The sequence below is a fragment of the Theropithecus gelada genome, chromosome 6, assembly GCF_003255815.1.
Source record: "Theropithecus gelada isolate Dixy chromosome 6, Tgel_1.0, whole genome shotgun sequence".
Lineage (NCBI taxonomy): Eukaryota > Metazoa > Chordata > Mammalia > Primates > Cercopithecidae > Theropithecus > Theropithecus gelada.
In genome coordinates this window covers 144239150-144311238 of record NC_037673.1, presented here as the reverse complement: position 1 = coordinate 144311238, position 72089 = coordinate 144239150, and the positions used below count along the sequence as shown (strand labels likewise).

Sequence of the window (72089 nt, the reverse complement as noted above, 5' to 3'; positions counted from 1 at the left end):
GCAAAGAATTTATGACTAAGCCCTCACAAGGAAATGCAACAAAAACAGAAAATGACAGTGGAGACCTAATTGAAATAACCAGCTTCTGCACAGCAAAAGAAAGTATCAACAGAGTAAACAGACAACCTTCAGAATGAGAGAAAACTTTTGCAAACTATGCATCCAACAAAGGTCTAATATCCAGAATCTATGAGGAACTTAAGTACATCTACAAGCAAAAAGCAACCCCATTGAAAAGTGTACAAAGGACATGAAAAGATGCTTTCCAAAAGAAGACACATTAAAAAATTCCAGTATTATTAATCATCAGGGAAATACACACCAAAACCACCATGAGATATCATCTTACCCAGTGAGAATGGCTATTATTAAAAAGACAAAAAACAATAGATGCTGGTGAGGTTGTAAAGAAAAAGGAACTTTCATACACTGTTGGTTTGGAAGTAACAAAACGAGCAAGGGTGATATAGAAGTCTGCATGGTGTGTGGCTAGAGTTGGTTAGTTTGTGTTTGTTTGTTTTGTTTTGTTTTGTTTTTTAAGTTTCATTCCATCTCTAACATTTAATGCTAAAGTATTAGCAGAAAAGAAAAAAAACTCTATAAGTGAGTTACATGTTTGAGAAAGAAACACATCAAGAAAGAGATGGAGAGGTGGAGCAATATGGCAGAATAGAAGGCTCCACCAATTGTCCCGCCTGCAAAGAAACCAATGTAAAAAGTCTCTACACTCAAAAAAAAAAACCTTCAGTCAGGTAAGCACTCACAATACCTGGTTTTAACTTCATATCACTGAAAGAACCACTGAAGAGGTAGGAAAAACAGTCTTGAATCACTGACACCACTCCTCCCCCACCTCTCTGGCAGGAGCAGTGTGGTACAGAGTATTTCTGTTCCATGGGGAGATGGAGAGCCAGCAATTATGAGGCTTTAAACTCAGCGCTGCCCTTGTTATAGCAGAAAGTAAAACTAGACCAGACTTAGCTGATGCTGGCCCATAGAGGATGCATTTAAATCAGCCCTGGCCAGAGGGAAATCACAGATCCCAGTGGTCCAAACTTGAGTTCCCACAAGCCTCACCACTGTGGGTTAAAGTGCTCTGGGGCACCAAATAAATTTGAAAAAGAGTCTAGGCCACAAGAACTGCAGCACTTAGGTGAGTCCTAGGGTTGAACTGGGCCCACAGTGAACTGGGGATTGGAGGGCACAAAACCTACTAATCACTAGCCAGGACAACTTAAGCAGTGCTGACCCTCCTGTAACCCCAAATCGAATAGCTTGCAGCTCCAAAAGAGACCCTTTCCTTCCTCCTGAGGAGAGCAGAGGCAGCAGTGGGGAGGACTTTGTCTTGCATCTTGGATACCAGCTCAGTCACAGTAGGATAGAGTATGGTCAGAGCTGTGAGGCCCCCTTTCCAGGCCCTAGCTCCCAGACATTTCCAGACACACCCTGGGTTAGAAGGGAACCTGCTCCCTTGAAGAGAAGGACCCAGTCCTGACAGGATTCATCACCTGCTAACTGAGGAACCCTTGAACTCTGAATAAGAATCAGCAATACCCAGGTACTACACTGAGGCACTTGGGTGAGACTCTGAGACTTGCTAGCTTCAGGTAAGACTCAGTACATTCCCAGCTGTAGTGGCTATGGGGTGAGACTCCCACTGCTTGATAAAAACAGGGGGAAAAGTTAAGGGGACTTTGCCTTGCACCGTAGGTACTAGCTTGGCCACGGTGGGTAGAGCACCAAGTGGGCTTTTGGAGTCCCTGGTTCTAGGACTTAGCTCTTAGACAGCATTTCTGGGCCTGCTTTGTACCAGAGGGGAGGCTGCACCCCTGCAGGGTGAGTCCCAGGCCAGACAGCAGTCACCACAAGCTGACTGAAGAGCCCTCAGGCCTTAGCGAAACATCAGCAGTAGTCTGGCAGCATTCCCCATGAGCCTGAGATGGCGGTGGCTGTCTGGAAAGGGAAGAGAAGAGTGAGCAGAACTGTGTCTAATGGTTTTAGTGCCAACTCAGCCACAGTACGATACAATACCAGGTGGACTTCCATGGTCATGAATCTAGTCCCTGGCACCTGGACAGCACTTCTGGACCCAACTGAGGCCTGGGGGAATTTGCCACCCTGAAGAGAAGAATGTAAGCCTGGTTGGCTTTGCCACCTGCTGATTGTAGAGCCCCAGGGCTTTCAGTGAACATAGGTGGTAGAGAGTGGTTACAGCAGGCCTTGGGTGATACCCAGTGCAGTACTAGCTTTAGGATTGATCCAATGCACTTGTAGGGGTGATGGCCACAGAGGTTCTTGTGTCACTCCAACCCCAGCTCCAAGTTGCTCAAAGCAGAGACAGACTCCATTTGTTTGAAAGAAAGTAAGGGAAAAGAACAAGAGTCTCTGTCTGGCAATCCAGAGAATTCTTCTGGATCTTGTCCAAGACCATCAGGGAGGTTATCTCTATGAGTCCATAAGAATTACAATGCTACTGGACTTGGGATCACCACTAAAGCGATTCAGTTTAGATCACAACACCCAAGTCTTTTCAAATATCTGGAAAGCCTTCCCAAGAAGGATGAGTACAAGTAAACCTGGACTGCAAAACTACAATAAATACCTAACTCTTCAATGACCAGACATAGATGAACATCTACAGGCATCAAGATGGCTCAGGAAAACATGACCTTACCAGATGAACTAAGTAAGTCACCAGGGACCAGTCCTGAAGGAACAGAGATATGTAACCTTTCAGACAGAGAATTCAAAATTGCTGTTTTCAGGAAATGCAAAGAAATTCAATATAACACAGGGAAGACATTCAGAATATCAGATAAATTTAGCAAAGAGATTGAAATACCTAAAAAGAATCAAGTAGAAGTTCCGGAGTTGAAAACCGCCATTGGCATCCTGAGGAATGCATCCGAGTCTTAATAGCAGAATTGATCAAGCAACATAGTTAGTGAGTTTGAAGACAGGCTATTTAAAATATAGAGAGGAGAAAAATGAAAACAGAATTTAAAAAATGAAGCATGCCGACAGGATCTAGAAAATAGCTGCAAAATGGCAAATCTAAGGCTTATTGGTCTTAAAGAGGAGGCAGAGAAAGAGATAGAGGTAGACAGTTTATTCATAGGGTTAATAACAGAGAATGTCCCAAAGCTAGAGAAAGATATCAATATCCAAGTACGAGAAGATTTAACCAAAGAAGACTACCTCAAGGCATTTAATAATTGAACTCCCAAGGGTAAAGAAAGCATCTAAAGCAGCAAGAGAAAAGAAACACATAGCATACAATAGAGCACTAATATACTTGGCAGCAGATTTTTCAGTGGAAACTTTACAGGACAGGAAAGCGTGGCATGATTAATTTAAGGTGCTGCTGAAGGGAAAAAAAAAGTTTACCCTAGAATAGTATATCCACTGAAATTATCCTTCAAACACAAAGGAGAAATAAAGGCTTTCCCAAACAAACAAAAGCTGAGGGATTTCCTCAACACCAGATCTGTCCTACAAGAAATGCTAAAGGAAGTACTTCAATCAGAAAGAAAAGGATGTTAATGAGCAATAAGAAATCATCTGCAGGCACAAAACTCACTAGTAATAGTAAGTATACAGAAAAACACAGAATGTCCTAACACTACAACTGCGGGGTATAAACTACTCTTGTCTTCAGTAGAATGACTAAACAATGAACCAATCAAAAATAATAACTACAACAACCTTTCAAGACATAGACAGTACAATACAATATAAATAGAGACAACAAAAAGTTAAAAAGTGGGGGATAAAGTTAAGGTGTAGAGTGTTTATTAGGTTATTTGGTTTGTTTGTTTATGCAAATCGTGTTGGGTTGTTATCAGCTTAAAATAATAGGTTATAAGATAGTATGTGCCGGCCTCATGGTAACCTCAAACCAAAATACATACAATGGATACATGAAAAATAAAAAGCAAGAAACTAAATCATATCTTCAGAGAAAAATCATCTTCACTAAAAGGAAGACAGAAAGGAAAGAAATAAAGAAGAGAAGATCACAAAACAATCAGAATAGAAATAACAAAATGGCAGGAGTAAATCCTTATTTATGAACAATAATATGGAATGTAAATCGACTAAATCTCCAATCAAAACACAGAGTGGCTGAATTAAAAAAAAAACCTGTTGCCTCCAAGAAACACACTTAACCTATAAATACACACATAGACTGAAAATAAAGGGCTGAAAAAATGATATTCCATGCCAGTGGAAACCAAAAAAGAGCAAGAATAGCTATACTTCCATCAGATAAAATAAATTTCAAGACACAAACTGTACAGCCACTATGGAAAATGGTATGGAGATTTCTCAAAAAACCAAACATAGAACTACTATATAATCCACCAATCCCACTATTGGATAATTATACCAAGGAAAAGAAATCGGTATATCAAAGTGATACATGCACCCCTATGTCTATTGCAGCACTAGTCACAATAGCAAAGATATGAAATCAATCTCAGTGTCTCTCAATGGACAAATGGATTTTAAAAATGTGGAATAAATACATAATAGAATATTATTCAGCATTTTTAAAAGTATGAAATCCTGTCATTTGCAGCAAAATGGATGGAACTGGAGATCACTATGTTCAGTGAAATAAGCCAGTCACAAAAAGACAAATATCACGTGTTCTCACTCATATGTGAAAACTAAAAAGGTTGATCTTCTGGAGGCATAGCATAGAATTACAGACTAGAGTCTGAGAAAAATTGTGAGGGCAGGGAGTTGAAGAAAGTCTCAGTAAAGGATATAAACATATGGTTAGATTGAAGATTTAAGTTTTAATGTTGTTTGACCCCTTTTTTTGTTTTTTGTTTTTTGGTTTTTTTTTGAGACAGAGTCTTGCTCTGTTACTCAGGCTGGAGTACAATGGCACGATCTCGGCGTACTGCAACCTTTGCCTCCCAAGTTCAAGCAATTCTTCTGCCTCAGCCTCCCAAGTAGCTGGAATTACAGGCGCTGGCCACAACACCTGGTTAATTTTTGTATTTTTAGTAGAGACAGGGTTTCACCATGTTGGCCAGGCTGGTCTTGAATTCCTGACCTCAGGTGATCTGCCTGCCTCAGCCTCCCAAAGTGCTGGGATTACGGGCATGAGCCACCACTTTTTCATAAGGTGACTATAGTAAGCAAAAATGTATTGTATATTTTAAAGTAGCTAGAAGAGAGTACTTTAAATGTTCCCAACACACACACATACACACATTCACGCAGTTTTCTCCTTATAAAATATGATTTCCAGGCCCAATCCTCTCACAAGCATCCTAGAGCAGTAAAGATTTCACATAGTGACATCAGACTTGAGTTTGATTCCAGCTTTACCATTCACTTACCGTGAGACTGGACAAATTAGTTAACCTCAGAGTCTCAGTTTTCTCATCTGTGCGTTGAATATAGTAAGAGTATTCAATTAAAAGGGCTGTGGGGAGGATTAAAGAAAATACTTCATGTGAAGAACATAGCACAGCATCTACTAATCTACCACAGGGTAGACATTCAGTAAATACTAACCATTTCTATATTTTCAATATTATTACTGCTTGTTATTATGATTGGTCTTATCTAGCAACCTAGTTTTATTTGTCAATACTCCTCAAATTGTAATATACATCATAGTAGTAGCTCCATGTGTTTACTGTAAAGTCAGGCACCATGAGGTTAGTAGATTACCCCCATTTACAGATGAAAAAAACTGAGACAGGTTAAGTAGCCAGCTCAAGGTATATGACAAAGAGGGAATCCTAATCCGATAATTCTGACCCACACAGGATCGCAACATCTGAATTATGCCGCTTTAAAAATTGTTATTTCCACAAGATGGCGATCAACAATAGAGAATGGCTTGTCCTCTTACGCCCTCTCAATAAATCAAAATGATGTCCCATGGTGGTTAGTCAGTACTTACCCTTATTAACAAAAGCATTTTCTTCCAGGAGGAGAGCTTTCAGTATTTAAGGAAACTAAATATTTGGAGATAAAAGATGTATACTTAAATAAGGATACTTGTAGCCAGTATTAAAGAGGTTTGTTCAGTAGAAATTTAGAGCACAAGATAGGCACTTGAAGAAAATGTGAAGGGAAACCCTTTATGAAAAGTAATCAAAAAATAAGCAGCTTCCTACAACTACTCCACAACTGGAGTCGTAATACACACTTCACGTCCCCATATCCATAATTCGGTCATTCTTTTGGAGAGATGAAAACAAAATTGCAGTTGGGCGTGGGGCTCACACCTGTAATCCTAGCACCTTGGGAGGCTGAGGTGGGCAGATCACCTGAGGTCAGGAGTTCAAGACCAGCCTGGCCAATATGGTGAAACCCTAAATACAAAATACAAACTACAAAAATTAGTCAGGTGTGGTGGCAGGCACCTGTAATCCCAGCCACTCAGGAGCGTGAGGAAGGAGAATCACTTGAATCTGGGAAGCAGAGTTTGCAGTGACCCCAGATCACACCATTGCACTCCTGGGCAACAGGAGTGTAACTCTGTCAAGGAAAAAAAGAAAGAAAGAGAAAGAAAACAAAATTGCAATGAACTTAAACTATGCACATATAAACCTGTAAGTATTTACTACCTTCCACCTTTCCCCAATGTATTAATGAGAATTCTGCATTTTCAGCATTTCCTACTATGCCTCAATTCATTCCCGTCTTCAGAAGATGAATTTCAGCCACTCCAGTTCTGTCTCTGGCCAATTTGTGACATAGAATTGGCAAATGAGCAGAGAGAAAAAGTGAAAAGTAAAGAGAGGGAATTTTTATCAGAAAGACAAATATTCAGTCAATTAAAAGGTGAGATATGGAAGCTGAAAGATAAGAGATGAGAAGAAAGATGAAGAGTCACTAAGGCTTGTTTTCTTTGATTGTTTTGTTGTTAATCAAGTTGAGTTTTTATGTGATAGAGAAGGTTTAAAGAAAAGGTTTGGAGTGGCTTCAGAGTGTAAGAGATGTGAGGATTGGAGGAACTAGGAAAAGGGGGATGGTCAGAAGATTTCAGTTATAAATTATATCCCTGTTAATCTTTGCCAAGAGATTCAAGTAAAGATTTGAATTACCTTTAATTACTTTAAATATCAAGCTTAGTTTCTTTGAAGTTGAATGCACGAGAACTCCAGGCAGCTGGAGCTCCCAGGTTTTTTCTCATTACAGCAGCCTGTTGGAGGCATCCACGCATGCACACACCTTGCCGGCATGAAGGGTACCTAAAACAATACCACTTTTGCTCCTTCCTGCTTCAAAGCAGAACCTAGAAAATAATTATTTTCAATATAATAATAAATTAATATTAAGTATCTGTTCCCTCGCCACTTTAAAGGATGTAATATGAATATGAATCCCTTATACATCCGTTGCTCTCTATAATTTTCGAACATCTTTTTAATCTCATTTGAACTTCGCAACATTCTTGGAAAGCAAACAAGGGTCATTGTCACCATTTTACAAGATGAGGGAAGGGAAGTTCATACAAGTTGCATGGGTTGCACAAAGTCACCCAGTCACTAAGTGGCAGAGCTGGATTTTAACTTTGGTCTCTCACTGCAAGTTCACTGGGCTTCACACTGCTCAAATGTACTTCAAGTACTCCTTCATGGAGAGTTCTATGTATGTATAGGCAAAACCACTGGGCTCAAAGCTTGAAGATCTTGGTTCCAGTCCTATAACGTTGGGTAAGTCATTTTTCCGTTCTGATCTGGTTTATCAACTTTTTCAGCTGTGTGTATTTTAGAAGTAAAATATTCTACATTTGTAATGATAATAGCTATTATCACTAAGGCTTATTTAAGATAGGCACCTCTATTAAGTGTACAGATTTATCATCCATTTAATCTTCATAACCTAGCACATTTTCAGAGAAGTTAAAATAATTTTCTCAAACTGTCAAATAGCAGAACCAGGATTTGCACACAGGTCAGAAAGATTCTCTTTTCATAGTGCTAAATTGCCTCAAAATCTCTGTTGAATTATGAAAATAGGTGAGTGGCTATGAGGCTTTCTTCTCTCAGGTATGATGCTGACCTGACATATTTAATGTACACACTAATTTGATAAATGAAAGTTATAATAATAATGACAATAATATAAAAATAAAAGCAGTAGCAAATTGTGTTAAGTGCTGTCTATAAATCAATTGCTAAGCACATAAAATTATATAAAGTATATGCATCATCATATTTAATCCTTGAAACAACTTTATGTGGTCAGTGCTTTTATTATCCACATTTTTAAAAATGGCAAACCAAGAACTAAAAGGAGTAAATTTCCCTACCATATCCAGTAAGTTGTAGAGCTTGAGTTTATGTCTGGGTTTGTCTTCCACAGAATCTATGTTCTTAACAACTGCCTTGTACTTTCTGAATAAGTGGGGCTTTTCTGTGGCCATTGCACCTGAGCCTTTGTCTTGAATTGATGTGGGTAGAAGAGCCTCTCTTCTGAATGAAAGCAGAGGTCCCTCGTCTCTAATCTCAGTGCCCATTTCTCCATGCCTAACCCCTCTCCTCTGTTGTATCTCCTGCCCTAAATTGTTGATGCATCACCCTCTTCCTTCCTTTCCCACTGCACTAAACCAGAATGTACTTATTTACACAGTTTCTATTCCATTTATCAGTACGAAGAAAAATAAGTTCAAGAAAGTAGAACTTGATAAGACATATTTCTCTTCTTCAGAATAAAGGCTTGAGAACTTTACATGAGAGAACAATCAAAAAATACCAGTTGAGACAAGCTTCAAGCATCATTCTGGATCATGTCCATATTTCTGAAATCAGTGCTCTAAGCAAGTGATACAGGTTTGGGTACTTAATCTAAGTAAGTAGTAAGCCTTTGTTGAACTAAATACAGGACATCCCAGTCCTTAAACTGGGAGAGAAAGGCCAGCTTTCACTGGAGAAAACCTAGTTTCCAACTGAAACAAGAAGACAAACACTAGAGTTTGCCTCTAAAATTCATGAACACCAACTCACAGCTCTCTGCTCAAACATAGGCAAGTAAGCGTTTCCAAAATTAGATTTTTGTACAACTCAGACACACTCTTAGCCTCCCAGACCATGGCAGAACCACCAGGCAGACCCCACACCCTCTTCCAGACTCAGAAACTGAGGGGCCAGAGGCTTGCTCAATGTCAAACAACTCTTAAAGATATGCTCCAAATCCCTTCTTACCCTTTTCTTAACCCTTGGTGCTTTCTTTTGGGAAATCTGACAACCATGGAGTCATCCTGACCAGGTCTGTGGAGAACTGCCCTTGAAAAATACTTCTTCCCTCCTGACTAAAATAGATCCTCAAGCTATCATATCCATCAATGGTCTTAGGGAAACAGTCTAACATCTTCCCAAATTACTGCAACAGACAGAAAGAAAAAGGAAGGAAAGAAGGGAGGAAGGGCGAGAGGAAAGGAGGGAAGGGAGAGAGAGAGAGAAAGAAGAAGGAAAGGAGGAAAGAAAGTCTTTGTCAATAATAAGGGTCAGAAATGGAAAATTACTTCAAGCTAAAGAAATGTTTCACTTGTGATTTCCTTAAGTTCCCAAACTTATTTGGTCACGTGTCTTTCTTATCTCCTCCACGGAGAAGCTCATAAGTTTAGTGTTCCGTGAAACGCAGTTTGGAATATGCTTAAGCAGTCGAATATTCTTAAGATTCCATTTGCAGACAAGATTCATAAAGCTGAAATGACTTGTTTAAGGCTCTTCAGTATGCGTTTAAAAGAAGGAGGGTTGCAATCTATGTATTTTCACCCTTGAGGTCAATAATCTATCTACTGCATCATGCTTCCTCGTTCCAGGACCAAAGCATAACTGTGGTCCGTAGGACTCGAAAACAACCTAAACTGGATGAGACCAGGGACTGTCTGTCTTGTTGACTGCTGAGCACCTAGCACAGTGCTTGGAACATTGGAGGTATCCATAACGTTGAAAGAAAAACCTTAAGCAAAAATTTAACAGAATTTATTTAAGCAAAGAATGATTCATGAATCAAGCAGGAAAGCCAAAAGGAAAACAGAACCAGAAGTTCAGACAGCCCCTCTCTGCAGTGGGAGTAGCAAGCTTTTTTAGATCAACCATGAAAGCAAAATAGGGAAGTTACTTGATAGGCTACAGCTAGGCATTTCTTTATTGGGGTGTGATGCAGTGGAGAATCCCAAGCTAGAGGTTAGTTGGAGGTTTCTGATTGGTTAAACTTAACTTGTGTTTTACTGTTTACATTTAATTGAGTTTTGGTTTGCTTATGTTGGAGTTCCTATTACAGAGACAATCTCAGGCTAATGACCTCCTTCTTACTGGCTTTAACTGTAAGTATTTAATGAATAAGTCCTGCACAACAGCACAGAATTGCATTGTCTTATGGACTCTTCACAACATCCCTAGGATTATTATTTTCAGATTAGACCTTGAGATTCAAAAAAGTCAGTAACTTGTCACAAGTTCATAGAACAAATAATAGAAGAGTCAAAACTCACAAGCAGGTCACTCTGCCCCTAAACTCCATACTCTTTAACTATAATTGTATACTATCTCAGTATTTCCCAAGTCCTAATGTACATACAAATCATCTGGGTATCTTTTGAGAATGTAGATTCCAATTCAGTAGGTTTGGAGTAGGGTCTGTAATTCTACATTTCTAACAAGCTGCTAGGAAAAGTAGATCCTGCTGTTTCACAGTTTATACTGAACAGCAAAGCACTAGTCCACACTCATAGAATGTCAGAGGTTTAAAGGGAAATTTAGGCAGTCAAACTGGAAATATGGAGCCTGGATATTACAAAGTGCTTACCTGTAGGTCATTTATTAATGCTTACATCACAACTCTGAGCTAAAACCAGACCCAATCCCATTGGTCCCTACTGTAGACAAGACACCACAGGGGGACGGAGTCAACATGCAGTGATGCAGCATGGAGAAAACCAGAAGGAAAATACTCAATAACACTTTACTACTGCCCTGTGATGGTCCACCAGTGTTCACCCTTGTCCAAACCCATCAGGAAAACAGGAGGCAAGGAAGCCCTTGGACATAATTCAACTAAGTAAGCCTCAATGGGTCACAAGCAGGATAAACAAAGGCGGATGGTGGTTCTGGAAGTGCCACGTGAAGCTAGCTGAAGTATTTGACTCTCTGTGGAGACCACATCAAGCTGATTTCAACTTTCTCTTTTATCTGGAGTGAAAAAAACAGTAAGAAAAAAAAGTAGGGATGGGAGGTGTTTTTTTTTTTCTACTCCACGCCTACATATTTCATCTAGAATTGGACCACACTCTTACCTGTGGAAAAGAAATATGTCTTTTTATCTGGGAGGTTAAACCCTTTGCAAGTGCTTATAGAATAATCACGAAACCCTCTCACTCTTTTCTCTCCCCAAATAGACACGCTTTACCACCTTAAATTCTCTCCTTTCTCAAACTCCAGATAATTAACTCTCAGAATTCTCCTACAAGTTACCTTACTGCTTCTTCTCAGATTCACTGCTAAGTACCTCTTCTTATACATAACAGTTTTTTTATGGTACTCTGCCCACACTTTTTTTTGCCTGTTCAAGCCTTTCTATCTTTGGGAATCCACTCTCAACTCTACTCTTTCAGTTCCATTTTGCCATCTACCTGTGGGAAAAGTTTACCTAAATGCTGAAGATGCCCCTTAATTTCAATAAGTGCCCAAGTGGAATTTACCATCATTCCTCTGATCTTTCTTCTGTGCTCCCTTTTCTTAGTAAAGTCACTATAATTTCTCTGCTGATCATCTAGTTTCCAAGACAGCTCTAACAAATTATAGCTTCATTACACTGCTAGGAATTTTATCCTCTGCTAATTTTCCACTGAGAAAAAAAGCCTGTTTAATCCCACTTTTTTTCTTGCCTGGGTTAATAGAATACTTTCCTAATTAATTCCCTGCTTCTTGGTTTTTTCCTCTCTGGTTCAATTTACACACACCACCATCTGAATAATACTCCAAAATTACAATTCTGATCATATTATATGTTTTTAAAATAATGCAAGTCTCTGAACAGCCATTGAAAGGAAAGGAGCTATGGATGTGTATGGATGAAGAGGAAAAGGAGGCCAAGTTAATATCCCACCTATTTGAACTCCGTTGGCTATTTTGTTCTTTATCTTACATATCTTTTTGTTGGAGGTGAGTGGTATATTTGTTTTCCTTTTCATTCATTTTCTATTTTTTTTAAGTTTTGAAATCAGAGTTAGTACAAGAAGGAGGGAGGGGAAAAATGAGGCCAGTGGTAACAGAGGAGGAGGAAGTCATGCAAAGCCTGAGTGATCAAATTGGTCATTAATAGTTGCCAGTCATCAATGGAGAAATTGAAGGGTTGAATGATCTTTTCAAAGAACCAGTGTTTCTATGTATGACTGAAGCATAATTCTTTCATTGACTGGTTTTCTTAGTAACAATACTAGTTCTGGGGGCTTAGAAGTCCTGGCAAGAAAATGCCAAAATTCTAACGATTTCATTTGGAATGAAACCAAAACTTAAAAAGCTCAGTTTCGTAGACTTCTGTAAAATCTTGACTTATTTAGCAGTCCCAAATGTTCTTAGACAAAGTATATTTTTCAACTGCTGTAACAAAACACACTTAGAGGGATTTGGGAAGAAAGATAATGAATGTCAACTCCCAAGAAGAGGATGAGTATGAAAATAGAGATAATGAAGGTGATGTGGAAGATGAGCTGGTCCACCCAGAAAATATGAGGAAGAGGAAGAGGAGGAGAATGAGGACAAGATGTAGCAAGTTTAGAATTGGAAAAGGGAAAACAGGAAATAGGTTGCTCATTTTCAAAGAAAGAAGAATTTTAGAATAAATATGATGATAGCTATGCTGACAATGACAGAAAGAGTAGAAGATAAAGAAGAGCACTTTTGGGAGAAAAAGAGGAAAAAAGATGTTAAGAATAAGAAAATGAAAGAGATAACAAAATCATTCTAAAACCAGACTCCCTGATCCTGCTGATTTTGCAATAGGATAGTCATTTACGGTTATTTCTGTAGAAAGTAACATGTAATTTCATGGGAAGTATGTGTTCTACTATTTTCACATTGTCATTATGCAAAATGAGCTGTTTTAATGTGTAAACGGTAATATTTTATAGGGTGAAAAATTTTCATTGATATCGTCGTCAAGTTCCATATACATTTATATGGAATTTTAGCTTTTCTCATTTTTTTTGTTAGTGATGATTAGCCATCAATTAAGACGTGACTAATTTTACACAGATTTAATGTGGTTCACTTCATTCATAATGTGTCAAACTGTTTTTTTTTCATGGCGAGTTGATCATTTTCATAGCTGACTCTAAGATCTCTAGTTTGAAGACTTTTTCTTTGTTTGGTAATGTTTTTAATAATTTTTAAAATTTGTTTTTTATTTGTTGTGTCATGAGAGCAGTTTGGAGAGTAGCAATAGGATAATGAAGATTTTATTTAATTACACGGTGCATGGATTTTAATATTCTTCATATAGCAGTATGGATATTGTGTGTTAAGTGCCTTACAAACAGTTCCTTAAAGTTTTGAACTTAATTACCTTTTGTGAATTTATGTTTTTTAAATAAAACCATAACACTTTTAAAAAAAACACAGTTCTGGCTATTCTTTGCTGTGTCTCTTCTCTGTTTTATCTGTATTACAGTTTAAAGATTTTCAAACCTAATCAAGTCAAATAAAGTAAAGATTTGTCATTTAAAAAAATAAAATTACATAATGATTTCATATTGGGAATTGCAACAGGAATGGCCTTTTAAAAAGAGCCCCATTTAACCACACCCAGGCTGGGTGGAATCCAGATGGCTTATGGGTAGAACTGACTCCACCTTCACCTCAAAGATTGGCCCAGATGGGCCTAAGCCCATTTACATTATCCTATCTCTCATGCCACGCTGATTGTGTCAGGCATCAGTCAGTACATGACACTCCCTTGGCTATAGCAAAAGAGTGCAGGAGTGGGCAGGCACATAAATGGGGCAAGTTCAAAAAGGTGCAGGCATTTATTTTTCTATGGTCAAGATCCAGAAGAAGAGCACTTTAGGAGGCTGAGGCGGTTGGATCACCTGAGGTCAGGAGTTCAAGACTAGCCTGGCCAACATGGTGAAACCCCATGTCTACTAAAAATACAAAAAAAAAAAAAAAGCTGGGCATGGTGGTGGGCACCTGTAATACCAGCTACTTGGGAGGCTAAGGCAGGAGAATCACTTGAAACTGGGAGGCGGAGGTTGCAGTGAGCTGAGACTGTGCCATTGCACTCCAGCCTAGGCAACAAGAACAGCACTTCATCTCAATAAAAAAGAAGATAAGCGCTCTTCTTCTGAATCATGTGTACTGTGGTTTGAATGTGTTCCCCAAAGTTCTTCTGTTGGAAACTTAATCCCCAATGCAACAGTGTTGAGGGGTAGGGACTTTAAGAGGTGTATAGGTCATGACGGTTCTTTCCTTATAAATAGATTAATGTTGTTATCACAGTAGTGGGTTTATTATCACAACAGTGGATTTGTTGTAAAGGTGAGTTTTGCTCGCTCTCTCTCATTTTCTTTATTTTTTTCTGTCACCCACACAATGTCTTCCACCATGTGATGGTGCAAGACCCTCAGTAGATGCAGTCCCTCGATCTTGGACTTCCCAGCCTCCAGAACTGTGAGCCAACACATTTCTGTTCTTTATAAACTACCCAGTCTCAGGTATGACAATGTCATTTGGGAGCTTGAGACCTAGAGCTACTTCAGCTATTTTTCTATATTGGAAAGCCATTCTGAGGGTAAAGCCAATACACAGAAGAAAAAAGACAAGAGAAGATCAAATGGAAGCTCAGCAAAAGCTTGAAGGAGCTATTTATGAAGCCGAGGTTATTTCTGAACTTTTCAGATAATTGAGCTAACAAACTCCATTTGTTGTTTAAGCCAGTTTAAGTTACATTTTGTTTCTTTTAACCAAAACAGATGTTGATATACCAACAGAATAAAATTCAGACTCAAAATCAGGGGTGTGTGTGTATGTGTGAGTGTGCATGTGTGTAAATCTGATAATTTCTTACTTCTCTATATGCAGCATCATTCTTTAGCCCAGCACTGCTCAATAGAACTTTCTGCAATGATGGAAATGTTCTATAGCTGTGCTGTTCAGTATACTAGCCATTAGCTATATACAACTTATAAGCACTTGGAATGTGACTAGTGTGACTGTGGAATTGACTTTTGAATTTGATTTAACTAATTTTTTGTGTTCATATATGGCTAGTGGCTACAGTATTAGACAACACAACTGTAAACTAATAAAATTTTCCTTGAATATAACCTGGTCTTTTACCTTCCTTTGCTCACCTTGTTTTTTCCACTTGGAATGCCGTATTTTCTTTTGTCACAGAATTAATACATAACCATTCTTATAAGTAAAGTTCAAATGTTCTCTGTTCTATGAAACTTTTTTAAAATCACATTATCCTGAACTACAAACATCTCCAATGTTTTATTTTTGATTTTTTTAATTCTCTGCATGATCTAGTTTGGGTATTTGTCCTCTTCAAATCTTATGTTGAAATTTGATCCTTAAAGTTGGAGGTGGGCCCTGGTGGCAGGTGTTTGAGTCATGGAGGCAGATCTGTCATGAACTGTTCTCACGATAATGAAGGAGTTCTCACTCTATTCATTCCTGAGAAATCTGATTGTTAAAAGAAGCCTGGCTCCTCATCCTGGTCCCTCCTCCCTCACCATGTGATGCTTGCACCCCTGCACCTTCCGCCATGAGTGGAAGCTTCCTGAGGACCTCACTGGAAGCAAATGTTGGGACCATGCTTCTTGTACAGCCTGCAGAGCTGTGAGACAAATAAACCTCTTTTGTTTATAAATTATAGCCTCAGGTATTCCTTTATAACAACACAAACAGACTAAAGTACTGGCATTTAAAAATAGCGCTTTGTTTTTTAAAAATTGACATTTAATAAGCATTTGTTTTAAAAGAAGAAAAGTGGACAAGCATATTCATATTTGATATTCTAGGAAATAGGGAAAGTTAAAATAATTCCTGTAAATAGCTAACATAGACCTCACATCTGTCTCTTTCTCCGGGTCACACTACTATTAATATTGATTCTCAATTAATACACATGAACGATTCCCTTATTTCTCTCTCTTTTCCTTTACATCCACTATACGAATAATGCACCAAAATGACCATCTGATCATGTCTCACACCCACTCCAAGCACACTGAGGATATTTTGCTGTCAAATGAATATGAATATAATAGATTTTTTTTTTTTTTTTTTTTATGAGTCTCTCCCTGTCGCCCAGGCTGGAGTGCAGTGGCACGATCTCAACTCACTGCAACCTCCACTTTCCAGATTCAAGCAGTTCTCCTGCCTCAACTTCCCGAGTAGCTGGGATTACAGGTGAGCATGATGGTGCCCAGCTAATTTTTGTATTTTTAGTGGAGAGGGGATTTCACCATGTTGGCTAGGCTGATCTCAAACTCCTGACCTCAGATCATCCACCCACCTTGGCCTCCCAAAGTGCTGGGATTACAAGTATGAGCCACCACGCCCAGCCTAGAATTGGTTCTTTGAAAAGCATTTAAGACTCTCCCTAAACTACATTCTCAGGCTTTATAGCAAACACTTCTGATCCCACCGCCTCACTGCAACTTATGTCACTCATCACCATCTCTGAAGATATTCCATAAAATTTAATAATCCTTCAACTATCAGATCAAATTCCACCTTCTCCATTCTGGATGAATAGGGACACCTTGGAGCGAATTTTAAAAAGTAGCAACAATGATAGAGAGGGGCCTTAAAAGCATGTTCTTTAAGGAAAGTTTGAAGAAATTGAGATGCTTACCATGAAGGAGAGAAGATTTAATGATTGGAGAGCTGTAATGGGAAAATAGATTACACTTGTTGGTCACTTCCAAGAGCAATAACTATGGCCAATGCTTGGGAATTAGAGAAAGACACTTTCAGCCAAAATGATTAAGAAATATTTCACCAATCAAAGACTGGTAGAATCTTTCTTGTTGTTTTCATTAAAAATTCTTTTTTAATTGAAAAATAATTTTTGTTCGATTACAGGATTCTTCTTTAATTGAAAAGAATTGTTTTTTACTTGAAAAATTAAATATAAATTCTTTTCAATTAAAAAAGAATCTTATAATTGAAAAGAATGCTTTTTCAATTAAATAATTATTTTTAATTGTCCTTTTTTCAATTAAAATTGTAAGTTTTTAAATCTATTATATGTTAACATATTCTCTGTGTCAAAGGCTGTGCTATTTGCTGTTTACATGCATCATCACATGCGAGTCTTTTAACAAGTCTGAGAGCTAGGTGTTATAATTCCCATTTCACATTAAAAAAAAAATAACCCCAGACATTTAGCTTAAATACTTTGTCCAAGATATCACCGTCAAAGATTTGACAGAGGCAGCATCTAAACCCACTTCCATCTGACTTTAGAGTCCAAAGTATCTGGCACCTAGTAAGTTGCCCTAGTGAACCACTCATCTTTGGAAGTGTGAAAACAAAGTCTGGATTACGCTCAGGGAAACAACAGAATGGGGTTCTAAACAGCTGATGAGCAGTTGAACGAAAACATCTTTTTATTGCCAATGTTCAATTTCCTTTAATGATCCCCATCTTCATGAAGGGCAGGTGCAGGCTGCTAGACAATGGTAAAAAATGTTCTCTTGGAGATCTTGCCCTTACTGAAGGCTTTGCCCAAATGCTTGAAGACCCCCTCCCAGGAAAAGTATTCTCCAACCAGTGTCTGGGTCTCCTTGCTTCCAGGATCCAGTTCCCACCTTTTATATGACTCAGAGTCCACCTGCCAGTCTGGACTCAGTGGAAAGGCAAGCTCTTGGCCTTGGAAGACCCAGACTCCAGAAATGGAGCTGCTATTGTTGATTCCAAAGAGGATGACACTGGCAAAGGCATCTTCCTCAGCTCGTCCAATCGCTGTAACATTCCAATGAGACTGCGACTCGTGAAGGTTTGGGTGAGTTCTTCAGGGAAGGGATACTCAAGAGTATCACAGGGACCAGCCATCTTTATCAAAGTGCTCCCCAAAACATGGCAGTGCCTCAGAGGGTGTGTCCTCGATGGAGTATTTGTGCTTAAAATTCATCCAACTCAAAGGTATTCTTGGGCTGCTCACATTCTTCCATCTCTGCCTCAGGAGTAGGGGCGGCCACCTTCTCCTTCTGCTCACCTTGGGGCTTCTGTTTCTCTTCCCGTGAGCCCCTCTCTTTCCGTGGAGTGTCCTTTTAAGGCTGACTCTCTGCAAATATTTTAGCATCAATGTGGGCCATGTTCTCACACAGTTTCATTTCCACCCAAGACAGGCTGGAACTGAGGCTGGTAAATGTAGGTTGATCGAAACAGCGGTTGATCATGAGAATGCCCTGGTAGAAAGAAAGCTCTAGAATCTACCTATTTATAGAGTCGCAACAAGGTGCAGATAACTATGATGTCAGCCAGTGTCACTCGTTCACCCACCAGAAAAATCCTCATCTTCAAGTGAGCATCCAGCAGCCCCAGATTTCACCTCACCTCCTCCCTTGCATCCTGGTGGCCTGTTTGTCATGGTGCATTTTGCTCAAGGTGGAAGCACCCAGGTACTGGCTATCATCAGCAAAGTTCACCCACTGCACTGCCTGGGCTGCTGCCTCTGGAGCACTTCCCCACAGCTCCTCATTGCTCACATAGGTGGCAATAGCATTGCTCTCCCACACAGAGAATCCATCATCACCCTCAAACACTAGAACCTTGTGGGAAGGAAATTCAGGGGTATGGCTGGTTTGGTCAAAGTAGAAGTGAGCATAGAGCATGCGAATCTGAGCCCCGCATTACTGAGCAGCAATGAGGGCCTGCTCGTCATACTGCCGCCCTCCAGTTTTCAGGACATGTGTTCAGGCTCCCAGCCGCCTTGGTGATTTGGCAGAGAAAGGGGGTGGGGCTCTTCATGCTGCAACAAAGTAAACAAAAACTTTTTTTTTTAGACGAAGTTTCCCTCTTGTCGCCCAGGCTGGTGGAGTGCAATGGCACAATCTCAGCTCATTACAACCGCTGCCTCCAAGTTCAAGTGATTCTCCTGTCTCAGTCTCCCGAGTAGCTGGGATTACAGGCATCTGCCACCACCCCCAGCTAATTTTTTTTTTTTGAGATGGAGTCTCACTGTGCTGTCCAGGCTGGAGTGCAGTGGCGCCATCTCAGCTCACTGCAAGCTCCGCCTCCCGGGTTTATGCCATTCTCCTGCCTCAGCCTCCCGAGTAGCTGGGACTACAGGCGCCTGCCACGATGCCCGGCTAATGTTTTGTTTTTCAGGAGAGATGGGGTTTCACCATGTTGGCCAGGATGGTCTCGATCTCCTGACCTCGTTATCCACCCGTCTCGGCCTCCCAAAGTGCTGAGATTACAGGCGTGAGCCACCATGCCCGGCCTAATTTTTGTATTTTTAGTAGAGACGGGTCTTCACTATGTTGGCCAGGCTGGTCTCAAACTCCTGATCTCAGGTGATCCACCTGCCTCCACCTCCCAAAGTGCTTGGATACAGGCATGAGCCACTGGCCTGGTGTTAAACATCTTTGAGAAGAATTACAACAAGGACAATCACATGGGAACTTTACGTTTGGAGTAGTTTTACAACAATCAGAGATGAGTTTAACAGGACAGTTATGGTGGAAGCAGAAGAATTAGCAAAAGCAGAGTATGATTTCTCCGTTTTTCCTATGTATACCAGCATTACAGATGTATCTTACTCTGCTTTATGTTGAAGTTCTTTACATTTGAAGAATTTCTTTACATTTGAAGAAGTGTACAAGGGACATCAATACCCATGTTTCACAGACATGCAAGCCCTTGGAGAGATGTGGAATCTGATGGAATCTATTTCCTTGCCTTCTACTACCTCCAGGCACCAATGTAATGAGGCTCATTCCACCATTACACTGACAATTTTCCTGTCCGTGACTAAAGACTTCCTTGTTTCTAGATGAGTAAAGCATCCCAAACCTTATCTTCCTAGATCTCTAAGCAGTAGCCAGCAGAACAGTTCCTCTTTTCATAAACTCTCTCTTTCCTTGGTTTCCATTGGATCTAAGTATTCTCTTCTATCCTTTTTCACTTGAGTAGCCTTTTTGAAGTTTCTCCTGCAGGGCTTTCTTGCTGTGTGTGGTCCTCAAGCACCAGCCTAAGTGTTCTTCTCTTTTAATTCTACCCACTATCCCTGGAGAGTCTCATCTGCTCTATGGCTTTTGTTTTGTTTTGTTTTGTTTTCCATTTGTAAAATGATGACCCCAAATCCATCTCTCAAGTAAAGTCTTCCTTTCTGGGCTTAAGGTTTATATTTACTCATACAAAATTCCTAATTGCCAATCATCTCCAGTGTAAATGTTTCAGAATCACTTTAAATTCAACCTGTCCAATACGGAACCCATGATCTTTCCCTTGTCCCCAGCTCTCTTCATTGGGTATCCACAATGCTGGGTAATATACCACAACCACACTGCCACCAAAGACAGAAACATACTTGGCATCTCCCTGGCCCTCACACAACAAATCCAGTCATCACTGACACCTGTCAATGGGACTGACTGAATATCATTTGAATCTTGTAGTTCTCTATGGATATGGCAATGCTTCAGGGAGGCACTTTGTAATTCTATGGAGGACTTAATTTCCTGGTGGTGGTGTACCCATATTAAAATACATACTATTATTTATTTTAATTCTTATTTGTATTGGTTTTGATTTTTTATGGACTTCTGAAATTACGTGTGTTAGTAGGATATTTTATCTACTAATTTTAATAGAATGGAAGGTGTTTTACAAAATATATGTCAAGATTGCAGCATTAGGGCTAATAAAGTTACAAAAACTTACTGCTCAAGTCCATCCACTTGGTTACATTACCACTGGCTCTAACCCCATCTCTAAGCACTATCATCATGGTCATTATTGTAACAATGTGATTATAATGATAATAATGATTTCCTAAATGGTCTCTTTGCCTTCAGTGTTGGTTCACTCTCATTTTCTACTACTGATCAAGGAAACTGGAAAATAAAATCTGATCATGTCACTTCTCTATTTAAAACCCTTGCATATTGCTCTTAGAAAAAGTTCCAGCCATTTTAAAAACTTCACAGAATTCCGGATGAGTCAAGCCCTAGATATTTTTCAGTTTCTTTTTACTCTGCTCCGTGACACTTTACTTCAAGTCCCTGTCCTACTGAACTACTTAAGTTTCTCATTTGTTGTCATTTTTTTTTCCTACCTGTAAATCTTTGCCTAACTCCTACTTTTCTCTCACATCTCAGCATAGATAACTTTCCTTGGGGAGATTTCCTTGGTCTTCCTTTATCTGCCCACAATATTCTATTGTAGCAATTACAATGCTGAAGTGTAATTCCCTGCGGAGTTTTTTCATTCCCCCCCCTACTAAAATGTAGGTTCCATGGTGGCAGGGGTACTGCCTATCCAATCTACTCTTGTATCTCTTATGCACAGTGTCTTTCCTGATACTTTGCAGGTTACAAAATATCTATCAATAAATGAATAAATTAAGGAATAGATAAATACGTACATGAACAGTAACCGGGTTCCCATATTTCAGACTGGAACCCTGTTAGATGCATTTTTATTAATGGTTTTAGTATCAGATAGCAGTGAGTTTAAGTCCTAGCTCTGCCACTTACTTGTGGATTGATAATAGAGTAGTAAATTAAAATGTTCACGCCTTAGTTTGTTTTATTGTGTCATTGCTGCTGCTAGTTTTTTTTTTTTTTTCTTTTTAATAATTTACAAAATGAGGATAATTATATCCACAATGACCTACATTTGTGGGCAGGGTAATTGTAAAGAATGCGTGAGTTCCCACCTGGGGGCAGGCATTAAGAATGGGAATTATTTTCATTATACTCTATTGAGCTGTTCAATCAAGAGAGACAACAGGATATCTGATAATGTACAAGATGTTTGGGGGTTTTGTTTTTTAAATTCATCTTCGGGCTCTGGGTTGCTGTTAATGGCAGCTGTTCACAGATTAGTCATAAACAGCTTGGTGAAGGAGGCATGGGAAGGATAAAGGGTGGTGGCCAGATTACCTCTAGCCGTCCTCATGCACAAACACACACCTACCTGTCATGTAAGGAAATGTCTCAGAATATGGGCCCAGCCCAAACCTTAACAAAAGCATCTGGTTTCAAAGATTGAGGGAACATAAAAACAACCTCAGAAATCATATCTTCAGTCATCACAGAATGCCAATGCTAGAAGAAACTCTAGTCATTATCCCATCCAAATTTATCATTGGAAAATGAAGAAACTTGGACCTACGAAGGGGGAAAAGAGGTATTCAAGATTACCCAGAACGTTTGCTGCAGAAATGGCATGAAAGCATAACCACCAGTTCACATATAGTCTAATCACTACCATCACCATCAAGGCTATTATAAATATACTTTTCCTGTATTAGGGTATAATTTACACATAGTTAAACATCAAGGTGTATTTTACATACAGTTTAAATTTACCCTTTAAAGTACGTCCTGTGAGTCTTGTCAAACACAAACAATTTTGTCACCAGTCTATACTCATGACACAAAATGTCCACCATCCAAAAGAATTCCTCTGTGCTCATTTATAGTAAGCCTTCCCCTTCCTGCTCAGCCCCTAACCACCAAAGTTCTGCTTTTTGTTGCTATAGTTCTGCTTTTTCAAAACATTATGTAAATGAAATTAGAACTATACAGTTGCAGTATTTTGAGTCTGGCTCCCACCACTTAGAATAATACTTTGAAATTCATTCATGGTGTTGCCCAGATTAGTGAGTCATTCCTAATGGTGCTGAGTAATATTTTATTATGTGGACATACTAGAGCTTAAGTTTAGGGTTATTACAGCCACTATAAACATTCATCTGTGGTTTTTGTGTAAATGTAAATATCGATTTCACTTGAGTATGTATCTAAGAGTGAGATTGCTGGGTAAATACTTACATGGTTATATAATAAGTATATATACTTATATGAGTATATATCCTGCCAAACTGTTTTCTTATGTTACATTCCCACCAACAAGGTATGAGAGTTTTAGTTTCTCTATATACTCTTTAGCACTTGCTATTTTTTATTTTGTTTTTGATGTTTTTTTAGCTTTTTTATTTGGTTTTTAATGTTTTAGTTTTAGATAGGTGGGTAGCAATATATCATTATGGTTTTGGTTTTCATTTCTCTAATGTCAAATGGTGCAGATTATCTTTTCATGTACTTGTCCTCCACATGTCTACTCTGAATTTCTATTCAAATATCTTTTCATGTACTTGTCCTCCACATGTCTACTCTGAATTTCTATTCAAATATTTTTCCCCTTTTGTTTAAATTGGGTTGTTTTCCTATTACTTAGTTTTGAAAACATAATTTATGTATACTGGCTCCAAATCTTTTAACAAATATATGAGTTTTTTCCTAATCTATGGTTTGTCTTTGCTGTTTCTTAACAGTGTATTTCTGTCTGTGTCAATCATGTTTTTGGAATTATGTCTAAGAAACCTTTATCTAATCCAAGGACACAAATATTTCCCTCTACATTTTTTCAAGAAATTTTAGAGTATACGTTTTTACATTTAAGACTGTGACCCATTTTGAGTTACTTTTTGTATAACAATATATAGATCAACACTTATTCCTTATTTCTTTTCGTCCAATTGCTTCCCATCATGTGTTGAAAGCATTATCTTTTTTTTTTTTTTTTTTTTTGAGACGGAGTCTCGCTCTGTCGCCCAGGCTGGAGTGCAGTGGCCGGATCTCAGCTCACTGCAAGCTCCGCCTCCCGGGTTCCCGCCATTCTCCCGCCTCAGCCTCCCAAGTAGCTGGGACTACAGACGCCCGCCACTTCGCCCGGCTGGTTTTTTTGTATTTTTTTTCAGTAGAGACGGGGTTTCACCGTGGTAGCCAGGATGGTCTCGATCTCCTGACCTCGTGATCCGCCTGTCTCGGCCTCCCAAAGTGCTGGGATTACAGGCTTGAGCCACCGCGCCTGGTCGAAAGCATTATCTTTTCTTCATTGGTTGACCTGTGCACCGTCATTGAAAAGCAATTGACCATACAAATGTGAGTATATTTCTGGACTGCCTTCTGTTCCATCAATATGCCTAGCCTTTCTCCAATATAATACTGTCTTAATCATTGAGCTTTATAGAAGCCTTGATATTAGTTTGAGTGGTGCCTCAGACTTCGTCCTACCTGGTTTTATTGTTTCAAATTTTTTTTTTGTTATTATAGTTATTTGCCTTTCCATTTAATATTAAAATTAGTTAGCTTGTTTTTATACAAAATGATGCTAGAATTATGATTAGATCTCTGTTGAATCTATAGATCACATTAGGAAGAGCCAGCGTCTTCTAATTCATGAATACAATAAATATCTTTATTTATTTAGGGGTCATTTTTTACTTATTTTAACAGAACTGTATAGTTATAAGCAAACATAATTTGTCATTATTTTGTTAGATATATATCTAAGAATTTTATGGTTTTGGTGCTATTAGAAAAGGCACATTTTAATTCCAACTTCCAATTGTTCTGTGCAACTATGTACAAATGCAACTGATTTTTGTATGTTAACTGCGTATCCTTCAACCTGGTTAAGTATTTACAAGTACTTAACCTTGTTAAGTATTAGAAACTTAATATTTCTGATAACATTTTTGTAGATTCTTTGAGATTTTCCACATAGCCAGTCATGCCTTCTATAAATACAGACAGTTTTACCTCTCCCTTTTCAATCCTTTTACTCTTTTCCTTCCATTATTGCAGTAGTAAGGACCTTTGGTTCAACATCCAAAAGGAATAGGGAGAGAGGATATTTGTGTTTTGTGCTTGATCCTAGAGGAATGCATTAATCTTTCATCATTAAGTGTGATGTTAACATATTTAAGTGTGAGTGTTTTATAGATGTTCCTTATCAAGTAGAGGAATTTCCCTTCTATTGCTAGTCCTCTGAGAGGTATATGCATACACACATACTATTATATATATATACATATATAAGTATATATGTGTATTATATAACAGATATTGAATCTTGTCAAATGACTTTTCTGTATCTATTGAAATGATTATTTTTTTATCTTTAATCTGACCATATGGTAAACTGAATTTATTTATTTTTCAAATGATGAATAAGATTTGCATTTCAGATATAAAACCTACGTAGTTGATTTGTTAGTACTTTTGGGGGAATTTTTATTTTTATGTTTCTGAGGGATATTAATTTGTAATTTTCTTGTCTTGTCATTTCTCATTCTGATTCTGGCATCAGGGTAATGTTGGCCTACCAAAATGATTGGGCCAATAAGCTCAATGAAGTATGATCAGTATCATTATCCTTTAAGGAAATGCACATCAAAAGCAAAGTTATATACCACTCCATACCTACTATGATGACTAGAATAAAAAAGATGCAATAAAAACAATAGGTTATAATATGGAGAAACTGGAATTCTCATAAATTGCTAGTGGGAATGTAAAATAGTATAAATGCTTAGAAGAGTCTGGAAGTTTCTCACAAGTTTCAAATGAGTTCTCATATGACCCAGCAATTCCATTCCTATGTGTATACCCATGAGAAATTAAAATATATGTTCATTCATACACTTATTCACAGTAGTATTATTCATAACAGCCAAATAATAGCAGAACAAACCAAGTGCTTATCAACAGGGGAATGGATAAATAAAATGCGGTAAATCTATACACTGGAATATTACTTAGCAGTAATAAAGAATGTTCACAGTAGCATTATTCATAACAGCCCAATAATAGCAGAACAAACCAAGTGCTTATCAACAGGGGAATGGATAAATACAATGTGGTGTATCTATACACTGGAATATTACTTAGCAGTAATAAAGAATGAAGTACTAATACATGCTATTATGTAGAAGAACCTTGAAAACATGATAAGTAAAAGAAGCTGGACACAAAAAGCCACATATTGTATGATTCATTTTATATAAAATGTCAGTGGCAGAGGTGATCCCAGAGTCCCACTGGAACAATAGCCAAAGCTCAAGCCAAAGAATCAGATGTAAACAAGGAAGGCAGTTAAGAGTCCAGTGGCTTTTGTTTTTCTAGCAGCTGGAGCTATGGCTGAGGGTGGAGGCAACATTTCAAAACAGGTACTATGTCATGCCTTACTTTGGTACATAGGATGGAGTGAAGGGAACATTAAAAATATATAAATTAATTACATGGAAATAGTGACTCCCCTCTAAATTGAGAAGACCATAGTACAAAATTAATAGTGTAAATATTTCTATGCCAATTATGTATAATTTATCTATGCCAGATAAGGGTATAATAATACCTAAATTACGAGGTTTTTGTGAGACTAAATGAGGCAATAAATACATAATTGATATGAAAGCTATAAATTGTCAAACTATAAATTGAAAACTGTAAATTGAAGAGTAACTGTGTTCAATTAAAGTAGGTTTATCTACTGAGTCAATAGTAGAGGTAACATAGATCCATAAAAAACAGTCAATCCAAAACAGTTAATCCAAAAGTAGTCCAAAAGATGGAAAATAAAACATCTGGCAACATTGTAGGTTTAAAAGCAATTATATTAATAATTACATTAATGTAAGCAATCTAAACACATTAATTATAAAACAGAGATCATCAGATTACACTGTTTATAAAAAATAATCCACTTTAAATATAAAAACATAGATGAGAGTAAGTGAATGCAAAAAGATTTATCATTAAACACACACAAAATAATTGCAATGGTTTTATTAACATGAGAACAGATACTATTCAGAACAAGGAATACTATCAGAGACAAAAAGGAACATTGCGGCGGGGCACAGTGGCTCAAACCTGTAATCCTAGCACTATGGAAGGCCAAGGCGGGCGGATTGCCTGAGCTCAGGAGTTCAAGACCAGCATGGGCAACACTGTGAAACCCCGTCCCTACTAAAATACAAAAAATTAGCCGAGTGTGGCAGGGTGTGCCTTTAGTCCCAGCTACTCGGGAGGCTCAGACAGGAGACTTTCTTTAACCCCGGGGGCGGAGGTTGCAGTGAGCCGAGATCGCGCCATAGCCCTCCACTCCAGCATGGGCGAGAAACCGAGACTCCGTCTCCAATAACATCAACAAAAAAAGGAACATTGCATAATCAGAAAGGAGTCAATTAATTAAGAAAACATAATAATCCTATATGTATAAGCAAGTAACAATAGATCCTCAAATCTATAAAGTAAAATTTGACAGACAAGAAAAGAGAAGTATACAAATTTAAAATTCTATTTGGAGACTTCAAAACTAGTCTCTCAGTGATTGATAGAATAACCAGATAGAAAATCAGTAAAGATACAGAAAATCTGATTATCACAATTAATGAAAATGACCTAATTAACCTTCATAAAATACTCCAACCTAAATATATATTTTAGTATGTGCAGAGGAAACATTAGTCAGGATAGATTTTATGGAGTCATTCAACGAACCTTAACAAATTTAACAAAATTGAAATGATGCAAAGAATGCTTTCGTAACTTAATGGCAGCGGCAGATATATAAACAATAACTCATGATTTAATATAATAGAGATGTGTGCACAGTGAGCACACAGGAAAAGTGATTAATTGTACCATGGATTAAGTCAGGGATGTGGTTACAATGTCTTTCTGAAGGATTGAATGTTTAAAGGATGAATTGGTGGGGTTTGGCTACTTCAGGCAGAACAAGTAGGGTGATAAAATAAGTAAAGTTCTGGAGCATGCTTGGTAAGGTAAAACAGGAGGTGACATGGTTAGAGATTGGTGAGAGGCAGCAACGCAAATAGTCAGCATTTGTTAGACATACATGACACTAAGCTTTTTATAGCATGATTTCATTTATAATTTACTTATTTCATTGATATTTTATTTCAGATTTATTAAAACTTTTTGTGACTGATACTTTTATTATCTTTATATTGGAGATGGAGAACTAAAGTTTAGAGAGTATAAGTGAACTGCCAAATCACATTTAGTAGCTGAGAAGATATTAAATTATTCAACAACTAGGGTGCAAACACCAACCCAGCCTAGTAGACCGGATATGAGCATCCCAGTACATGCCCAGTAAATACCAGCCCTAGCGAAGTCAGAAATTGAATGCAGGCTACCTGACTCTAGAACTTGTGCATTAAGATTACTCTATACTACTCCTAAAGAGAAGCTAGAGATATTGATTGTGAATGAAATATGAAAGACCTTATTTATATGTAGTCAGGAGCCATTGAAATTATTAGAGACATGACAGAGGATGTAAACATAATTACGTTATAGAGAGATAAAAATGGCAGCAATGGGGAGGACAGCCTGGAATGGCGAGAGGCAAACATCGGGGAGACTTTAGATTGCTATTCCAAGAGTCAAGACGAAGCTCCAAACTGTGACACTTATTGTGGAAGTGAAAGAAGTTAAATTTTAAGGATATTTAAGAGGAAAATTGATAGCACTTTGTGAGAAAATTGGTTCTGTGGTAATAAAAGGTAAAGAAAATTCACAATTCTGCCGTAATTTGATGGATAGCAATGTCCTTATCTGAAATTCTAATTAGAGAACAGGAAGAGAAAAAAAATTTCTAGCTGTGAGTTTAAATACTTAATGATTTTTTACTCCCCACCCCCAAACATTCTCTGTTCCTTCTCTCTTCTCTTTCCCCTCCATTTTTTTTTCCTTCCAACATGTTCATTAATTAAAACAAATGTTGAGATTCAGTTGTTTTACTTCAATCTTCACTTCTAATAACACTGAAGAATTTGAGGTTCATTCCTAGAAATATGCTATGCCCTTCCAAGCTTCTGTGTCTTCACAGATGTCATTCCTCCTACCTGAGGTGTCTTCTCCACACCTTGGTTGCATAGTGAACACCTACACAATCACTTTTCAAGGCCCAAACAATGATTTGTCCATGACCCCCTCTGGCAGGCAACGTTAACCACTCCCTGTTAGTCTTCTATAGGAATCTGTTCACAACTCCATTAGCATTTCTCATATTTAAATTGTAATTATTTGGTTACATGTTTGCCTCCTCAACAAAGGTAGGTCAAGGATTGTTGTTTTGTATTTTCTTGTCCCCAGTGCCTGGCAGAGTACCTGGCAAATAGTATAAGCTCAATAAATAAATGTTCATTGAAAAAGTAACTGTTAAATGGATCTATGGCATGAAGATTGACTAATGTATAAGCTACATAGAGGAAGGTGATTAGGGTAACAGAGAGTGGGACCACTCCCCAGCATGTAGACACCATGGGAATGGGACCCCTAGCTGAAGCCACATGCATCCCTTCCGAGACTAGTCTGAAACTTTAGCTGGAATGAGCCAAGAACAAGAGAGGGGTTTATGATTTCTTTATGAGGCTTCCAAGAAGGAAACATATTCCAGATGTGATGTTAAAGAGGAACTAGAGCCCTTTAATGACTTCTAGTTTCCTCATATGATTTCAACTTCATACATACTACTCTTTAATCCTTTATGTAACCTCTCTCAGTCCTATTCTGCACTCCCTGATCATGGGTTTTTTAATAAGAAAAGAATTATGGGGGCTTCTCTAGGTAGATTCACAAATAAAAGTACCAGATGCCTGGTTAAATTTAAATTTCAGCTAAAAATGTAAGAAAAAATTAATTTCAGCTAAACCACAAATAATTTTTAGCATGAGTATTCCTGTGAAATATTTGGTATATATACTTATCCTAAAAGAAAATTCCTCATTGTTATCTGAAATCCACATTTAATTGGGCATCATGTATTTTATCCTACAGCCCTATCTTCAGTCCTATTTCTGCCGAGGATATAAAGGACACCATGTAAACTGCATGTTTGCTATATCAAACTGAGCAAAAACATAGTGAATGGAATAGGCCAGAACTTTATTCAGAGGCTAATGAAAAAAAAGCAGAGCTGGCACAGATGAATCTGTGGGCACACAGGTTGGTAACATGGTGTTCCTTGCTTGGCCCAGACATTTTGCCAGTAGCAACCATGAGCATATGCCAGTGCAACTTAGCAGAATAGCTAAAAGCAGGAACATTGGAATCATACATTTGCATGTCCAGTTCCCTGCTCTGGCTCATATATGATTTGTAACCCTGGCAAAACTCCTCTAAGCTTCAATTTCCTTATATAAAATGAGGATAGTAATGGTAGCCTCTCAACAATTTTATTGATACATTGTATCTAACTCAGCACCTGACCAGAGGAGGCAGCCTATTATTGTTATTATTAGTAGTGGTGGTGGTGGTGTTGGTGGTGGTCCTAAAATGTCATTCCCTCCTCTAAGACAACTCAATGTACAATAGAGTAGAATAGAATAGACAAGTTTATTATTTATTTTTCACTTAGTATTTGCAAGGCACTGTACTAGTTTTACAAATTTTCTTATCTAATCTTCATAAAAACACCAAGAGGTATCATTACTCCTGTTTTATGGGTACTGGATCCAAGGCACAGAGAAATTAGAAAATATTGTAAGGTTACAGTGTCACACAGCTCATAAGGGGCAAATCTGAAATTCAAACTCAGTTCTGTGTGCTCCCCAAACCCATGCTTTTAACCACATTGAAATCTCTTCATGAGATTGCCAACCCAAATTGTAATTCTTTCCTACCTTGAGAAAAAAAGCACCCAGATGATTTTTAATTAAGTCTGGAAAAGTCCATAGTAATTAAAACATTTCTTATTTCCTTCATTCCTATACCTTCTTACCAACCTAGAATAGTGTTGTAGAAGAAAGTTCTCATCTTCTTCCCTGCTTGGATAAAACCTTCTTTCATAATCTCAGTTTCTCATCTACCTAAAGCAAATTCACTTTCTTATGGCGGTGGAAGATAAATCACAGCTTTTCAACTGTTATTAACATGGCCAACATTAAAGATTATTTATAGTTATCAGGTGCTTTATTTTTATCTCCTGTATTCTTACAATGGTGCTGATATACAGGCAGGAATTTATATTATGTCCATTTTACAGATGTAGAAACTGAGACCCAGAGGGTATCTGTCATTTGCCAGAGTCACACAGATAATAACCAAAAGAACCCGGCTCCTGTTCTCAGCATTATTTATTAGCTCATGTCTTCAATGCATATTTGTTGGGTATCTTTTGCAAACAAGGCACTATCCTAGACAGCAAAGCCATCTCCCTGAGCAAGACTGATCAGAATGCTTCCCTTTGAGATTTTAACATTCCTTGGAAAGAGAGACATTAAATCATCAAAATTTAGTGCTGAGAAGAAACAATACAGAGTGTAGAAAAATTAATCATATAAGGATCTGAATTGGGTTAGAGAGTCACAGAAGTTTTCACCAAAGACAAGACATTTTAGCTGAGACCTGAAGCTATGAGGAAAAAACCAAGAGAAGAGAAAGAATAAGAACAACAAGCAGGGAAAATGGAGGGTATTGAATCAGCGCCATGCAGTGAGCTAGTGTTACTGACAGGAATTGAGGCCAGCTATCCGGACACTCAGGACAGTGCTAGGTTTTTGACACCAGACCACCAAAAGCAGCTGATTTAGGATTTGTCTGCTTGCCCTATCCAGCTGCTATTCCTAAGAAGCCAGCAAATTTCTGTCTTAAGTTGCTGTATCTACAGCCTTCACTTATCTATAGAGTGCCCTTGTAATGATTAGAAAAATATGCACCCTTTCCCAGGCAAACACGGTAATGTGTCAGGGTCTGTGGCCTAACTGATAAAGGACACTAGAATGTCATTCCCCCACTAGCCTCTTGGACAATCACAGTGCTCAGTCATCAGTAGTGACCCTGATGGCATAAATCTACCTCACTGAAGGCCTTCTAATGTCTAGATTTTATCAGAGACTCTGGCCTTGTCTGTCCTATACAAACAGTGGTGATCTAGAGTCTAGATTCACAATCCTTTGTACAAGAGAGACAAGACCAGTGTCTTTCTGAGAAGACAGGCTGGAGAGGCCTGGGAAGGCCACACCACACAAGGTGCAAGCAGAGCTGCCTGATTACTTTCCAGAAGTGGTTTGGTGCCTTGTGAAGAGTACTAACTAGTAAGTAAGAAACATTGCCCTAGCCTTGGCTCTGAGATGCTGGATGAACCTCCTTTTGTCCATACCTTAGTTAATTTTCCCATTTATAAAATGGTCTTCTGATACATGCAAAGTATAAGCATTGATAAATCAATAAGTTTAAGTATTCCCAAGTCCGCATTCCAATTAACTGAATTTATAGCATTCCTCAGGACAGCCAGTATCATCTAGACTTGAACCAAACTTTATTCTCTTGTGTGTATTGCAAAGGAAGATTATTTTACACCTGAAATACATAGCAGCATCTCAAATCCAACATTCTGTTTCACCAAGTGCAAATATATTTAATCCAGTTAATTATTTTTCTTTTTTAAAAAAAAAAGACGGTAAGGTAGACTTTATTCAAGGGGAACCATGGTGACGGGTATGGGTATAGAGACCACGGCAATGGAGTCTGGCAGTAGGGGAGAAAGATTGGTCTTAATCAATTGCCAAATTATTTTTTTCTTCTTCTTCTGTTTTTTCGTTTTGTTTTGTTTTGGTTTTGTTTTTTTAATATTTGCCATGTGCCTCAGGTAATATGTATTCAACTCTAAAAAAGATAGTTTTGCCTTCGAGAAGCCTATAGCCTATTGGTAAAGACATTTAAACAGAGACTTAGCAAGTACCCCAGAGGGTCACCTATCTCTGTTTGGAAAAACCAGAACAAACTTTTAGAGGAGGTGAAGCCAAAGGTGAGACCATGACCAAGCAACAGAGCAGGCTCCATGAGGATCCAGAAATAATAAAACATTCTTCTCTTGAGACCCGCAGGCTAGGAATCAGCCTAAGTGTCCATCAACAGGTGAATAGAGAAAGAAACTATGATATGTATACACTGGAATACTATTTACTATACAACCTTAATAAAGAAGGAAATCCTATCATTTGCAACACAGTTGAACCTGGAGGACATTATGTTACTTGAAATAAACCAGGCACTGAAAGACAAAGAAAGACAAATACATACCACATGATCTCATTTACATGCTGACTCTAAACAAGATGAACTCACACAGGCAGAGGGTAGAATGATAGTTACCAGAGACTGGGAGTTGGGTAGTGGGAGGGATTGGGGAGATGTTGGTTAAAAGATACAAAATTTGAGCTAAACAGGAGGAATAAGTTTGAGACATCTATTGTACATCACGATGGCTATAGTTAATAACATTGTAGTATATACTTGAAAATTGCTAAGAGAGCAGATTTTAAGTGTTCTCACCACACAAAAAAACATAAGTATGAGTAATCTGTGTATTAAATAGCCAGATATAGCCTTTGCACAATATATGCATATTTCAAAACATCATATTGTACACCATGAATATGTACAATATTTTGCCAATAAACAAATAAATAGATCCGCAAGCTGAAACAGAAGAGAGCTATTAAAACACTTAGTTCTCCTGTGAGAACACATGGACACATTTGGGGGAATAACACGCACTGGGGCCTGTCAGGGTTTCAAGGGGAAAGAGAACAACAGGAAGAATAGCTAATGGATGCTGGGCTTAACACCTGGGTGCCAGCCGGGCAAGGTGGCTCATACCTATAATCCTAACACTTTGGAAGGCCGAAGCGGGCAGATCACGAGGTCAGGAGATTGAGATCATCCTGGCCAATATGGAGAAACTCCGTCTCTATTAAAAATACAAAAATTAGCTGGGCATGGTGGCGCATGCCTGTAGTCCCAGCTACCCAGGAGGCTGAGGCAGGAGAATCCCTTGAACCAGGGAGTCGGAGGTTGCAGTGAACCGAGATCGTGCCACTGCACTCCAGCCTGGCAACAGAGCAAGACTCGGTCTCAAAAACAAACAAACAAACAAACAAAAAACAAAAAAAAAACCCTAGGTGACAGGTTGATCTGTGCAGCAAATCATCATGGCACATGTTTACCTATGTAACAAACCTGTACATTCCTGCTGGCTACATGTGTAGCCCGGAACTTCAAATAAAAGTAAAAGTTGATGGGAAAAAAAGAGAAAAATAAAAGTTAAATAAATAAGACAGTTTTGTTGTTGTTGTTGTTTGTTTGTTTGTTTGTTTTGAGACAGAGTCTCACTCTGTCACCCAGGCTAGAGTGCAGTGTTGTGATCTCAGCTCACTGCAATCTCCACCTCCCAGGTTCAAGTGATTCTCCTGCCTCAGCCTCCTGAGTAGCTGGGATTACAGGCATCTGCCACTATGCCCAGCTAATTTTTTGTATTTTTAGTAGAGACGGGGTTTTCACCATGTTGGTCAGGATGGTCTCGAACTCCTGACCTCGTGATTCTCCCACCTCGGCCTCCCAATTATAGGTGTGAGCCACCGCGCCCAGCCAACACTTAGTTCTTATACAATGGGGTCAAGTGTGCTGTAGGACAGATGATGAAGTAACACACTCCGCCTGGATAAGGGTGGAGTGGTTATCATGAAGGTTTCACAAAGAAGGGCCATTTGAACTGAGGAATACATAGGACTGATCCAAAGAGAGATGAGGAGGAGGGTATCTGAGGAGGAAGGAAGAGCAAGAGCAGAGGGATGGGGTGTGAAAGGGCTTGCCCATGTGGGAACAAGGGATGGTCCCAGAGCATGAGGGAAGGCACACGGTGTACAGGGAGGGAGTAGGCTTGCCTTGCCAATCTGATTTGTTGCCTGCTGCTTGGCACTGATGAGTAATTCTACCTGATATCCCTCTACTTATCAATGCTGGCCTTGAAACTAGCCTCAAGAGATTCACTCCAGAACCCTTTATAGATACAAATGTTTAAAATCAACAGGGTTTTTCTTTCCCTATATGAAAAATGTTTGGTTTGAATGATAGGGCATGGCTCATTAGTACAGATCTGAAAGCAAGCTGTGCAGACATCTTGTGCAACAATCTAAATTCCAAAGCAGATGATGTCACGTATCTATGCCTTATAAATGGAGCAACGTTTCAGATGTATCTGAACAATTTATCTGCACCAATACCCAGTGCTACCAGAATGGCTGTCTCAGTACTTCGCCTGACAGTTGTCCTGGGACTGCTTGTCTTAATCCTGACCTGCTATGCAGGTAAGTGCTTCTGATCACAGCCCACGAATTGTTCAGTAGTTAGCAGTAACTAGAGAAAGCTGGTGGCACTGATTCAGAACATAAAAGAAAGAAGGGGTCTTTGGGCACTGCAGAAAGAGCACTGGCCTGGGAGACAAGAGGTATATCTTCTAACACAAAGATAGTAGGATTTTAATAAAAACCTAGCCTCTATTTTCAGTGGATGTATGACGTTTGAAATTTTTTATGTGCTTATGATATAACGACACTATTCTAGTATAAATTCCACGGCAGCTGACTGGCATTTATTTTTTGATAATTATACCTAATGATATTCAATGGTGAAGAATATGTACTCTGGAATACAACTCCTAGACCTGGCTCTACCACTAACCAGAAATGTGACTTTAGGAATGCTATTCAATCTCTCTAGGCCTCACATATAAATGGGGACATTTAACTTTCTCATAAAGTTATCATGAAAATTCAATAAAAGGAATGAAACAAATTGGAAGAGTACCTGGTTCATAATAAGCATGCAATAAATATTACCTGCTATTGTTGTCATGTACAATCTCATTTGGTTCTCACAGTAATCCAATGATGTAAACATGTACAGTTTTGTCATTTTCCTTTTTACAGGTTAATAAACTCAGCTTGCAGAGGGCAAGTTACTTGAGCATACATACAGGTGGAAGTGGCACCTGGGAGTGAAACCTAAGTTCCTAGATTGTTTCTACTATTATCGAGCAACTACTTCTTTCCCACCTTTTCCAAGCACATGGAAGCTCATGCTGTATGCTGCCTTCTCATTAATTAATTTATTGTTTGTCTGCAAAAGACTGTGAGCTCCATTCAGAATGAGAGACCAGAAAATAGAGAGAGTGCAAACATTTAGTAAAAGAATCCTTTGATTGTAACTTGGCTGAACAACACACAGGCAGACATTACAACAGAATTACTCTAGATATGGCCAGGGAGATTATTAAGTCCATTCTACTCCTAAAGAAATCACTACAGTGAAGTGAAAGGTGAGATCTGATACCAAGACCATTCGCCACCCTGTCTCTTATAGACTCTGAAACTGGTTAAATCCGTTCACTGCTTTGAACCTCAGTTTTTTTATCTGTAAAATGGGATAACTATCAACTTCACCAGGTCAAATGAATAAGCTTTTATAATTACTTTGCAAACTATTAAAACTGTACAAACATCAGCAATACTGTTTGTTAAGAACATTATGTTCACATTCACTAAGAAACTCAACGAGGTAGTTACTGTAAATAAAGGCTATCCCATATAATATTTGAAAAAAGGAAATATTAAACTATTGGCTTTGAAGATTTGTTTCTAGGATATAAATTGTTTGATATTTTAATAGCATTTTTAAAATTTATATTATCTTCTAAAGCACTAGAGGAGAAAGGGAATTATAAATCATTTTGTTGCTATTATTAGTAGTAGTAACAATAAAACACAGAACATTAATTTATTTATTTATTCTTTCATTTATTATTTATTTATATAAGGTAAGTTTACCTTGGGATTAGTACTGTGATAAGTGGTATATATATGAGATACGTATGTATATATGATATAGATATATGTGGGTGTGTATATATATTATGTAAAATATCTCTCAATCCTGACAACATGTGAGGAAACTGAGAGACAGCAAAGTTAAGCACTGTGTGCAGGGTTACATGGCTAATTTTTTGTTAAAGGCAGGAATCCGACAGGTCTATAAAACTCCAGAACATGCAATCCATCACACTTTAACACCTCTCAATATATACATGGGGTTCACAAGCTAAGGCCAAGATTTTGATTTCCACCCACTCCAATCCCAGGCTTCTTGCATCTTGAAAAGCCAGCTTTTAGTGTCATATTAAAATAACAAGTCAATAGAATTTATTTTGCAAGTAGCCAGATAGAAAAACAGGAGAAAATATCTCATCTTTCATGCAAGAAATTACTGCTTTGCCCTTGGCAAGTGTCTTTACAGAACAATTGTTTGGAGGTTGTATTATATAATGTGAATAATGTGCTTTGTGGAGTTAAGAAAAAATTAGGTTCAAACCCTGGGTCAGCCACTTTCTAGATGAGTGATTTCAGGTGAGTCATTTAATTTTCCTGAGCATCTGTCTTCTCTCCTGTAACTGTGATACCACTACCGAGCTGAATGACAATTAAGGCATGTGCTGAAAGCACTGGTGCAGTACCTGCACAATAGGCAGCTTACACATGAGTTCTGCTTCCACCTACTTCCCACAATAAAAACAAACCAATCCTTCTGAGTACCTAGGTTGCCCAGCACTTTATGTGAAGGTCATATCTATAGTTGTCTTTTTTTTTACCTTGACTTTTAGCATAACTATGCACAAAATAGTAGGCTCGGGCCAGGCACGATGGCTCACACCTGTAATCCCAACATTTCTGGAGGCTGATGTGGGCAGATCACTCAAGCCCAGGAGTTCGAGACCAGCCTGGGCAACATGGCGAAACCCCGTCTCTACACAAAATATAAGAATTAGCCAACTGTGGTGGCATATGCCTGTAGTCGCTGCTACTCAGGAGGCTGAGGTGGGAGGATCTCTAGAGCCCAGGAGGTTGAGGCTGCAGTGAGTCATAATCATTTCGCTGCCCTCCAGCCTGGGCGAGAGAGTGAAGCCCTGTTTCAAAAATAAAACATTAAAAAAGTAGGCTCAAAAATACTTTTTGAATGAAGGAACAAATAATCAGATATATGAATAGGTAATGATTAGTATATTGATTTTGGTTATAAGTCCCAAACTAGTGCTTCTATCAAATCTTTAGTTGTGTCGTAGTAAACAATAAATGCTCATAGAATTGCCTGCCAATCTTTTTCACTGATAGTTTTCATTTTAGGATATAATATAGATGTAAAATTTTTGACATAATTTGACAGCCTCCACACAAAAGGTAGTTACATCTCTTTTATCCAAAGTCAGGGGTACATTGTCTAGAAGTTGGGACTTCTTGAGTTAAAACTCGTGCTGAGGTTGCCAGATAAAGTACAAGAAACAGAGTTAGATTTGGATTTCTGATAAACAATGAATAATCTTTTAGCATCAGTGTATCCTAATTACTGCATGGATCATTCTTATAGTACCAGTAGCATCAGTGATTCTTATAGTACTAGAAAAGCATTTGTTGTTTATCTGAAATTTAAATTTAACTAGGCATCCTGTATTTTTATTTACCCAGTCTGGTAACATTACTTGTCAGGGTACAGTAAAATTAAAAAATAAAGGTCCCACTTTATCCTGTGACCAGGGCTCAGAGGGGAGATCACATGTAGCTACTGTTACTCTTCCATCTCTTCTCATCTCCTGAGAATAAAGACAACCAAGCAAAGTCAAAAAGCCCACAAGGGATCTTGAATGTAATTGACCTCACTCTGCATCCTTGGCCCTCATTCTAACGGGCGGTTAAGAATCTAGTGTAAGAGGGCTGGGCGTGGTAGCTTACGCCTGTAATCCCAGCACTTTGGGAGGCCGAGGCAGATGGATCACGAGGTCAAGAGATCGAGACCATCCTGGCCAACATGGTGAAACCCCGTCTCTACTAAAAACACAAAAAAATTAGCCAGGTGTGGTGGAGAGCGCCTGTAGTCCCAGCTACTCAGGAGGCTGAGACAGGAGAATCACTTGAACCTGGGAGATGGAGGTTGCAGTGAGCCGAGATTGTGCCACTGCACTCCAGCCTGGCAACAGAGTGAAATTTTGTCTCAAAAAAAAAAAAAAAAAAAAGAATCTAGCGTAAGAGACCTGCAGTCGTCGTCTCAGCATTTTTCTTACTCTCTGTGAGGTCTTCCGTAAGCCACTTAATCTTTTCACTTTCTCGGTTCAGTGAGCTAAAAAATGCATACTCTGTAAGATTGCTCAGGGGGTAAAATTACACAACATTTGTAAAATCACTATTTACGAAACTACTAGGTGATATGCAAGTGATAGAATTTCTTTGTCATCATTGTTGTTATACTATTTTGAATCTTCTAAAAGAAGTGCAAACTGCATAACTTTTCCATCAAAGACTGTGCAGCTCATCATAGAGTACTTTAGAATCCAAGTTTTAATGCCAAACTGACTTGGGTTTGAATTGTATTTCTGCCACTTACTAACTGCGACTTTCAACCAGTTTCTAAACATCTCTCCAATTATATTTCTTTACCTTTAAATTGGGATAATTGTTTCTACCTTGTAGAGTTGCTATGATAAAATAAGACAATCCATGTAGATCATCTTAGACATGTACTCAACAAATGTTTCATTTTTATTTATCTATTTTATTTCTTAGAGACAGGGTCTCACTCTGTCACCCAGGCTTGGAGTGCAGTGGAACAATCATGGCTCACTACAGTCCCTTCTTCTGGGCTCAAGAGATCCTCCTGCCTCAGCCTCCCAAGTAGCTGGGATTACAGGTGTGCACCATCACACCTGGCTACTTTTTACTTTTTGTAGAGATGGAAGTCTCACTGTGTTACCCAGACTGGTCTCAAATTCCTGTCCTCAAGCAATTCTCCCATCTTGCCCTCCCAAAGCGCTGGGATTACAGGCATGAGCCACCTCACCCAGTTGATAATTTATCTTTAATATTATTATTACAATGGGCATGGAGATCACATGGAAAAGCAGACATTTTGTATGTCAGTCCTGGCACTGGCACTTACTATCTGCTTAACTCTGAGAGAAGTAGTTAGCTTCTGGGAACTTTGTTTTTCTCACTCACAAGGCAGTGCCAGTGTCTACCTAAGTATCAATATCGGTCGGTCTATTTGTTTGTTTTCACAAATAAATGAGATAATGCATGTGAAGATTTTATCCAGACAGGCATTAAATGTTCGATGAATATAACCATATAAGGCTATGAAATTAGTGAGTGGGTCAGAAAGAATCCCAAGAGTTCCCCACACGGAAAGGAGACTTCCTTCTTTGTTGCTGAGAATCACCTCTGAGATTCTGTTCTGTTTTTCAGATGACAAACCAGACAAGCCAGACGACAAACCAGACGACTCAGGCAAAGACCCAAAGCCAGACTTCCCCAAATTCCTAAACCTCCTGGGCACAGAGATCATTGAGAATGCAGTTGAGTTCATCCTCCGCTCCATGTCCAGGAGCACGTAAGCACTGAGACAAACGTTGCTTTTTGTTCAGTTCTCTCTTCATAATGACCACACAATGACCACATGGCATTAAAATATATGAAAAACATAATTTGTGGCACCAGTAAATGTGTTATTTTTCATTGAAAAATGTTGCCCTACTTAAAATATACTTTGCATCTGAATTCACTGCCCTGAACTTTTTGGGGGAAAGCACATTCCCATCAAGTGTTTCCTTATGGGATTTTTTTTTTTTTTAATCTCAGGACCAAATAGGGAGGAGGAAGAGCACTAGATTAATCTCAGGACCAAATAGGGAGGAGGAAGAGCACTAGAGTAAGGAATGAAAAGCCAAGTTCTGATTCTAACTCAGGTGCTATTTTACTAGGTGGTCTTGAACAAGGCCTTCCCACTCTGAAGGCCTCTATTTGCTCATATTTTAACTGTAAAGTTAAAATAATAGATGGCCCGCCCCAGGTAAGCACTGTGATTATGTGATGAAGATAAGAGGTAGTGATACGCTCGCTAGTGACAGGTGTGATGAATGCTGCCTATATTTTCTAGCTTGAGTAGCTCAAGGTTAGCAGAGACAGTAGATAACCTCTCTTTAGAGACAAACGAGAGAACCTCTCAGCATGAGTGTTGGTTTCATCATGAAGGACTGCCTTCAGGCAGATCACCAATCCCAGAGTCTTCCCAATGTTCTCAGCCTGCTTCCAAGCCTGTGTCTAATTCCCAATACATGTTATTTTTGCCTACGTAGTTCCGATTTGACACTATTACCTCACTGTATGCTTTATTCTCCTCATATTAATCTCCCGAATTTCAGTGCTCCAGGAGGAAATTCACTCTTCTGAATTTCCAGGTGCTTTCAGTTTCTACCGCTCTAAGCCTCTCCTCTCTAATTTCCCCCCATATAGATCCTCAAGCAGAGTTTCACTAGGTGTGGTCTATCCACCTGTTACAGAATCCCTTGGGGGGAATTTATTTTTTAAAATGCTGATTTCTGCATCCCATTTTGCATTTTTCTGGGGACAAGGCCATGGATATGGTTTTCAACAAGCTTTTCAGGTAATTCTGATATACAGAAATTTTCAAAAGTCATGCCTTGATCAGGTGTTCTGGGCTGCATGGATGGGCCTTAAAGTTCCAGAAAGCCTTTACATTTTTATTAATATTTTGTGTCAGTGTGTGTTTTTTTGTTTGTTTTTTGGTTTTTGGTTTTTTTTTTTTTTTTTTTTGCATTTTCCTGGGGAAACTGTTCATGACTTCTATTAGATTCTCAAAGGGGTCTTTAACCAATAGCAGATTAAGAACCACTTCCGTGTAGGAGTAATCAGGGGTTTTGTAATCTCTCATCTGCTTAAAGGGATAGATTGTCATCTGATTGGGCAGTGTTCTACAGGCAATCCTTCTCCACAAATAGTTGAAACTCACAGGTGCTTTTTAAAATTGCTACATTTCCTATTGTGGGTGCTTTTGCAACTGTTATCTTTCCAAGATTGTTAATGTAAACAAGAAGGAAAGTCATAGGCCAACAATAGGAGCACCACCCATTAGATACAAACTAAAGATCAGGCTCCAGTTGAATTAGTATTGTTACATTCACACAGCAAAGCAAGGAGTTAGAACACTAATAATTCTTTTCATTCTTTCCCTAGGGAATTTTGCAAGTATAAAATAGGACATTTTTCTCTGTGTTAACCATAAGAGTTGACTCTGTGATATGCTAAAGAATTGCTGTCCACTCTAGGCTCAGAAATGGCCCTTCATCTTCTGATTTCCCTTTCCCTCGTTATATTCTGAGTAAATGGCCTTCTTTCTGTTGCTAAAAATTATTACCATCTCAGTCTCTCTTCCCTTGCTCTCTCTCCTTTCTAAAATACTCCCGTTTTCTCATGACTAGTTCTTGGGCCTGCAGCTAATCTCAAAGTCACTTCCTCAGAAACTATTCTATGACCATTCTTGTTAATACTCTCTTCTTCCATTCCCACTGCCTGTTATTCTCTCACTTTACCTTGTTACAGTGTCATAATGTTTGTTATCATCTGAAATGACTTATTCATTTTTAATCAAGTAGCTAAGTGAAAGTAGAGACCAGATCACCTGACTGGTTGCAAGAGCACAGTACCTGCCATATAGTGTCAGGCACTTGAATTCATTAATTAAGGAAAGATACATTGCAGATGAGACCTAAAGCCCATCTACCTCAATCTGACTGAGAAATCCTGAAGGATCTTTGCTCAAAGACACAGCAATGTCTGCTCAAGAGATAAATCTGCAGGTGGTAGAGCCAGGACCTAAGGCATACCCATAATTCCCTGTTCAAGGGAAGACCATCAGCAAAATAGGGGGTGGAGGATAGGAGGAGACATCAGAAAGTATTGCTAAGCACTTAACATGTACAAAGCGGCGACACAGATTGTGAAGGAAAAATCTAGACTCTTAACCCCTTCTCCTCAAATAATTTGCAGTCCTTATGGTAAAATTACATAAGCTAGTGCACAATGCAATAACTAAAAATGTCTGGCAAGATAAATGTCAGCCAAATATCACAGGCAGTTTCCAGTGAAAGGAGCTGTCAGTGGGGCCAGTGTGCTTAGGGAAGTGTTTATGGCAAAGGCAAGAAGTAATGTGGGCCTTGAATGACTGAACAAGATTTGATTTGGAAGAGAGAATGAGAAGAATAACAAAGATTCATAAAGGTGAGAATTTTACTTTATTTACTCCAATACGTCTGATGCCTAAGTGGTGTGTCAGATGCATAATAAATGCTAGAGACAGGCTTTGGGGACAGTGAATAGACTGGATTGTTTTCTCCACTTGCTTTTGGATTACCTCGGAGCTACCTAGACTGCATTTTGCTCATCATTTTTCTGAAAAATATACATATTCTTAACTCCTCTCACCCTTTGAGAGCCCTTAATTCTTAGAAATATTTTCCCCTGTGGGTTCCATGACATATTTTCCTGGTTCTTTCTCTACCACTAGTCATTCTTTCTCATTCTTTTTATTTGACTTTTCTTCATGCACCTGCCCACCAAATGTCATTGTTCCTTAGAATTCCAAATGTGCTTGGTTTTTCGCATTGCAGTTTACACATTGGGAATACTGCCTATAATCTAATGAGCTTCAAATTCACATTTCTGTTGCAATATTTTTCCTGAGCTCCAGATGAAATAACTGATTGCTTGCTACAAAATTCCATCGTTTTTCTACTACTGTTTCAAATTCCACTGGTCTAAACGCATCATCTCACTCAAAACCCTCCTCCATATCTCATTAAGTCACATCGTCATCCACCCAGAATCCAGAAACCTAAGGATCTTCTCAAATCCTTCCTGCTCATCACCACCTTCATTGAATTGCCGAATATTCTACCTTATATGCCATCCTCGGGTATAAGTATATGCACCCTATATACATTTCTCTTTCTCAGCTCCACTGACTAGCTGGTCAAGTTGAGTCCTTCATCATCTCTTTCCCAAGTTCTTTTTATTGGATTTCTAATAAATTCCACTCTTTTCTTTCTCTCTTTTTATTGAATTTCTAATAAGTTCCACTTTCTTTCTGCCTCACCAATTCATCTTCTACCTACTACCAGAACTTATATCAAAAAAGGTAAATTTGGTCATATCACTGCCATGCTTAAAAGTTTTTCATGAATTTCCATTGTCTCCAAAATTCAAGTAAATGCATTAGGCTGATGTCAAAGGTCCTTCTCTGATGCCAATGTATCTTTCGGTCACATTTCTCACCTGTGCAACCTTCAGCCCAATGACAAATGAGTTTCATTTTAGAGCAGGTCACGTTTGTATAAACCCCCAATATCTGTGCATGTGATTTTTTCCTCTGCTGAAAATGCCTAGCCCCCAAGCCAAAACCCCACTCTGTTCACTTGGCAAGTCTCATCATTTTCTGGAGCCCAATTCAGAAACGAATTCTGTAAAAAAGTCACAGACATCAGAAATTTCAGTTTTTCATGTTCAGGGATTTCATAATGCTTTGCAGAAATCTTCAAAACAACTTTTATCCCCACATTATATTAAATTACTTGTATCTGAGTTGTCTGTTTTCTCCACTAGACTATAATTCACAAACCACATTTTAGTTATCTTTTACAATCTCAGCAGATATCCTGGTACCCAGTCCTTAAGCCATAGGGCATAATGTTTCTAGCATTTAGTAATGACTCTGGAGAGCCAAGTTTTTAACTTTTCTTTGCAACTTACCAGCCATGTACTTTGGGCAGGTTGTTTAATCTTTGAGCTTCAAAGGTTTTCTCACACATAAAAAGAGACAATAAAAATGCATTCAATAAATATTTATTAATTTCTACTATTTTCCATGCACTGTTCTAGGTGCTGGGAATATATTACTGAAAAAATATACCAAAATATATGCCTTTATGGAGTTTACGTGTGAACAGTTACCTAACTAATGGGTTTGTTGGCAGGTGCAAAAAGATAATTGTGCATAAATTGCTTGTCCACTATGAACTATGAGGAAATTTTAGGTCTTATTTCTTTCTGACATAGAAAAATCTGGAGAAGAACAGTATGGCTCAAACATTATACAGCACCTTTGTGATCATTCTAACACTCCTGTTCAGTCTGAATTGTAATTCTTATTTTCTCTTTTTTTCTCAAGAGGATTTATGGAATTTGATGATAATCAAGGAAAGCATTCATCAAAGTGACATCCTCAGGTGATTTTTCACTTAAAATTTACAACTGAAATAACAGGGTATTGGACAAAGGAAAAAGGGTCTGTCTAGTTTTATTTAATAATTTTGGTTACCCATGTCTACCTACAAGCAGAAAAAGTATATTTAAAAAAATTCTTACTGTAGTTTTTTAAAATTAATCTTAAATGAATGTACTTTTATCATGTACAAGTTTCTAATAATAAAATTTTCTTAAGAGAGGAGGTACAACTGTGAGATGAAGTGAATAAGGATGGCAAGTTTGGAGACCTGGTTCCTGTCACAACTCTGCTAGGAACTTGCTTTGTACAAGTTCAGCCTGTGAAATGAGGGCTAGCATGCACTAACAATCTAAGGACCCATGTAGTCATGCATTAGTTACTCATGAGAAGAGTGAAATTTGCTGAACCTAATTCAAAGAAAAAGGATAACAAACTTTCTATCTCACGCAATCAGATTTATGGGCAAACAATATCGTTTGAGTGCTCAGAAATACTTGTTTTTCCCTACTCAGTTCTCTCCTGAAAATGCATATTGAAATATAAAAACAGAAGTGTTAGATCTGGTAATATTAGTAACTGGTATGAACGGTGTTCTTACTCTGTTTTAGGCATTAAGCTAAGTGATTAATGACTAAGTGCTATGTAGCATTTAATTTAATTCATAATCCCTACGCAAGGGATTATTATTATTCTTAAATTTTATAAATAAGGACATAAAGGCTCAGGGAGGTTTGCTAATGTGGCTATATTAGTAAAGGAAGAAGACAGAATTTGAATTCAAGCAGCCTGATTCCAGGGCCTGTGCTGTATCTCTAAGCCATGGTGCTACTGGAGAACAGAGCAGAATAGTATAGGAGAAGGCAGCGGAGAATAATGATTAAGCTAAGCAATCTAAGACATACCTCAAGATGTTCATAGAAATACAACACTGCTCCTTTGCTCAGTTGAGTTACTCTATATGCATATTTAGGAAGTGTGGCTTTTCCCAACTTCTGTTTGTGATCTGGTCTGGAAATACTCCTTTTCCCTGTTGGCTCCATTTCATAACCTGGGTGTGATTAATGTAAGTTCAGAAAGCTACTATTGTATTCCCCCAGAACTTAGTCCACCCTTTCCCATCTGCTTCTAAGGATGAGAATCAGGCTTGGGTATTGAAATCAAAACATACCCAACCCGGACACTCCTGACTCTTACCCTAAGGCCAATTAAACTTTTATTTTATTTTATTTTATTTATTTTTTTTTTATTATTATACTTTGAGTTCTAGGGTACATGTGCATAACGTGCAGGTTTGTTACATATGTATTCTTGTGCCATGTTGGTGTGCTGCACTCAGTCACTTCTGTTTGTATGTTTTCATTCCCATCTTCTCAGAGAACAGTCTTCCTCTTCTTGCAGGTGTCCTAATACTTTACCTTCATTCAGGCTTCTGGTACACACCTATAATTTTTGGTCCCCACACCCCAGATTCTTAGAGTACATCCTACAGGTCTGGTCTATGATGCAGTCCAATAGGCAAGGTCACATGAAGGAGCAGAAAGAGCAGAAGACATAGACAAGATGTAAGTTCAACTTCTAAATCAACCACTTAATGGTTATGAAACCATGGTCAGGCCACTTTACCTGCCTGAGCCCCATTTTTCTCTTTATGAATTTTTAAAATGTAGGGAATCTTAATACCATATTTTTTTAACTGCATATGAAAAAATTGGAATTGATGCATGAATCAACTTAAGATGCCCTGATGAGCCAGGAGGAATGGCTCACTCTAGGGATGTAAAAAAAAAAAAAAAACATTAAACTAGGGAGAAGGAAGCAACTAAGGAGGAGACTGATTTTTGTATTTTTAGTAGAGACAGAGTTTCACCATGCTGCCCAGGCTGGTATCAAACTCCTGGCCTCAAGTGATCTGCCCACCTCAGCCTCCTAAACTGTTGGGATTATAGGTATGAGACACGGCGTGCAGCTGGCATTTCCTAAATTAAGATAGATAGTTGGATAGATAGATCTTATGTCAACATTTTTTTTTTTTTTTTTTTTTTTTTTTTGAGATGGAGTCTCACTCTGTTGCCCAGGCTGGAGTGCAGTGGCGCCATCTTGGCTCACTCCAACTTCTGCCTCCTGGGTTCAAGTGATTCTCCTAACTCAGCCTCCCAAGAGCTGAGACTACAGGTGTGCACCATCATGCCTGGCTAATTTTTGCATTTTCTTTAGTAGAGATGAGGTTTCACCATGTTGGCCAGGATGATCTTGAACTCCTGACCTAGTGATTCACCCGCTTCAGCCTCCCAAAGTGCTGGGATTACAGGCGTGAGCCACGACACCCAGCCAATCCTTCCCTTATTTATTTATTTATTTTATTTATTTATTTATTTATTTATTTATTTATTTTGAGACGGAGTCTCCCTCTGTCGCCCGGGCTGGAGTGCAGTGGCCGGATCTCAGCTCACTGCAAGCTCCGCCTCCCAGGTTTACGCCATTCTCCTGCCTCAGCCTCCCGAGTGGCTGGGACTACAGACGCCCGCCACCTCGCCTGGCTAGTTTTTTTTTTTTGGTTTTTTTTTTTTTTTTTTTTTTGTATTTTTAGTAGAGACAGGGTTTCACCGTATTAGCCAGGATGGTCTCGATCTCCTGACCTCGTCATCCGCCCGTCTCGGCCTCCCAAAGTGCTGGGATTACAGGCTTCAGCCACCGCGCCCGGCCCCTTATTTTTTTTTTTTAACAAGTTTCTTTAACTCTTCTTTAATCCATACCTACAATGTCAATCAGTCAATGCTACTAAAATGAAAACCTAGCTGGCTATTGAGAAGTTTATGGACTCAGCAATCACGTAGCTCTGTGTATCTCATAACTGTGGAAGGAAATGATAACGTTATGTATAAAGGCGCCTTGGGAATGCCTTAGAAAAGATAAGAAAGAATATCTGGAGGAAGGGATGAGCATTATGAATGCTCTACAAATAAGGTGAACTCTGAGAGAAGAGATTCTACACACTATCTGATATGATGAGTAGAGAGAGGTACAGTATTTGGAAAAATATCCAATAACTGAATACCTGGTTTCATCTGAGAGCCTCTCAACCTCTACTGAACAACATTGACATGATTTTTACCGAACTTAATATTTTCAATAGACTTAACATTTTAACTCCACTTGTCCTGCATTGTTTAAAATCATATGAATTCAAGTCATCTTTTTTTTGTGTCTTAAGTCATTTGATATTTTAACTATAAATTTTCTTTCCTGCATAAAAACAAATTTGGATGAATCTCACTAGATTACTAAAATTATCAAAAGAGGTAATGGATAGAAAGTCACTTTATGAATTCTTAATTTCTATACGAGTGTTTTGGATTAAGACAAAATCTACTACAGGACACACTAGATTTTTGTGCTTCGACTGGCTCCGTCAGAGCTTCCGAGGGAGGGATCTAGAAATAAGTAAGTCAGACAGGAAATTCCAATGCACCGGATGAGCAAAACCGCCCTTGGCCACAATGTCACTTGTAACCCTTTCATGAAGTCTTATGGAAATTTTTTCTTTTATAAATTAGGCAAGAAAAAAAAATGCCTTCCCTAAAGTCAGATTCCTCTTTTCTGCTTGTAAGATTTATGTGACAGCTGGGCACGGTGGCTCACGCCTGTAATACCAGCGCTTTGGGAGGCCGAGGCGGGCAGATCACCTGAGGTTAGGAGTTCGAGACCAGACTGACCAACATGGAGAAACCCCTCCTCTACTAAAAATTCAAAATTAGCTAGGCATGGTGACATGTGCCAGTAATCCTATCTACTTGTGAGGCTGAGGCAGGGGAATTGCTTGAACCCAGGAGGCAGAGGTTGTGATAAGCTGAGATCAAGCCACTGCACTCCAGCTTGGGCAACAAGAGTGAAACTGTGGCTTATGCCTATAATCCCAGCACTTTGGGAGGCTGAGGCGGGCAAATCACAAGGTCAGGAGATAGAGACCATTCTGGCTAACACTGTGAAAGCCAAAAAAATTAGCCAGGCTTGGTGGCGGGTGCCTGTAGTGCCAGCTACTCAGGAGGCTGAGGCAGAAGAATCACTTGAACCTGGGAGACAGAAGCTGCAGTGAACCAGGATCGTGCCACTGCACTCCAGCCTGGGTGACAGAGAAAGACTCTGTCTCAAAAAAAGAAAAGATTTATGTGACTTAGTTTTTTCTTTTTCATCATCTATCTATCCAGAAAGTCAGTAAAACTGGTGACTCAGCTTATCCTTAGGGATTTATTCAATGCACATCCTCCCTTCATTCTTGTTTCTGATTCTTTATACACTTAGAATTTTTCCTTTTGTTGTTGTTGTTGCTTATTTCCTTAAATATGTATTATAGCTGACTTTATTATGAAACCTCTTCTATTTTATAGTGCAGAAGCATACAAATTTTAAGGAAAAGGCTAAAAGTTTTTTGGCTTATTTAACATCTTAAATCCTCTCTACTTGTTAATTGCTTTCCTCTCTTTGACTTGTGTTTCAAAGGACACACCCATGTGGCTCCTGGACAATCCAAGAGCAGCCAAATCCTGCTTTTCCAGTTCTGCTTCACAAGTCCTCCAGGACAGAGTCCTCAAAGCAACTCCCAGCGAGTTCTCAGGATTCAGGCTCTGGCTTCAACCAAACAGAACTCATTTTGAACACCCCGACTGCATTTTTGCTTTTAGAAAGTTAGAATAAATATGGCGCTTTGGGATCACATAGTTGATTTAGAAGATTTGTGTTGCTATTAGTAATTTTTTCTGGCCCTGTTTAAAGTTTTAATGATGCAAATATATATATATATATATCCTGGTGAATATTTATATGTTTATATATTCAAACGGATAATCAAAGAATGGTTCAAAATAGGAGGACTAAAGCCCAGATAATGTAGCAAGTTCAAATTCACAGAGCCAATAAGTGACAGAAAGAGGAATAAAACCTGACCTCAAAACAAGCTCTCAACTCCTAAAAATGTATGCAGCTTCAGAGTTAAAAGTTTTACACATCTTTTTTGGAAAATGTTTTAAAACTATCTGAGCCCACTCTCCTATGCTAGTAAACTTAAAAACCGACTTTTTAAAATTAGTAAAATCATTGCCTTCCCCCAGAGTCACTATTTTTCTCATAGAATAGCAGTGTCAGGGATGGAAGAGTCCTCGAAATGTTTAGTGCAGCCCTTTCATGCCACCACCTTATTACACAGAGGTGGATCCTCTGCAGCCATGGCTGTGGTTCTTGCCCACTTACGAGAAGGAAAATGTGACGGCAGAGCTAGAAATACAGTGTTCTCCCAGAATTATTTAATGCAGACAGTAAGACAAGATTGAAATCTTATCATGGAGCAAGATGCCAATTAAAGCAGTGATCGAATCTAGAATAAAGTTTCTATGTTTCTATGTGCTGCTTCTGCTGAGTTCTCAAAAACTATCTTGGGTTTTGTCCTTCCCAAACACAGAAACTCTGGAAGTAACTCAAGTGTATGTTTAATAAATCTTTTGTTTGTTTGTCTGTCTTCCTGTTTTTACTTAGTCAGAAGAGGTCTGCATGCAGCAAAAAGAATTTTAATAATACAGGTAGACAAACCAAGAGTGAATGTCTACCAAATGTTGAAAAATGCATGTTACTTTCCACAGTAAATTCAGACAACTCACACTGCATTTTCTAGGGATTGTGTCAATTTCAAATATCACATCCCACTTAACTAAATTACCTAGGATGTCTATTATTTTCAGTATCTGGCACACAAACTGCTTCTCCCCAACAAATGTGGCTGCAAAATCTCTTTTCTGATATTAACTCACTGATTTCTGCTTGGATAACGCATTTACTACAACTAAATTAATACACTACCTATATGTGAGAAACACACTCTACTAGAAATTTTCTGCCTTTATCTTCACCTGTGTGTTGTACACTTTGAAATCACTTTTTCATGTTAGGGGTTGGGAAAGTGCCATATCAATACGGGATTCGGTAAATTCCTAACAGGTCGCCGACAAAGATCTCCAATGATCTATAGAGATTTTGAAGATTTCCCAACTGCTTTACAATGTGCATTTCCTCTTCCTCCCCTTCATTGCCTTCTTCCCCTACCCTCCAATAAGACCCATGTCTGCAGCCAGCAGGTACACCTGTTCTTAAAGATCAAGAATCTCTTTCATCTGCATAGAATTTTTCTTTTGCGATCCTTTCGCACTATTATCTCCTTGTAACCTCATAACCGCAATGTGATTGAATTGAGTTGGGGACGCATTGTTTTCTGCATGTGACAAGTGAAGAAACTGAGGCTCAGGGAGGCTAATTGGTATCATGCCTGAGATACCAAAACTGGTAGAGGCTACATGGGAGTTCCAACCAGGTGTGTCTAACTCCCAGCAGAGAATTCCCCTGTGACATGCTGAGGACACAATCTACATCACCACTATTCTGTCCCAAATCCCAAACTTTCTATCATAACTCAAGTACTTGAGGGAATTTATACCTAGCTTTTTACAGAAATGCTGAGTAGATAGAGTAATTCCATTTAAATAGAATTCAATTCAGATTAATTCTTTCTGCCATTTCCCATCTCTTTTGAAGCAAATGCTACATTTTAAAATTTCTTTACAATGGTGGCAAAGATCCTATCTGAGCTATTCACTTCCCTTCCTTCCTCCTACTCATTATTTTTCTTCTTTTCACTCCAGCCATATTGAGATCCTCGTCAGTCTTGAAACAGTCCAAGTATGTTCTTTTTATAGGACCTTAAATTTCCTCTTCCCTGTGCCTAAATTACTCTTTCCCAAGATGGCCACTTGGCTTGCTGCTTCATTTTTTAAGGTTTTCTCCTAAATATCACCTTCTCAGTGAAGCCTTCCTTGATCACTTTATTTAAAACTGCGTCATCTACCCTAATATGTCTATCTTCTTTGGCTGCTTAATTTTTTCTCCTATGGATATATATTTTTTTAAACATATCTTTTAACACAATGTTAAAACTTGATTTATTTCATTCCTTTTTCTGCCTACCTTCATTAAAATGTAAGCTCCAGGCCGGGCGCGGTGGCTCAAGCCTGTAATCCCAGCACTTTGGGAGGCCGAGTCGGGCGGATCACGAGGTCAGGAGATCGAGACCATCCTGGTTAATACGGTGAAACCCTGTCTCTACTAAAAAGTACAAAAAACTAGCCGGGCGAGGTGGCGGGCGCCTGTAGTCCCAGCTACTTGGGAGGCTGAGGCAGGAGAATGGCGTGAACCCGGGAGGCGGAGCTTGCAGTGAGCTGAGATCTGGCCACTGCACTCCAGCCTGGGCGACAGAGCGAGACTCCGTCTCAAAAAAAAAAAAAAAAAAAAAAATGTAAGCTCCATGAGGCAAGAATTTGGCCTCTTTTGTTCAATGTTCCTGGTGCAATCATGAGCAATTAGAACAGTGTTTAACAGAAAGCAGCTGTTCTGTAAATGTTTCTTGTATTTTGCAAGAAGCGAAGAAATTTAAATCATAGAGCTTCTAGCCAGGGGCAAGATAGTAAGGGTACAAAGTTGAATATCCCACGATTTTTGCTTTCAAGTAGCTCACAGTCTTGATGCAGAAGATATGTGTGCATAACCAACTAAACATACTCAACAGGGCACAGCATAACAGAGGCACAGACATGGGAACATGGGAACCAGCACAAAGAACCATTCATGCTCCCTCAGAAATCCGGAAAGATTTCTTTGATGTAATAATATTTGATCCATTACTTGATGGATGATAAAGGATTTGAAGATATGGAGAAGGAGAAGGAAGGGCATTTCAGTCAGAGAAGAAAGCTTAAACCAAAACCCTGACTATGGCAATTCTTGACATTCAAGGATGGCCCTACAATCCTTCAAACGTACCTACCTTTCTTAAGAAACAGATTTCATTAGGATACCTTCCACACTTGGTCCCGCTTAAATGTTACCTCATTGAATCTTCATATTTAATACAAAAATTAGATATGATTATTCCCTTTTGAAATGATGCAATTGAGAATCTGACAAGATCACTGGGTAATGCTGGAGCCAAACTTGAACAAAAGTCTGGGTGACTGATTTCCTTCTGTATTTATTTTGAGAGTGAGAGGAATTACTTTCTTTTAAACATTTTTTATTTTATTTTATGTTCTGGGATACATGTGCAGGACGTGCAGGTTTGTTACATAGATAAACGTGTGCCATGGTGGTTTGCTGTGCCTATCAACCCATTACCTAGGTGAGAGGAATTACTTTTTAATGTGTACTAATTGGCAAAATGTTTTCTTCAAAACTGAGATTCAAAAATTATTAAAGTGGTATATGCTCACCATGTGAGAGGGAAAAATGAGGGGAATATGTAAATGTGTATATACTTTTAACAGTTAACAATCTCCCATATTAATCCCATTATCCCCAAACCAGCCATATCAGCGACCAATATTGATGCTGTTGTCCCTGCCTATTCAGACATATCCAAACATATTTACATGTAGAGTGGGGTTTGGGCGAGTGCTTTACTCTGCAGCTTGACTGTCTTATTGAATAATTTCTCGTGGCATTTAGTTTAGGTAAAGAGATAGAAATCTTTAAAAAGCTATTCAATAGCTCATAATTTCCCTATTGATAGACTTTCATATTGTTTCTATTTTTCAGCTTTCCAAAGGATCCTGCAATAAACATGCTTACATGTATAAGTATGTGCACTAATATTTGTATATAAATATTTCTGTTTAATGTTTTTATAAAAGATTTTCAAAAATCGAATTGCGAAATCAAAGGACATTTTTAAAAATGCTGATTGATATTGTGAAAAAACCTTCAAAATGTAGCCATTCCCTTATTGGCCCAAATGGACTTTTTTATTGACTCACAGCATATGACTAATTTTCTAAACTTATAATTGATGTACAAAAACTGCATGCATTTAAAGTATACACTTAAAGAATTTTAACATATGTATATACTCCCAAAACCACACAATTTAAATACTGAACAATCTTGGAGCTCACAAATAAATGGGCGATACAAATAATCATCAAATAATCCTACATAAACCTATAATTATGTTTTGAGAGACTTGCTAGGGAAGGAAGGAAGATGGTTCTCTTGGAAGCTGTCACAAATGTATAACAACTGGGTGAGGGAAAGTTCCTAAGACATATGCTGAGATCTCAAAAGAGAAATAATAAAGTGGTTGAATAGGACAAAATTCATAAGGCAAGGAAGGAAAAGAAGCATTTAGAGTAGAATGAATGGTATTTGCAGAAGTCCTGTGCCAGGTATATTGTGCTCTAGCCATGAAGGAAGGTCAAGGTGGCCGGAAAGCAAATGAGAGTTAGGGAATAAAGTAAGTCTTTCAGGACCTCATAGGTCATGGCCAGGATTTTATTCTTAAATCCAAGAACAATGGAAAGCCACCAAAGGGTTTTGAGCATTGGAACACATATGATCATTGTTGCATTTTTAAAAGATCAGTTGGCTGTTGTGCAGGCTAGATGGAGGGGTCCAGAGTAAAGCAGGAAGCCAGCCAAGAAGTTCTTAAGCAAAGGAGTGTCAATGCAGACAGAACCATGTGGGAGGATTCAAGAGGATATTAAGACATTAGGTTGACAGGACATGGTGGTTAGTTCAATATGACATGTCAGGGAGAGGGAAGTATCAGGAATGACTCCTAGGAGTCTGACTAATGCAAGTGGATATGCAGTGTTGCCGCTCAGTATATGGAGAACATTGGATACAAAACTTCCCAAGGCTTTCCTGGGCTCTTAGGATAAAAATGGTGCCATGACCATGACACCCAATGCATGGTTTGACCTTGGTTTGCATCCCTGTGCTCCTGCTCCCAGGGCTACAGCCACACAGGTAATGTTTCAGTTCTTTGAAGAAGCCAAGTTCTCCTTATCCTCAGGATATTTACACACTCAGTACCTTCCACACAGAATATTATTTGGTTAAGATGGGTCTTCCAACCTCAAGTCCCAACTTGGCATGTCCATAGAAATGACCTAAAATAAACAGGGAATCTCTTGTCATTATTACCTTTCTTAGGATCCTATTCTTTTCCTTTATTGTTACTATCATAACTTATAATTATCCTTTTACCCATGTTTATTTGTGTGGTTTCTTTTTTTTTTTTTTTTTTAAACGGAGTCTCGCTGTGTCGCCCAGGCTGGAGTGCAGTGGCATGATCTCGGCTCACTGCAAGCTCCGCCTCCCGGGTTCACGCCATTCTCCCGCCTCAGCCTCCCAAGTAGCTGAGACTACAGGCGCCCGCCACCACGCCCGGCTAGTTTTTTGTATTTTTAGTAGAGACGGGGTTTCACCATGTTAGCCAGGATAGTCTCGATCTCCTGACCTCATGATCCACCCGCCTCAGCCTCCCAAAGTGCTGGGATTACAGGCTTGAGCCACCACGCCCGGCCTATTTGTGTGGTTTCTATCTCTCCCTTTACATTGTAAAATCTATGGAGATATGGGTCATGACAATTTATTACTCTATGCTTCCTGTCCAGCAAAGATCCTGCAATCAATATTCAATAATTATTTGTTGAATCAAAAATATATAGAGGAAACAATGAATAACTAATAGCTATCACTGTTATTATGGTCATTGTCAGTATCAGAAAACAAGTTCTCATTTGATAATGAGACAGTTAATGACAGAACAAAGAATGCACCATTTAGCAATGCCTGAAATGAAGTTAGAGGTAGTTACTAGAAAGGGGGAGCATCAGATAGTTGCCATTTAGTTGTGAATCCCCAATGAAAAACTGAGTGCAATAGAAGGTGCTGATATTTCTTATTACCTACCTTGCAGATGTACAAAATGTTTTCCTTGATTTTGCTAATAACCTATGAGCGCCCTCTGCTGTCTTTAACCTGCCTCAGTAGCCTGAGAGTTCTTCATCTGGTTGCTTTTTAAAATAAAAAATAATGTAGCAAATAAATTGTACGTACCTGTCTGTTTGTATTGCCTGTCTTAGACATGAAACTCAGAAATCATATAATTCATACCTTGCATGGCTTGACCCTCCAGCACATAATAAAAAGGGATTTACAGCTAGCTCAGGGAGAACAACCATACCCTAGGCGTTGTCTTGGGTCCCTAATCCCATCTTTGGAAATGGCACTTCTCTGACCTCAGTCACCTGAGATACCAACTGTTCTTTCCAATTGAAATGTGTGACTAGTTATCAAAATTTTAGACATCATATAATTCTGGACCTTGCACTTCCACTTCAAGGATTTTTCTGAAGACATAAAGACAAAAATGTATGCAAATATATAATAACGCTTTATATAGTAACAAAAAATATTTAAAAATTAGATATTAGAAACAATATAATATACGTTATATAAATTAAATTAATATTCACATAGACAACAATTTAAGTAAGGCATGTGTCATTCATATATGCAATGTATCATTCATATATATTTTTAAATATTTAGAAAATGTCTTGAAAAAAGCATATCAAAAGGTGAACTGTGGTTTCCTCTAATTTGTGAAATTTATGGATGAAGAGAATGAAAGTTACATATATGCATACATGTAATTACAGTTATACATAATTATAGTTATATGTCATTATAGTTATGTATAATTTATGTTAATTATATTCCATATAATTATATGTGTATTATATATTTCTATATTCTGATTATCTTTAAAACAATTTTTAAACTTTTTAAGATAATTATAGATTCACATGAAGTTTTAAGAAATCATACAGAACAATCCAGCATATTTTCTACCAAGTTTCCTCCAGCGGTAGCATCTTGCAAAACTATGCTACTATATCAAAACCAGTATGCTGACGTTGATACAGGCAAGACACAGAACAATTCTGCCCCTATAAGGATCTCTCACACAGCCCTTATATAGCACACTCACTTCCCTCCTGCCCCCACCCTCTCCTTAACCCTTGGAAATTACAAATTTGTTCTTTATTTCTTTCATTTTGTCATTTTGAGAATGTTACATAAATAAAATTATACCGAATTTAACCTTTGGGGTTTGACTTTTTTTCACTTAGCATAATTCTCTAAGGATGCAGCAGATTACTGTGTATATAAATAGTTTGTTCTCCTTTTTTGTTGAAGAGTATTTCATTACAAAGATGTACAAAAGTTTATCCATTCATCCACTGAAGAACAACTGTGTTATTTCCAGTTCTTGGCTACTAAAAATAAAATTGTTATGACCATTTGTGTACAGGTTTTTGCATAAACATAAGTTTTTGTTTCTCTGGGATGAATGCCTAAGAGTACAATTACTGGATTTTATGGTAGTTGCATGTTTAGCTTTTTAAGAAAATGTCAAATTATTTTTTCACAGTGGCTGTACTGTTTTACTTTCACACCAGCAATGTGTGAGTGATCCAGTTTCTCTACATCCTCACCAGCATTTGGCGTTGTCACTTTTATGATAATGTTTATCATCAGTTTCTGCCTGGCTTCCCAAACATAATTTGTCCCTAAATTCCTTCTTAATCACTCTCTTTGATACACTCCTGGAAAAAAAACCTTCCAACCCAGTAAATCGCCAGATTGCTGTTATTACTTAGAGTAGAGTGGCAGAGAATTTTATCCCCAGTCTTTTCCATTTAATATCTTGGTGAAGGCGTAGACAGTCATCCTTCTCAAGTATGCAAAACACTGGGAGAGAGAGCAGAGTGGTTTAATAATATGACTGGTGGAACAAAATAAAGGGGCCAACCCAATCAGATACAACTTAACAGAAACAAACCCATTTATTCAACAGAACCAACACTGACTATCTTCAGGCTCTATGCAATGCGCTAAGGATACAGACATGTACATTAGAGTCACTACCCATTTAACTTCACAGTCTAGAAAAGAGCCTTTGAAATAAGTATGAAAACAAATATGTTTAAACTTATATTATTGTTAATGTGCCTGTTGATTTAATGTAGTGTCTGACTTTTTTTTTTTTCAATCAGCATTAAAAAACTATGGATGAGTTTGAAGTTGGCGAATAATTCCTGTATTTTAGGAAGGCTCCTTCTGTGTGTGTGGCTGAAGGATTAGAAGGGGACCTTTGGGAATACAAAGGTCACCTGAAAGATTAATTCAGTAGTTTGAAGAGAAATGGCAAGATCTGCGGCTGGGAACAGTGGCTCATGCTTCTAATCCCAGCACTCTGGGAAGCTGAGGCAGGAGGATCGCTTGAGCCAGGAGTTGAAGAGTAGGCCGGGCAACACGGCATCTAAAAAAAATACAAAAAACATTAGTCAGGCATGATGGTGTGTGCCTATAGTCCAAGAAAGAAAGAAAGAAAGAAAAAGAGAGAGAGAGAGAGAGGAAGGAAGGAAGGAAGGAAGGAAGGAAGGAAGGAAGGAAGGAAGGAAGGAAGGAAAGAAGGAAGGAAGGAAGGAAGGAAGGAAGGAAGGAAGGAAGGAAGGAAGGAAGGAAGGAAGGAAGGAAGGAAGGAGAAGGGGAAGGGAAGGAAAGGAAGGAAGGAAGGAAGGAAGGAAGGAAAGAACAAAGTTTTAAGAACAGTACTAGTGGTGATCATGAAAAATGTGTGCAGTAGATGTGAAAAGGGTTTATAATAAGAAGTCTTGCTTACCAATCAGCCAATGAGGCTGATGACAGGGAGTACTTAGGATTATTCCCAAGTCTCTGTCTCAGGCAACCATGAAAATGTCTGTGCTCTATAAACTGAATAGCAAATTAGAACATAGGAATGTGTTTTGAAAGAGACAATGAGTTCAGGTAAAAATGTGTTGAGTTGAACCTAAAAAAGAGCATCCCTCGGAGGTGTCCTATAGGTAACTGAATCTCTTCTTTTTTAAAAAAAGATCCAGACTGTAGCCATAGATTTTGGAGTTTCTAACATAAAGATTATATTGGCATCCATAGTAATACATAAGATTCCCCAGTAAAGTTTATACACAGAGTAAAAATAGAAGGGGAATTAAGTTTAGAATCTTTGGAGGTATCAACATTCAAGCGAAGTCAAAAATAGTAAGGGCCATTCAAAGAAACTGAAAAATAATGGTCAAATAGCAGAAAACTAAGGTAGGAGGAAACATGTCATATAATTCAATAGAAAATAAAAGTGCAAGTATGATAGAAGCATCTAAGATGACAATTACTTTGAAGTCATCAAGTAATGTGGTCAATTACATTACATTAATCACATTTGGCACAGCTCTTTCCTATACGGTAATTACACATCCCCTTCCTAAAGAAGTCAAACATGGTCAAATGACTTGCTCTGGCCAATTAAACATGATTGGAAGTCATATACTTCACTTTTAAGAAGAAGCTTTAAGAGCTGGCTCATGGTTCACCAAGTTCTCTTTCCCTACAAACATAATAAGTGAAATGCTGAAGATAGACTATTCATCAGCTCCGGTTATAGAATTCATAAAACATTGATCATAGCTACAGCCAACCAAAGATGGCCATATAGTATGAGGAACAAGTCAAACACTGTGCACATAAGCCACTGCGATTTGGGATTATTTGTTACTGCAGCTGGGCAACCTAATCTATCATTATAGACATAGATAAAATAAGGAAATAAAATAGAAAATTTCACGGAGTGAAAACTATTTTAGTTGCCAAAAAATGGAAGTCAAGCAATGGCAGGAAAAATAAGATAATATCCCTAGAGATAACATTTAACATCATCTTAGTCAAGAACCAATGAAGAAACAGAAATTACTCAAAGTACTTAGAATAGAAGGAATGTATTGCAAAGAATTGATTGAATAGACATTAGAAGAGCTAAAAAGTCAACTCGGTGATGGTGAGGCACCCAGAACCTGACAATAGGAGGAAGCCACTAACAACTTCAGTTAGAGAGAAAAAGAAAGGAGGTGATGTAACCAGAGCCCAGAGGCTGGACTCACCCAGCAAAAGCTGGAACCAAGGCAGGCCTATCTAGCAGGACCTGGAGCCTCAGACATGGTACAGTCATTTCCAGAGACTTCTCCCAAATACAGAGCCAGAAAGGGCCACACAATAGTTCTCCTCTTTTCCTACTTCCTATCTACTGCCTACACCTCCCAGGGGCAGAACCTAGCCCAAATGTCAGCTGATTTGGGAACCTGAGAAATGCAAGCTGCAGCAATCAGCATCACGTCTCCTATCCCCTCTCAACACAGAGCAGAGTAGAGCAGAGCAGGGGAAGGGTAGGAAATGGATCTGACAGCAAACAGTCCCAAGACTGGCACAGGCCAGGTCTGAAAGCCGAAGGTGGCAGATATTCTAGGTAGGAAGAAACTTGATTTTTCATTAAGGTGTAAGAATGTTAGAGGGAAAAGGATTTGGTTATCTGTTCAATGCGGCTGGAGTAGAGCTCATGTGAAGAAAGGAACGTAGATAAGAAGACTAGACGTGTAACCGAAGGCCAGATCATGAACAGCCTTGCATGCCATGCTCAGAAGCTTGAAATCTACTGTTTAGGCTGTCATGATATTACCAGAATAATTCCTTGGAAAGATAATTCTGTCATCATTGCAGATGACAGAGTAGAGGAAAGAAAAGATAGTTCCTCACCCATTTGCCTAAGGATAATGTAGTAAAGGCCTAACTTGGTGGAAGGATCAGTGAAAGCTATTGAGTGGCCATAGCTTAACTACAAACTTAATAAAAACTAGCATTCTAGTGAAACAGAAGCCAAACCAATTAAGTTAGTAAGATGCTAGTCTTATCAGGCAATATTTTGAAAATTATTTTTTCATTTTTTAAATGTAAACATTTATTTGGGCTGGGGAATAGGAAAGTGAAGGGTCTGGAAACACCGTGAGATAAAAAACAGTTGGGAAAAATAGAGATGTTTAATTTAGAGATAAGGAAAGGAAAAGGAATCATTGTGTCTTACTTAAGATTCCAGATTTTCTTTATAAAAACAGGCTCTCTTGAATTTATGAACCAAGGAAAAACTAATCTGGGTATGTCCTTCTGAATAGAGTCCCCAGAAATAAAAACAGGACTACTGAATCTATTCATTGCTTTATTTGTCCTTTTCACAGGTCACTACATTTTAGGGCATTTAGTCTATAATTGGTAGAATGCATTTCAGCCAGGGAAGATAGGAGCATCATCCTCCATCCCCATCCACCTTTGCTCTTTCTTTATCTTGACATCACACCAAGTGTGATAGCGCCTCCTGAAAGGCAGAAAGACAACAAAAATTAGAGCAGCTTACATGTAATTTGAACGTTTCGAAAAATATTCACTTTCAGTATCCTGTTGGCCACCATTTTACTGATGGGGAAACAAAAACTCAGAGTGATTACGTCTCGGCTAAATGATAATGTCACAACTATAACACATGTCACTGTCATTCAAAAACCCTTCCCAGAAATGTAGAAATCATATTTTTCCTGACATTCCACGACATGCAAACTTCCTATGAATGTAATCAGTAAAGTGGAAGTGCACATTTACAAGTGCCAAGAGGATGAGGTAGACATTCAGGGTGACTACGCCCTCCCCTCTGGCAGATTAGCCTCCCAAGCTGTGGTTACCAGCAGTTTCTTCACAGCTTCAGAAGCCTCTGGTCCCAGCTCATTCACACACTTCTTTAGCCCCTCCAGAAGGTGCTCAACAGAAATGCCCAGAGTTTTCAGAAGAAGCTTTAATGGATCCATAAGCTGAGGAATGTTGTCCAGAGGTAAAGGTACCAACTTGTCATCAGGAAGGGGCGCTTTGTTGAAGAGGAAGGCAGTAGCTGCAGGCAAAAGAGAAACCAGGTGAGACAGGCACATCCGGGCCCAGACTATGACCTCATAATCTTTCCCTGTGTCCATCAATAGGTCCATTCCAGATCCACTCATCTTACTTCCATTCAAAACTTCTGCCTCTGGCCCTGTGCACCTGCTGTTCCATCTCCCTAGAACTTTTTTTCCTCAGCTAGCTACATACCTTCCTTTCTCACATTGTTTGGTCTCTCTTCAAATGTTACCTCCTCGGAGAAACCTGCAATGGCCATTGTCACTCTCCATCACTTACTTTTTCTTACCATTTCCTAGAAAAACAACTCTTCATTTGCTATTTTTATTGTCCTTGTTGTCTCATTAGAATGGACGCTCCATGACAACAAGGAATGTATGTTTTGTTCACTACTGCACCCATGCCTAGAACTGACCCTGGCACAGAGTAAGCATTCAACAGATCCTCGTGATTGACTGAAGAGGATGGTATTTTGTATGTGGCTATCTCCACAGCTCACAGCTTTGAGGCTAAAGGAGAGATGCCATAGTGAATCTCCACATAAGGACAGGAATAGACCCAACCACAGCCCAGGAAACTGCTCCCAACCAGTTCAGCTCAAACACAATTGAGCACCAACTCTATGCTAGTCTGTGCAGATACATAGACAAATAGGACAAGGATGCCCATTCAGAGACTTCACACAGTCCAGTTGGCAATAAAGATCTGTGTATGCCACAGTGTAGCATGTGCTATGCTAACATGATGGACAAAGCTCTATGGAAACACAAGGAAGGGATGACTAATTCGAACATGAGAAAGTGCTGCAGGAATTTTCCAGAAGTGTTGTTAGAGTTATGTCTTGAGGCAAATGTCAGGATCATAAGGTAAAGAAGAGTGGAAGCATTTTAGAAACATGACCAATAAAAGCACGGAAATGTTAGGATGAAAGTGCATACACAGGATGGTGAGCCTTCTGCCCAGAAGGCTGGAGTGCAGATTTACAATAGGCTATGACCAAAGGATGGAAGATAAAGGGAGTGAGGCTGCAAAAGTTGAGTGAAGTCAGATTTTTTAAACTGTTGGATGTCACACAAAAGAGTTTGGATTTTTTTTCCTGAGGGCAGTGGGGTGCTATCAAGGCTTTTACATAGGAAAATTATATTTTTATATCTTTGGCTTTATAAAGATAACTTTCCCACAGAAGATGAATGGGGGGAAAAGTAGAGATTGAGGAAAATATGTATGATATATATTTTTACAAAAACATGTGCAGATATATAAATGTACACATGCATGTGAGCACACAGGTAAGAACACACATTCTCCTTCTGGCTAAGACCTGCCATAGTTTATTTTCCTTTGGAAACCTATTATTTCCCTATTCAAATTATTAAAATGGAGCCTGTACATCTTTTTTTTCTTTTTCCATTTTCTATTGCCTATTGTCCCTCCAAAATTCTCACCCAGAGGGGGTGATATTTATTTTCCCCACCTCCTTTCTGTGTCACTTTTGCCCATAGATACCTGTCCCTGGACACTAGGGAATAATGAAATATCCAAAACTGGTGAACTTACAAATTCCTGCAGAAATTCAATAAACATCACAAGTCAAAGTTGTCAGTGTAGGTGTGGGCAGCAATCAATTATTAATCTCCATACTTCTTATTTCAGATATTTTGGTAAATATCTTCTCTGTATGTATTTACAGCTTCCTGGGAGAAGGTCTTCAAAGCCTTTTAAAGTTCTCTCAATGAGCAGTGGCCGTCATGAAATCTTTTTTTCCCATGTACCCAAACTATCTTCCTGATAGTTATAATGATTCCCCCAACACCACCCCCCCAAAAGCAGTTCCCATTCTCCTCCAAGAAGCCAGCTTCTGTACCCTTACCTGAAAATTAAACTCATCACCCACCAATACACTTACAGAGTTCTATCTGGCTATCTCACAGTGCATTTACAGTAGTCTAGAATTAGAGTAACTTTGGTAGAAGCCTTATCTACCCTACCAGACTAGCACCTTAAGAACAATGTTTATGACTGATTCATGTCTAAATCTTCCAATGCATATCCAGTGCCCAAAAAATTGTAGCCTTTCAATAAATATCCACTGAGTGGATGAAAAGGTGAACGTAGCTATCTCAGGAGAACTAAGCTAGGAAGTTGGATAATTGGAGATGATAGCAAGAATGACTCCATATAGTTCAAAAGCACAAAATAAATTATAAAATCAAATTTTAACTCAAAATTGAGGAAAATAAGAAAAACTAATGGTGACCAATACCCAGCAGTGAAATGTGCTTTGTTGACCCTCTGTGGAAGTTGGCTAACTTCCTATGTAAGATGTATTAGAATACTTATATTGGGTTAGAGCTTAGATGGTGGGGATCTGAAATACTTTCCAACATCACCATTTTCTGTGATTCCAAAACTTCTTCCAAACCTGCAAATATGTGCAATTATTATGTGTCAGTTAAAAATAAAATAAAATAATAAAGTTCCTACCACCATATTCCACTGTCAGTGAGGCAAAGCTTACTGGTTGTGCTCTTATTAACGGAAAAGTAGATAAATATCATATATGCCTGATGTATTCCAGTTACTTACCAGAGTAACTACAAAGGCCAATGGTCACCAGCAGGAAGATAGTTACCAGCTTCATGACAGTTATCTGGTATATTTTTCAGGAGTTTAAAAATCAGAAAAATCTAGCAAAATCCACCAAGCCAGTGGTTCCACTTGCCATACAAAGTGTGATGGCTGCTTTTGCAAACACATGTATTTATATGCCCGTTGAAGACTTGAATTCTAGTCCCTACCACTTGACTCACACCCCCCCCAAATAAAGGGATAAAGGTTATGTTTTCTCACTAAACAATTTGGAGAGTTTTCCGCTTTGCCTTGTGTTCCCATGAAAAACAAAGCCCTACATTATAGCATTGTCAAGTACCTCTTGCATAAATCCTTGCACAGAAATAAAAGTGGAAGACAAAGAGCCCAAAGAATCCTTCTCCTGGAAGAACGTTGAAAAGAAGTGAAGAATTTATATTGGGATTAGAAGGAGTGTTTTCCTCTAGTTTTCTATATTTTCCTCCTCCAGTTTTCTATTCATTTAAAGTTTGGAGAATCACATTAGCTGATGAACTACCCGGTTGTGAAAGCAATCTGGAGGTCCCCTTGGCCCTGGTATAATACAGAGTCAGTTTAATGACATTTAGTGCCACATTTCTCTGGAACTCACCTGCCCCCAGCCCACTCACACATCTACTGTGTCAAGATTTTCACATCTCTGTTACCTTTTCCAGTGTCAGTTATTTTGAGTACGTTCAGAGCATGTCTGCTCTAAGCCTTTGAATAGAATAATAGGCTTAAGATCTAACATCAAAATGCCTTCTGAAAAACCTGGGATTCAATCTTCACTGTTTGTGTAATCTTGGATTTGACATTTTTAATCTATGATATTGGTCCTCTCATCTAAAATGGGAATATAAATAACATGACCAACCATAAGGTGTGTAGCTTGGGGAGAAAATTGTTTTTGCAAGATTCTTTGGCAATCGAATCTGATAAAATAATTCAAAAATACGTAATAATAGGGTGCTGGCTACAGGAGTAGCAATTTGTTTCCAAGGCTGTCTTTCTGGATCCAGGGTCCAGCCACAGGACCTCAGGACAACTTCGGTTGTGAGCACAAGTCCTGGAGTTCTTTGGGGCATCAAGTAGGCCTGACATGCAAGGAAGAGGGTAAGAAAGAACCATGAAGGGATGAAACAGAAAGCAGAGTCCATATGGGCACAGGACCAGCTCAGAGCTCCCTGACCACATGGTACTGCTGGCTCCAGCCATCCCCACCACCAAAGTGGAACCCAGAAAATTTTGAGAAAACACACCTTAAGATGCAAGGCCAGAGGTTGGGTCTTTATTTGTCCTCATCTGAGGGTTTGGTGTTGTAATGAGGATCTAACAAAATTATGCAGACAGAGCATTCTGCTGTGCCAAACCAAAATTAATATCTAATTTATGTCACATTTTACTAATTTTTATGTTACCACGTTGTAACTGTCATTTCTTTATCTTTCTGCTACTTTATAAACTAAAAGAAAGACACCATAAATGCCCAGCATGCACCTCAATCCTGCCACTTCTCCTTCTTTCTCTACCAGATACTGCTTCCGTTTCTCCTACATATTCCCACTGATGTCAGTGATATTAAGATACCAAGCCCCTCAAAGAGCCAAGGTTGTGTGCATGAGTGGTGGTAAGATTGATGCTGTTGCCAGAAGAACAGGGTCTGGCTACTTGCTCTCATGGTCTAATAATGAGGTGCAGGTGAACTGGGAAAGAAGAGAGTTTATTTTTGTAACCAGCCACAGGGAGAATGTTGGAGTAATTTATCAGACCAACTGAAAGTTATGAGTTTTTCCTTTTATATATATATATATATATGAATTTCAAGCTCTATGCCTACATGTAGGAATATTTCTACTCAGTCTAAATCTAATCTTTAACCAGGGGTCTGTGGGCTGGAAGGTTTCTTAATTTTACATGGGTCCTGTTATGTTTTGTATGTGCATGAATGCTTTTATCACTCAATCAGGTTTGAGGCTGAGAAAGCCCAGGTAGGGTCTTAATGGGTTTGTTTCTGCATTTCAGCTCTCCTACTCAGGCACCAGTTTCTCCAGGTCTTCAATGTTTAACTTACACATTCATCATTACAGCAAAGGGCTTATGGAGACTTGGTTGCTTGTGGGGATCTAGCCTGCCACAATGCCACCCTTTAGTTTTATATTATGATCTTTTTGGAACACTAAACCAGTGCTGCCCTCAAATTTGTTTGTTTGCTTTTAAATCCTTTCTCCTCACTTTCATTCCTGGCTCTGTATTATAGAAAGGTGACTTTTTAAAATGTGGTTTCCAGGCTTCCTTGCCAACTGCATCTGATTAAGTTAAGCCAGTGGAAGTCACTGGTGAAAGAGTGGAGAGAGAGAGGAAAGGAGAAGGGGTATGTCTCCCTCTGTCCAATTCAGGAGCTGTCTTGGGTAGTGGCTGTACCCTCTCCAAGGCTCATCTCCTTTCAGAAAGGCCCCTTATGTGTGGTTCCCCCTGTGCCATGCAGGCCAACATTGCTCCAGCTTTTACTGCATGGCCCCAGCTCCTAGGCCCCACCTTCTCATCACTGTCCCTCCTGACCTAGAAGGAGTGACAACTTCCTGCATTTTCTCATCTCAGAGTTGATTCATCTTCTGTTTGGTTGCTTTAACTGCATTTCTAGCACTTTGTAAATTACCCTCCATGCTGAACTCTTTCTATGTGATCACTTGGTATGGTTTCAACTTTTTGGCTGGACTCTGACTCACACCATCCTAAAATATTGTAGTGCTTTCAATAAAAAATAGGTTTTCCAGTTTCTAAAGTGACTTATTTCTTATAAATGCCAAGTTGTAAATCCATGAGGGATAGGACCGAGGCCTCCCCAGGTGAAATATATCATTATACATGCAGAAATTCTTCTCTCTTTGAACTTCTGAAATGATTGGTACTGTATCAGGCTTCTCTGCTGGTCCTAGAGGGCAAGTTCTTTCCAGGCGACTTCTGAGACCCCTGGGCAAATAGATTTCTGTTGGGTGTATCTAGTAGTCAGCCAGACATGCAGTCTTGACTGGAACCTACATGAAAAACATCAACTCAAAAGCACCCACAAATGTCCACATACATATACATATATGAACAGTAGTATGTATGTGTGTGTACATGCAAATGGTGTTATACATACACACATAACCATCAAGCACTATTGGTTTCATTCATTTGTTCAACAAATGTTTATGAAGTATCCATTGTGTGCCAGGCACTGTGTCAGCAATTAGGACTAGTGCAGAAAACCAGACAAGCAAATTCCTTGCCTTCCTGGAGCTGACAGTGTAGTGAGATACACAGGCAAGAAACAGGTAAACAAACAGAAAACACTAGTGGTTAGTGCTGTGAAGAAGCAAATAGAAAGCTGTGATAGATAGGCAACAAGTGGATGGGGGGTATACTCAGAATTGAAAACAGACTTGGACTTGTTTACTTCTGTGCTTCCTATGTTTTGAGCCATTGTATCAATTATGTCTTTTGATTCTGTATTTTTGTTTTGACCCCTTGGGGCCTTGCTGACCTTGAAAGGACTGCCCTTCCCAGGCGTAGCTAATCCCTAGAGATATCACCAGGAGCATGCCTTTCATATGCAAATTAACTAATGCAAAGCCCAAAGCCCCAACCACCTTTACTGGGTTGGTGCACTGTGGGCCATTATTCCCATGCCCTAATCACCCCAGGACCAACTAAGGACAGCCCCAAGACCCCAGAGCCCACCAAAATTATTCAAATTAGCCCATTTACAACCTGCTCACCCCATCTCTCCTGTCTTCCTTCAGAAACCACAGTAAAGACTCCTGCTCACATTTTCCTCCACTCTGTCTGCCTTTTGACTAACCCTGGTGCTTCCCATGTGCCTCCAGCCCCATGGTGTGTCATGACCCCTTGTATTGGGATCCAAGCACACTAAAATCTCTTTTCAACAGCAATCAACTCCTGATCTGTTCACAAGAAGAATAATAGAATCTACATTTTAAAACAGCCATGTAGTCTTTTCTTGTGCCTTTGTTACGGTATTGTTACTATAACCACTCAACAGATTCACCTTGCCTGCTGTCTAGACAGAGCCAATATATGAAGACAGGGGAATTGCAACAGAGAAAGAGTTATTCACTCAGAGCTGGCTGTGGAGGAGACTGGAGTTTTATTATTACTGAAATCACTCTCCCCAGGCATTCAAGGATCAGAGTTTTTAAGGATAACTTGGTGGGTGAGGGGCCAGTAAGTCAGGATTGCTGATTGGTTAGGTTGGAGATGAAACCATAGAGAGTTGAAGCCGTCCTGTTGCACTGAGTCAACTCCTGGGTGGGGCTACAAGATCAAATGAGGCAGTTTATGGATCTGGGTGGTACCAAATGATCCATCAAGTGCAGGGTCTGCAAAATATCTCAAGCACTGATCTTAGGTTTTACAATAGTGATGTTATCCCCAGGGGCAATTTGGGGAGAGTCAGAATCTTGTAACCTCCAGTTACACGACTGCTAAACCATAATTTCTAATCTTACGGCTAATTTGTTAGTCCTACAAAGACATTCTAGTCCCCAGGCAAGAAGGGGAAGTAGGGTGCTGTTTCCCTTTTGTTTCTGAGTCTTTTTCCCTTGGGCTTCTTCTGAGGGTAAAGGAAACTGTCCCCCACCCCGCCATCACTCTTGGTGGTGGAGGAGATCAGCCTCAGTCCAAGTCAGGCTTTCTATGACATTTTCCTGATTTGTTTGGAACAAACAGGTGAGCAGCAGCTCTCTGCCCCACTCCCCTCCCGGATGAGACAGGGGCGCATAGCCCAAAGGCCACATGTGGCAGGCTGGCCAGTGTTCCTAGTCACACATCCACAGTGTCTTCCCCTCTCCTGGCTGAGGGGTCCTGCTCCATGGGATCCCCAGGGAAGAAACAGCAATTAAGTTTCTCTCCCTCTTGGATAAGTCCATTTGCATAAGAATAACAGGTTCTTCCCTCAGGCATCTTTCCAACCCTGCACTTCCAGAGGGTTGTTATTTTTTTCTTTTTCTCCACCCTGTCAGCAGTCAACACAGCCTTGCACTTCAAGCTGTTTGTTTTGTTTTGTTTTGTTTTTCCGTTTTTCCAATTAGTCACAAGTTATGTGAAAGGCTTTTCTTCTTCCTTTTAGATGACATTTTACTAGGCCAGGACCCAAACTGTCACTGTTTATATTCTCTGTAAAGTTTTAATTATGAGAAAGAATTCTTGAGGTTGTTCTTAAACTGTAGCCAATCTGATGTGCTTTGCATGTCTTTCTGTATGATCAGAAGGAATTTTTGCTGCAAGCCTCCATCTTGTTTTACATCCTTGGGAGCATGACCTATAACATCATGGCAATGCTTTTTTTTAGCCCCCATCATTCTACAATGGCACCCGGGTTAAATCCTGGCTTGGGGAATGAGTCCTTTCTGGTTTGATATCTGTGTGACCTTTGCCATTTGTTGATTTTCTTTCCCTCAGTGAACTGCCTTGAATTTTCCTTTCTCTGAGCACCTGGGAGGTTACCTTTGATAAAGTTTGGAAACCAGAAAATTGGCCATTTGGTGTGGCTAAAGCAGGGTAATATGAGATTTAAAAGGATTTTCTTAAAGAGCACTCAGCTTAATTAAAAGTGGATATCCAAGTTATAGGTATATTTAAAAGGCCTTTATGTTTTTCTCTTCTTGGGTCTTGTTCTGCCAGAAAAAGGTTTCTTCTCGGTTGACTATTTTTCTCCATTTTGTCTTGCCACTCTTAATGCTTGCATGAGAGGCCCTAAGATAATTTCTTATGGCCTGTGACTCCTTGGGAAAAACAGAAGAGGCACCAAGAATTTCATTTTGGGAGAGACCTCTGTTTTCCTCATGGAGCCCCAGGAATTAGAGGTAGATGGATCCCTCTCAAAATCTGCTTTTGTCTTCCAGCCATACCTGTTTCTTAGCCCCTAGAAACTGCATGCTTTCCTAGCCTTGCTCTTAAAGGGCTCTACCCAGAGACCAATGATCCAATTAGGAGATGGGCAAATGAAAAATCGTATAGCTACTGGATCTTCTGCCTGTCGGTGTAGTTGTGTGTGTGATGTCTATAAATGGAGCTCTAATTAATTGACTTAAAGAAGGATAAGCACTTAGATAAAATATTTTTTAAAGGAAAGATAAAAGCAGTGGTACCTTTTGGTTCACATGAATTTAATCTTTGAGAAATAAAAACAGCCTTAAAGATTATTGGCAAAATCTGGCCTCTTCAGCTCATGCATGGTAGTCTTTGAGGTGGGAGGTTGTTGGTAGGACTCCCTTGCTGAGAACTTTTTTTTTCTTTTATTTTTTTTGAGATGGAGTCTAGCTCTATTGCCCAGGCTGGAATGCAATGGTGCCATCTCAGCTCACTGCAACCTCTGCCTCCCAGATTCAAGCAATTCTCCTGCCTCAGCCTCCCAAGTAGCTGGGATTACAGACACCCGCCACCATGCCCAGCTAAATTTTGTACTTTTTATTACAGACGGGGTTTCACCATATTGGTGAGGTTGGTCTCAAACTCCTGACCTTGTAATCCGCCCTCCCCGGCCTCCCAAAGTGCTGGGATTTCAGGCATGAGCCACTGCACCAGCCTAATTTTTGTATTTTTTTAGTAGAGATGGGGTTTCACCATGTTGGTCAGGCTGGTCTCAAACTCCTGACCTCATGATCTGCTTAGCCTCGGCCTCCCAAAATGCTGGGATTACAGGCGTGAGCCACTGTGCCTGGCTGAGAACTTTTTTTAAATAAATTCTGCTCTCCTCACCTTTCAATGTGTCTGTGTGCCTAAATTTTCCTGGTCATGTGACAAGAACCTGGATATTAACTGAACTAAGGAGCAAAAGATCCTGCATCACTAATAGCCTTACTTCCAGGTGAAAAGGAGACAGTCTCTGAGAAGTCACTTCGAAGACTTTGAAGTAGAGTTCATTTTCTCTCTTTTATTTGCTGCAAATGGCACGGTCCAATGGGGCCTCCCTAGGCCTACATTACAAAGGGGAAGAGTCTTAAATTTACTTTTACAAACACAAGCATATGAAATACAACCAAAAGTCACAACTCATTACATCAATCTCACAAAATTTGGAGAAAGGCAACACAATCTGTTTCTAACTCTTGTAAACCAAAATTAAAATTCTAAGACCCCCAGCTAACTGAATGCACCCCTCCACTTGACCAAGGGCATTCTAAAGTAAACCTGAAACACTATTTCTGGCCATTATGGAAAGTGAGGGTTGGACATGCCTCATTATACCTTCCTCCCTTTGGAATTTAGGCACAGCTGACCAGCATTAACATTAAAACAGAGACCTTCAGACCTATAAAACAGACTCATTTTGGCAATAAGATACCAACATGACAGATAGCAGCCCCTGAAAAACTGAAGTATTTAACCCCAAAATATATTTCTTTGGCATATTTTAAAATGACCCTGCAGAGCCATCTCTTGTGGGGAAAATATACATTCTGTAGAAAATCCTTTTCCCTTTCCAGGTCTTTTTCCTGATCCAGGCGAGAAGTCTGATAAGAAACATTTATAATTTATTCTCTCTGAAGCCTCCTACCTGGAGACTTCATCTGCATAATAAGAACTTTGGTCTCCACGACCTATTATCTTAACCCAGACACTCCCTTCTATTGATTCCAAGTATTTAGATAAACTCTTTCAACCAACTGCCAGAGAAAACATTTGTATCTCTCTAAGACCTGGAAGCTTGCCTCTCCCCGACTCTTGAGTTGTCCCACCTTTCCTGATCAAACCAATGTACATCTCACATGTATTGATGAATGTCTTATGTCTCCATAAATTGTATAAAACAATGCCATAGCCAGACCACCTTGGACAT

General features: G+C 38.9%; 2 protein-coding genes and 1 pseudogene across 3 annotated transcripts; 1 reads left to right on the top strand and 2 right to left on the bottom strand.

The window, feature by feature from the left end:
- Positions 1 to 17667: 17667 nt before the first annotated feature.
- LOC112627089 lies at positions 17668 to 18968 on the bottom strand (annotated as a pseudogene).
- Positions 18969 to 35038: 16070 nt separating this feature from the next.
- Positions 35039 to 52703, top strand: C6H5orf46 (chromosome 6 C5orf46 homolog). 2 transcript variants are annotated; one of them, XM_025387815.1, is made up of 4 exons: positions 35039 to 35139; positions 40117 to 40261; positions 44894 to 44951; positions 52495 to 52703. In XM_025387815.1, the coding sequence occupies exons 1-3, from the start codon at positions 35070 to 35072 to the stop codon at positions 44940 to 44942; spliced, it is 264 nt and encodes an 87-aa protein (XP_025243600.1). In that variant the 5' UTR covers positions 35039 to 35069; the 3' UTR covers positions 44943 to 44951; positions 52495 to 52703. The 2 variants fall into 2 exon arrangements, with proteins under 2 accessions (XP_025243600.1, XP_025243599.1); XM_025387814.1 differs by lacking the exon at positions 52495 to 52703 and adding an exon at positions 49448 to 49676.
- An 8197-nt stretch (positions 52704 to 60900) lies between these two features.
- On the bottom strand, positions 60901 to 64370 carry SCGB3A2 (secretoglobin family 3A member 2). Its single transcript, XM_025387813.1, has 3 exons — positions 64223 to 64370; positions 61432 to 61634; positions 60901 to 61070 (listed from the first exon to the last, which is right to left on the bottom strand). The coding sequence occupies exons 1-3, from the start codon at positions 64275 to 64277 to the stop codon at positions 61047 to 61049; spliced, it is 282 nt and encodes a 93-aa protein (XP_025243598.1). The 5' UTR covers positions 64278 to 64370; the 3' UTR covers positions 60901 to 61046.
- Between the last annotated feature and the right edge of the window lie 7719 nt (positions 64371 to 72089).

Coding starts and splice junctions, on each gene's coding strand:
- C6H5orf46 (XM_025387815.1), top strand. CDS start 35,070: ATGGCTGTCTCAGTACTTCGCCTGACAGTTGTCCTGGGACTGCTTGTC. Junction 35,140..40,116: donor AATCCTGACCTGCTATGCAG/GTAAGTGCTTCT, acceptor TCTGTTTTTCAG/ATGACAAACCAGACAAGCCA. Junction 40,262..44,893: donor CGCTCCATGTCCAGGAGCAC/GTAAGCACTGAG, acceptor TTTTTTCTCAAG/AGGATTTATGGAATTTGATG.
- SCGB3A2 (XM_025387813.1), bottom strand. CDS start 64,277: ATGAAGCTGGTAACTATCTTCCTGCTGGTGACCATTGGCCTTTGTAGT. Junction 61,635..64,222: donor TGGCCTTTGTAGTTACTCTG/GTAAGTAACTGG, acceptor TTTTGCCTGCAG/CTACTGCCTTCCTCTTCAAC. Junction 61,071..61,431: donor AAGCTGTGAAGAAACTGCTG/GTAACCACAGCT, acceptor TCTGCCTTTCAG/GAGGCGCTATCACACTTGGT.